Below are 71,659 nucleotides of genomic sequence, written 5' to 3' on the forward strand. Positions count from 1 at the left end.
ACATTATTGATAAATGCTGGCAATTTGAATAAGAGTGCTGACACTGTTGAGAATGATGCGGTTTTGACTGAGTTAGACACCTCGTTGCTGGATAGTGGTGGTGGGTGGAAGAGTGCGGGGGATGAGGATAGTGAGGGGGGAAAATCTGAAAGTATTATTAAGGTGGGGGTTAACTTGGGTGAGACACAAAAGCAGAAAGAGAGCAACTTGACAGAGGAAGCGGGTGTGATAAAAAATCAGAAGGGATCAGGGGACTTTATCTTTGGTGCTGGAGTTAAAACGCATAATAAAAATAATACTAAAGGGAGGAATAAGGGGTATAGGAAGATAGGGAGGGAGAGAGATCAGTTTGACACTCATATGGAGGGAGAGGAAGATGGAATTTTGGGGAAGAGAGATAGGGGGGTAACTCTGTTTTGTGATGACAATGAAGGTGCTAAGAAGAAGTTGCTGCTACAAGATGAAATTTCTGGATTGCGGGTGGCGGAGGCTACTGTTGAGCAGCCCCGCCAAGCTCAATGAGTGTTTTAAGTTTAAACTGCAGAGGTCTGGGCAACACCTCTGCAGTAAATAGCCTTCGAAATTTAAATCGGAGGGAGGCCCCGTCTCTTATTTTCTTAATGGAGACGAAGCTTAGTAGTGGTGAAATGGGTAAGGTGCGTTCGAAGTTGTTGGGGTATGATGGTGTTGTGGCTGACAGCAGGGGGAGGTCGGGTGGACTTGCCCTCTTATGGGTGAAAGGGTTAAAAGTGGAGTTGAGATCAATGTCTATACATCATATTGATGTTTCTGTCGAGGGGTTAGGAAATGTGGGGTGGCGTTTCACTGGTATTTATGGATGGTCGGAGGTACATAATAGGCATTTATCATGGAAGTTGCTTGCTGAACTTGCTAGTGGAGAGGAGGGGTTGTGGATTTGCATGGGGGACTTTAATGAGATTCTTGCGGACTCGGAGAAAAAAGGAGGGCGAGACCGAGCATTATGGCAGATGGAGCAGTTTCGTGAGGCTGTAGAATTGTGTGAATTGAGGGAGGTCTCTTTCTCAGGCTATGATTTCACGTTTGACAATGGTCAATTTGGCGAAGACAATGTCCAATGTAGGCTTGATAGATGTCTTGCTCCTCAATCTTGGCTTGATTATTTCCCGAAAGCAAAAGACCTTCATTTAGAGCGTGAGTGGACTGATCATGCCCCAATCAAGCTATTATTAGAAGAAGGGAAGGGTTCTAGAAGGAAAGAAGAGAAACCGTTCCAATTTGAGCAAATATGGACTGAAAGTGATAAGTGTGCGGAAGTGGTGGAACAGGCTTGGGTCGGTGGTCAGCATACGGTGGAGGGAAAATTAGCTTTATGTGCAGAACTCCTGAAATCATGGAGTGACAAGGAGTTTGGAAAGATTTTTCGTGAAATAAGGAAAAAGAGGAAAAGACTGGGCATCTTGAATAAGGGGGGGCAGATCTGAGGCTCGGGTGAAGGAAAGAAGAAAGGTGGTGAAGGAAATTGCAGACTTGATACACTATGAAGAGATGTACTGGCGCCAGCGTTCGAGGGCTCTTTGGCTCAAGGATGGTGACCGAAACTCGAATTTTTTCCATAGAATAGCTTCTGCCAGACGTGCAAAGAATAGTATCACTCAGCTAGTTGATAATAACGGGGTTCGGTATGATGAAGAGGAGGGGATTTGTGGTGTGGCGGTGGACTATTTTCAAAATCTGTTTTGTTCCTCGACCCCTAGTAATGTTGATATAGCGCTGGAGGGTGTTGATAGGAGGGTGACTCCGGAGATGAATGGAAGTCTCAGTGCTCCTTACAAGGTGGAGGAGGTGCTCATAGCTCTAAAACAAATGCATCCTCTGAAAGCACCTGGCCCGGATGGTATGTGTCCTTTGTTGTTTCAAACGTATTGGCATATTGTGGGTTATGCTGTCACTTCCTTGGTGTTAGGTGTTCTTAATGGGGATATGATTCCGAAGAAAATTAATGAAACTTTTATTGTTTTGATCCCTAAAAAGAAGGAGCCTGATAAGATGACTGAGTTTAGACCAATTAGTTTATGTAATGTGGTATATAAGCTGATTACCAAAGTGCTTGCCAATAGGTTGAAAATGTTTCTCTCTGATATTACTTCAATTAATCAGAGTGCTTTTGTTCCTGGAAGACTAATCACAGACAATATTTTGGTAGCCTTTGAGCTTTTTCATCATATGAAAATGTCCGGAAGTGAAGGGGGTGTGATGGCGTTGAAACTAGATATGGCTAAAGCTTATGATAGAGTTGAGTGGGGCTTTTTAAGGGCAATGATGAGTAAGATGGGGTTCTTGGAGGCTTGGATTGACCGTGTTATGCATTGTGTTTCTACTGTTTCTTTCAAGTTTCTTATTAATGGGGCACCTTCGGGGGAGTTTACCCCTACTAGGGGTATTCGGCAAGGTGATCCTCTATCCCCATATCTCTTTATTCTGTGTGCGGAGGCCTTATCGGGTTTGATTTCTAGAGCGGTGGAGAGGGGTTGTCTACATGGGGTGAAAGTGGCATCGTCAGCTCCTATGGTTTCACACTTGTTTTTTGCGGATGATAGTATTATTTTCTCGAAGGCGAAACCGGAGGCGGTGAACACGATTCGAGCAATCTTGAAAGTATATGAGGAGGCCTCGGGTCAAATGGTGAATTTTGACAAAACAACGGTGTCATTTAGCAAGGGTGTGAGTGGTTCGAGAAGGAATGAATTGGCTAGTTTGTTGGGGGTGAAGGAAGTGGATGTGCATGATAAGTATTTGGGATTACCGACGGTGATTGGGAGGTCTAAGAGAGTGCTTACGAAAGGTATTAGAGAGAAGTTGTGGAAGAGACTTCAAGGGTGGAAGGGGGGATTTTTATCTAAAGCGGGTCGGGAGGTGTTGATTAAGGCAGTGGCCAATCTATCCCAACCTACGCGATGAGTGTGTTTAAATTCCCTTCTTCTTTTTGTGACGTAATGCGATCTTTGGTGGCAAATTTTTGGTGGGGGCAAAAGAAGGGCGAGAGAAAAATTCATTGGATTGCTTGGAAAAAATTATGTGAACCGAAGGCTAAAGGGGGATTGGGATTTCGTGACTATAAATTTTTTAATGCTGCCCTTTTAGCTAAACAAGGCTGGCGATTAATGCAGTACCCAGAGAGCTTAATTGCAAAAATTTTGAAGGCTCGATATTTTCCTAATGGGGATTATTTATCTTCGGAGTTAGGAAGTGTTCCAAGCTATACTTGGCGGGGAATTTGGGGAGTGAAGTGGGTGCTGCTACGAGGTCTTTGCTGGCGTGTTGGGGATGGTATGGATATCTCAGTGTGGAGGGATGCTTGGATTCCGGGTACTCAAACTCGGAAAATTATTTCTCCTAGAGGAAGTGCACCAGAGGACTTACGTGTATGTGATCTTATTCACTTAGCAGCTGCTCGTTGGAATGAACCTTTAATTGAGTCTCTTTTCTTACCCTTTGAGAAGGAGAGAATCCTTAGCATTCCTTTGAGCTTCCGTCTCCCTGAGGATACTCGTGTGTGGGACCTTGAGAAGAGCGGGGAATTTTCTGTACGTTCAGCTTATCGGGCCATATATGGTGATTCTAAAGCAGAAGATGAGGCCTCTTCCTCGAGTCCAAACACTATTTGGCAACAGGTTTGGCATGCTAATACTCTTCCAATAATCAAACTGTTCTTTTGGAGAGCTTGCTGTGGCGCTTTACCGACATTACAAGGGCTGAGCAAGAGATTGCCAGGGAAGGAGCCTACCTGTTCTTTATGTGGTGTTGAAAATGAGACGGAACTCCACTGTCTAAGGGACTGCATTATTGCGAGAATGATCTGGGATGTTAGTGCTTTTACGGGTGATATAAGTGGATTTTTTCACAATTTTGGAGACATGGCTCTTACTTGTTTGGATAGATTGCCCAGGAAGGATCGCGGTCTGTTTATGACAATCTGTTGGTCGATATGGAATGCTAGAAACCGCTGGATTTTTGAAGGAGAAGCTTGCAATCCGATTGCCTCGATGGAGTATGTTGGGAAGCTTATGAAAGAGATGTCTTGCAAGGAGGAGAGTGGGCTAGGTAGCAACTTATCAACCCGTGTGCGCTGGAAGCCTCCTGAGGGTGATGTGCTGAAGCTCAATGTGGATGGTGGGACGGTGGAAGGGCTGGGATCATCTGCAGGGGCTGTGGTGAGGAACTCTGAAGGTGCTGCAGTTTGGGCTATGACTTGGAAAACGGGGAGTAGGTGGCAGGCGCATATTGCTGAAGCGATGGCTTTACTTGTTGGATTGAGAGGTGCTGTTGAGTATGGTTTCAGGCATTTGATTGTAGAGAGTGATTGTCTTAATTTGATCAATGCTATTAAGTCACAAAGTAGAGGGGGGAGTAACTTTCACCTGATTTTAGGTGATATTAATCATGTTAGTCGTTCTCTAGCTTAGGTTTCGTGGAGTTTTGTTCGTAGGGAGGGTAATAAAGTGGCTCATGAGCTTGCTCATTGTATGCCATGGATAGGAGGTAGTAGTTATTTTGTTTCGGATTTCCCTGGTTGTATTATCCCTCTCTTGGTTTCTGATTCTTCTATTAATGATAATTAGTCCCCTTTAGGGGCTTTTTTTCAAAAAAAAAAAAAAAAAAAAAAAAAAAAACATGTCTAAGGTTTAGGAAATCTAGATCGAGACTCAAGTCAACTAACCCTGTCAATACCTAACATTATCAGATTATATTCATATTTATTATATATCAGTTTATTATTTATATTAAATTCTCTTTTTTGACTTGAATTAAGACTTTGAAGCATTATTTTTCTTTTCATTAAATATTTTGTATACTTGGTGAGAGGAGAATATCCTGTAGTTGATCACGAGCTACCCACCACGGTGCTGACCAAGCCACGTCATCCTATGCTTTCATGTTATGAGTAAATTACAATCAACTAATTAATTTGTAATAGTCAAGTCAACTCTTTGTAGGATAATTAGTACAAATTTTGGTGTACGGTACACATAAATTGAAATTTTAAAATTGGTTATGCTCATTACAAAAGAAATAATTCTATTACTATGATTTACAAATAATACAATATGAGTACGTTTATTAGAGATTTGGATGATGGTGTTACAAATATGAATTAAGTAACCTAGTAACACTATAACAAGATTAATTTTGGTAAAGTTTTTGTTCCCTTTTATTTGATAAAGTTTTGTATGACTTTATTTATCTTATGATTGCATGATTACATGCTTGAATGATAAAGTCATGATTTACATGATGATAATAGTGAAATATAAAAAAAAAAATCTTACGATGATTAATGTTTTGCAAGGACAAGCTAGCTGTCTTTAAATGGGAAGCTTCACCTAGTTGGTTATGAACAATATCAAAAGATTTTCCAATTAAAGTTTGGCTTAATTAACCAATACGGGTTTTTCCTTTTAGAATATTTCATCTTAGCAATTATGTCTTTTGAAAATACAAACGCAACAAACCTCAACTGTCTTATGATATTTCACACCCAAATACCAAGTACTTCTAATTGCAAATGTATATGGACAAAAACAGGAGAAAATTGACATGCATTATAAATAAAAAACAAGGTTAAAAAATTCCAAGATGTTGGATGATGAGGAAGAAAGATAAAGAGTGAAAAGGAATAAATAAAGAAGATGCCAAATGAAAAGAAGTTCATGAATGTCATTTTTTCTGATTTGTGGCGCCAAAAAAAAGAAGCCATTTTACCTATTAAATCACTCCATATGGCATATATTATCCATTGATTTAACCTATAGGCAATCTTAGCTTAAAACTTTAATTTGGCAAAAAAATTATTTATTTGTACTATCTTATCATCAAAAAAGTATCATAATTAGCTTATTTAGCTTGAATGCACACCTTGATTGGTGTTACGTGTGTGCCAATCATTTTGCAAAGAGAAAAAGAAACATAGAGTAACAATTTTGGAAAATAAAGTGACACTTTTATTAACCATTGCTACCTTAGATGATTTGATCCTTTTTTTTTTTTTTTTTTTTTATAACTAACATTAAACATAAATAATACAGTATCCAGTGAGAAAAATCAACATTCATTTTTACTACTCCGTAAGTCCGTATTATTTACTTAATATAGTATGATGTTTGCCACCGAATCTTAACTAATAATATGTAGTATTAAAAAAACCCTGTGCAACTTTCAATAAAATATATTCGAAAGCATGTCAAATGGTAAATTTAGACTGACAATAACTACTTGAGACTGACTTACGTGAGTAGTGACATGCTTGATGCCTTGATCGATACCCTATCATTACCACTACAGTAGAATTAGCGGATCTATTAGGTTAAAGTAATTCGCTTTTTCAGTTACCATGTATAGGTAAAATAAGTGCATCTGAAGGTAAGATTTTTTTTTTCTTCTTTGGTAATTAACATTCGAATATGAAAAAGGTTAAATCGTACATTCAATACACATTTCGTTTTCATGAGATAGATAGAATGATACATCCCATACTACTCGCTTAATTTTAGTGGTCAAATTATTGGACTTGTCCGTTAAACTCGCATTATATCAACTTATTGATGCTACCTCGATTTCAAATCACATTGATTTGTCAGTTCAATATTGTCCGTAGTTGAAATATCTCATTAAAACCAAATAAATTTCAAATATAATCTTATCGGATTATCATTCATATAGATAACTAGGTCTATATGAATCAATTATGCTACATATATACTTAATTTAGGCATGCATATAACTTAAAAGAATAACAATAACAATAACAATAACAAGAATCAATATAAAAACTACTTGATGACTTAAAAGATTTGATAAGATCCATAGATTAAAACTACATTACACTTCAGCTCATAAACTAAAAAAACACCATTAACTCCAAAAATATTAACAAACCCCACCATTCTTCTCTAAAATACCCCTCTAAAAAACTCCCATTAAAACTAAGGGTGCATTTAAAAAAAAGAGAGATCCCAAAAAAAAAAAAAAAAAAAAAAAAAACTTCATAAAACTGAAATACCTAACTACATCAATTTTTTTTTTTTTCCTCCTTTTCTTTTCATCAATTAATTAATTAATCCATGCTTGGGATTCCAAAGTTGGGAACCCAGAAAACCCATCAAAATCAAACCCAGGCCCACCAGCTTGGCCCACAACAGCAGGCGGCCCAAACTCCATTGTTGGGCCTCCAACCTGTTGCTGATGCTCCAACAAAAACGCTGACGTGTCCAGCGTAGGCAAAAGACAACCGGTTTGTAACCGGTTTACCACTCCAACCGGTCTCTGAGGTTCCGGTTTAAGCACAGCTGAACCGGTAGAAAACCGGACACCTGTCACTTGCTGAACCATTTGCCGAAAATTCTCCGGATCAGCTGTTATAAACGTTGTCGGAGAACGTTTCGATGCGCGTGACTTCCGTTTCGTAATCTTCCCAGTCGGAGCCGCCGCGTTTCGAAACGTGCTCCGTTTCGAAACCGTTTCGGGCTCGGAACCCCCTCCTGAGCTCGAAACGCTTTGTGTTTGTGTTTGTTGATGAGATGACGGCGTTTCGGACTTTAGAAGGTCCGCGAACGAAACGTCGTCAGCACCACCATTGTCACAGTAACTGATGTTGGTGTTAATATTATTACAGATGGATTTGTGGAATGCTTTGGTGAGAACCTCGGCATCCCTCGCAAACGCTTCGGAGATCCAGCTGCTGTCGAAGGACGTTCGAAACGGCCATGACTCGTCCCTTGCGGCCGCGATCATATTATCCGAAGCAGCCATGGATTAGATGAAACCACTTACAGAACTAAATCCGCGGATGATGGATGGATGGATATGGATGAACTATTACGTGGTAAAAATGAGTCAAATAGTAAAGTGAGAGAAAGAAGAGAGAGAAAGTGAGTTTGAAAGAAGAAATGAAGAGGGGAGAGAGAAGTTAAGGAAGAGGGGAATAAATAGGACGGTGATTGAGGGTGTGGGGCTCATGTAACCGCGTTCCTCGGGACACGTAGTCTGCTTTCGTGGTCCGTACAACTAATTAGATCGATCATTATAATTTTAATTTAACCTATGGTTATTTTTTTATTTTTAGTTTTTGCTTTGGAAGTGGTAATTAAGTGTAGTAATTAATTGGGGTGGTGTATGTTTATAGCTAATTTAGGGTAACTTGATGTATTTATTGTATGACGAGGGGTGTACGTATGCATGTGTATATTCATGCATCATCCATTTTTTTAAGGGGACGAATTTACAATAACTTACTATATTGTGTGTGATATACTTTAACTATATCGGTGTTTAATGTTTCGTATCATATTTCATTAGTGTTAGGATAATCAAGGTACGGTGAATGATACGGAGTAATGTTGTGTTGCGGTATTGGACTATATAAACGATGAATGGTAATGTATTGGAGTATTTGATTTTGTACGTATGCATGTGTATATTCATGCATCATCAAAAATTTTTTAAGAGGATGGATTTGCAATAATTTATGTTGTGAGGGAGACATTATAACGATGTTTAATGATTTATTATATGTCATTAGTGTTACGATATCGATAATTAAGGTATGGTGAATGATGTGGAGTAATCTTTATAAATGATGAACGGTAGTAATGTGTTGGAGTATTTGTAATGGAATACTCAATTGTACAATACGGTGTTATGATTTATCAAGCTAAGGTTGCATTACATTGGATTGAATTTAAAATCGACAATTTGTTTTCTTTGATGCTAATGAGGAGTTAAATCCGAAAAACAAAATTAAATAAACTTACACAATGCTTTTTTTAAGATATATGTTAGTTGCAAATTATAGTGATAGATCGATTACGATGTATATATATTTGTAAATTTGTAAGTCGTTCGATTTTAAAACAAAGATTTTTCAGATGGGTTGCCAATAATAACTTTCCTCATATATATGTAAATGGTCTAAAATACTCATAACATTATTACAATTATTATTGATGCACTTTTACCTTCTATTAAATATTGGAATGATGTTTGCTCAAGTACCATTTTGATATATACTTGTATATATGAACGCATTGGATAATATTCTATTGTTTTTGAGGCGATCAATTAATTATCATTATTATTACTAGTTCTTCAACGTTGATTATTAGTAGTAATGATAATTCAAAAAGCAAAAAGATACTACTCAAAATAGCTAGCAACCATCACCCAAAATAGAAAGAAAATAAGCAAGGTTTGAGGGCAACAGACTAAAGATACAGCAATTTGACGGTCACGCCGCGTCGTTGTTCGTGTAACGCGTTAACTCTGACTCAACCAGTCACACTTAGTTTAAAATGCTACAGTATTGTTTTATTAATAATATGGTTAGCTTTCGCTAATAGTCTAATACTCGTGTTTATATGACATACTCCCTCCGTCCCTTAATACAATGCCTCTAATAAAAAGAAAGAGGCATTGTATTAAGAACGGAGGGAGTACTATATAGTTTTGTTGTAAAACTTTTACTATTTAAGTAAACACCAAAGTCAGCACCTACCATGCCATTAAACCAGCAACAAAGCTCACCCATTTATTGTTATGCTTTATGCATCTCCTTCTTACATTTGTTCATTTATTCATATTCCTTTTGAGCTGAGATCTTGCAAGTATATTCCCTCTACTTGCAATTATGATTTCATATTCTTGTAAGTTTGAATTAGTCGTTTTACTTGATTGGAATAAACTTTGTAAATGTATCATGTATGAACTATGTAGAGATTATGGGCGTGTTCGGCAAAATATAGCTGTAAAGGTAGCTGTAGCGGTGGAGGCAGCTGTTAGCTGTGTAGGTAGGTGTTAGTTGTCAACAAACTGTTAGCTGTGAGGATAAATAATTTAGATATGAGTGTTCGGTAAAGTAGCGGTTGATTAGCTGTTACATATAAAAATCAATATTTTATTTTTAAACTATAGATTAAATTTTCAACAGGTACTTCAAAAGCTACCTCTAATTTCAAAAGCTAATTTTTCTAACTTTTCACAAAAGCTACCTCCACCACTAAAAGTTACCCTACCCACTACCTTACCAAACACTCACATTTTTTGTTAAGTAGTGGTTTGACCAAGTCAAACCACTAAAAGCTACCTAAAAGCTATTCAAAAGCTAGCGCCGAACACGCCTTATGTGTGTGTCCCTAATTAATTAGGAATGATTAATGATCGAATGAGTGTACACATGATGTAAATATAATATGCTCTACGTAGTACGCTTATTACTAGTTGAACATCATTTATTATTTACCATAAGATCAAAGTCTATGTAACTGCATGCACACTTAATAAAAACCACCATTTTAATAGAATAATCGTGTATACCTGTACGAGCTAAGTAATCAAGATTAACACATTGATGAGAATTGTTTTCAATTATGGCTTTATCGATATATTACTAGTACATATGTGTGGGGTTATATTTTATATTGACAATATATTTTCTAGCTCGTTTGTTATATTGTTAGTATTAGTGTTGTTTTTAATATCGGATCTTATCACCAAGTCTTTTGGGTGGGAGCTAAATTTTATCGATTTGATTTGTTAAGCATTATTCGTAAAAGAGATGTAATGTTATCCAATAATGACTTACTTTATTAATCTATGAATTTTTTCAAATTTAGACATCACACAATGCAAGCAAATATCAATTGGTGATGAAGCTTCATTTGAGAAGTGTACTTGTCAAATTAGTGGAATCCATCCAATAAAAGGTTGAACGAGTGATTTATATGGCTTTATGGGTTGTTTTCAATGAAATATTGTTTTTTTCATCAAATTGTTTCTAAGATGCCTTTGTTAAGTCGACATCAATAAAGAGCTAATTTGTTTATTTTATCCCATTATTTTTCTTCCTTCCCATAGTTGGTTGGTTGGTGCTCTTTTGCTTCCCTTTAGTAGGTCATAATTTTTACTATTGAGATGTTTATATATGGATTATCGTTAATTAGTCAAATAATAATTAAGGATCGATGTTTCAAATTTCAAATTAACTTATCGATGTTGGTTGTTTTTGTTCTTTATTGCGAATTAACATAAATAAATTGTCTTTCCATGATATAAAAAATATGGTGTATAGCCATGCTTTATTTGTTTGCACAATGTAATCCCAAAATACATTTTTTAAAAATAAAATGTGAAACTAAATTTAAATATTCATTGATATTATTTCAATAGTATAAAGATACCTTCAAATTATTCCATAGTAGTGAGAGTTCATGAAGATCAATTTCAAAAGCCAATTTATAACCTTCGTATAATTACAATTTCTTAGTATAAATACAAGTAAGTACTCCATATATCAAATACGTTTTAAAATTTTATCAGGTTGAACTTCAATTATTTGAAAGGTCCATTAATATTCCTTACTTTCTAGATTAAATGTGGGGTCACTTGCTAGAAAATACTCCGAAACTTTTTTTTCTCTTTATTTTTTTGTGGGAGCTACAACAAAGAGATAAAAGATTAAAAGGTGATAAGTTAAGGTTACCATTTAAAATGAAAAAAAGGGAAAAATTCCCATGCGAAAGATAAGCCATGACGTATGTATTGTGATGTGATGAGAATTGTGACGGGCAATTATATGTGAAGAGTTTTATCTCTATAAGATATAATAATGAAATGAGAGACGCCTTATACAAAATTACAACATTTTAATTTGAGTGTTAAATAAATCATTCCGCAATGTAAAGGGGATTTAAAATAATTATATATAAATTGTCGTAAGATCGTAAACTAATCATAACGAAACTGTATTAATAAAATGGTGATGAAAAATGATTTGGTGTTGTGTAGGTAATTGAACATGCATAAATGTCCTTGTTGGGTTGTTTGTTAAATTGTTATAATTTTCCACATTAACATTCTTATAAAACATCACAAATTAGATGAAACATAACGAAGTTTTGAGATAATTTTGTGCAATTTTCATTTTATTTGATAGCAATTACCATATATAGTGTGATCAATTTTTGTTATGTTGGTCTTCCACATTGGAGACATCAATGTAGCCATAAACCATTACTATATTGGGCCCATATACAAGTATATATGGTTTTGCTAGCAAGCCTAATCCACTTGATGTGATAAATTTTTATAAATGAAATAGTTCATTCTTTTTGAAGTAATAGCTAATAGTTTGATTTTGTACAATTGGGACTATGTATATTTTTGTTGTACTAATCTTAATGAATATTTTATTTTTTAAGTATCAATATTTAAAAAAATTTATTTGTATCTAAAAAATTATATTAATAAGTAAAATTAAAAGTGTTGCAATTGTTTAAAAATGAAAATGTGTATAAAAGTGGTCATCACAATTCTACATATAGGCATATAGCAATAGTGTGCGCAATACAATAATTGTTATATTTGAGCTATCAATAATTGTTTTTGGTTTGATAAAGAAGAAATATGTATGAAAGTTACATTCGTGGGTATTGGGCCTATGTGACAAAGAGATAATAAACTAAAGTTGATATAAAAAAGCTAGGAAAAGGGCTAAAGAAAACGATGATCGATGAAAAAGAAAGAATTGAAGTGGGAATCTTAAAGACATGTTTGATCTTATACGTTTAATCCAAGTAAAGGATAATTAAAGAAACCAAAAAAATGTATAATAAAGTAACAAATTGATTCTCAATTGATCACTACATCTTGGACCCTCACCTTCTCTAATGATAATTGAAGAAAGTGTATCATTCGATTTATCTACAATTGATCAAAAAGTGTATTTTTTTAGTGCTTAGTAAGATTAACTTGTTTTTGAAGCTATAAAAAGAAACGAGATAATTAATGTTGTTTTTTATATAATAGAAAAAAAAAAATCAATTTATTTGAGCACAAGGTAACATCAATATAAATCATTGCAAGCTAATTGAAAGTGTTAAAAGTAACCCTAATGACGGCTACTTAAGAGCTAAAGAATGAAATGTAAAGTACATAGGTGTATAATAATCACACTGATTTGCAAGTGTTTTTATCATGAATTCTCAAACTTAAATCATTTTATAGGAAATGCATTCAATTTGTATATATAAGCATATATGTAGCCCTAAATATCACCCTCTTGAAAGTTTGTATCTCTTGAAAATCATCAAAAATGGTGGTTATTTCAATTATCACTTAATAGATTTGTTATTCGACACTCAATAATGATATGTGTATGAGTACTCCATGTTGAAGATTGCAGGATAACGTTTGGTTCATACATTTTAACTAAATATGAGGTATGGGGCGTAAATGAGTAACGCCCACACCTAATGTTTGTTTTTAAAAAATCTTATTTCATTTCTGATTTCAAACCCATACCAATTTGTGATCAAAGTGCCCCTTAGGAGTTACTCTTATACCAATTGGTTTAATGATAAAACTTACTTCCATACTTTCCTTTCATTAATGTGTGTGGCATAGGCATTGAACCACCGTTTCTTAGTTGTGGGCTTGTTGCTTTGTAATTTATGGGCTATATTATAACCTGTTGTGGGCCAAAACAATGGATACTTTGAATATCAACCTAATGGTTAATGCCACATTTGGTCCGGAACATTTATTGGACCTTGTCCAATTCTTCCGGTCATGAGGAATAAAGAAGAAGCTTGTAAACAATAAAGTGAAGATAGAATAATTTGGGGACATCATCAAAATTATTATTGGGCCTTTTTCAGAAGACAAACTCTAATATATCAAGTACAATTAAGATTATTTATCATTAGGTGATATGATTTTAGCCCGTCATATTTATTTAAATGCTCACCATTCAAATGTATATCCAATTTCACTATTCAATACTCACCTATAACCTGAGTAGATATTCAATACAACCCACCAGTATCTTTTCTTGTGCGTGTTTTTGTAAGGGCAAGGTCTAATAAAGCAATAAAAGACCCTCTTCCAAAATAGCTCTTAACGCATTAGATACAGTATTATAAGGTGATTGAGAATTTAATGATGTACAACATCAACATTCGAGGAAAACTAAACTTCGTTCATTTCCAACCAAATCAAGTGTTTGATTTCTTATTTGGTAGATTTACATGATCAAAAGAGTTGAGATCAGAACAAATATCTGTAATAATGTGGTCAATATGCCATGAAATATATGCCAAGCTCCTTGAACAACTTCAATATCAAGTAAATTGTTACTTGTAAGTTCTTGTACAATTTTCTTTTTGCCTAATTTTAGTACAATATCAACAGTATTTGTTTGTTGTTGTTGTCTCACCGAGTCACAAGAGTATTGCAAATTATAAATAAGAGAGTGAAGATTTGAACATGTGACCTAGTTTACACAAAAAATTTATGTTGGTATTTTCATGAAATTAATTTGAGTACCAGTAATTGTCAAACTCTTACGCTAATTGCTTAACAAGGTCATTAGTAAATAGTAATTAGATTAATCTTTGATGTCCAAAAAAAATTGGTAATTAGACTAATCACTCCGAAAGAAAAACAAAGTAAAATAGGCCATGAAATGAAACATCAAAAATTCAAAAGGAGTGTCTGATTTCTTACACACAAATCTAATATTCGATGATCATATAATTCACCTGCATCTTCAAACAACTCTCCCAAAAGTTCATCATCTTCAACTTTTCTGCTGCAGATCCATCTTCATTCTTCAATTCCTCCTGATCTCCACCATTTTTTTCTCTTTCTCTCTCCTCAAGGTCAGTTTTTTTTTTTTTTTTTTTTTTTTTTTAAATTTTTTGGATGTGTATTATATGGATCAATTGATAGATTTTATGAAGCAATTTTATGCTATTATTCATAATTCATTTGTTCAATTTGATGATTAGTTGTTTGATGAATTAGTTTTGGGATTTTTTTTGGTAAATTTGTGAGAAATGTAGGTTAATTTTGCCGAAATGGATTGAATTTGAGGGTTAGGGTTTTCAATTTTTGCATTGTTAGTGCGCATTGATAGAATCTTAAGTATTTGCACCTTTTGCAGCTGAATTTTGATGGTAATGTGCAGCATTAGCTAGATCTAACCTCTGATTTGGGAGAGAGAGAAAGAGGGAGCGGGAGAAATGCTGAGGTTACGGGCGTTTCGGCCGACGAATGAGAAGATTGTTAAAATACAAGTTCATCCCACTCATCCATGGCTTGTTACTTCTGATGCCTCAGATCATGTCTCCGTTTGGAATTGGGAACATCGTCAGGTCTATACTCGATTTTAATTTATATGCGTGAATCGAATTAATGAAATGAGGCAATGAGCTATGATTAAAAATTTGGTTGTGTTTGATTACAGGTTATTTATGAGCTAAAAGCTGGTGGAGTTGATGAAAGGCGGCTTGTTGGTGCCAAATTGGAGAAGCTTGCTGAGGGCGAGTCAGGTAATGTCAAACTTTCTCATGTTTGTTAGTTTGCCGTATATAAATGAGTTGGAGTGTTGGACCATTAATTTTATAGTCTTTGTACTGAGTGAGAATGAAATGTTATCACGGTGAATAATCATGAGATGAACTTAGGGAACTTTATTGTGAACTTGAAACGTGATGATTTTCATGTGTATTGAAATTACACCATGACACACACGATGTTTACTTCACTGCTGTATTAAAATGTTGGACTATTACGCAATCGCAAGCATTGAATTACACCCAAACACTGTTGATGTTCCCTCCACTGCAGGATTGCATTGTTAGACTATTATGCAATTGCTAGCATTGAACCTTTGTAATGAAGCTTGTTAGTTTGTATAAGCTCCCCTCTCACTTAATGGGGCTCATACTTTTTGTAATTGTAGTTTGAACGTGCAGTAAAGTATAAATTGCCTACTTGCCATCAACCATATAATATGCAAACCTTTTCCTTATCTTATCCTCAATGCAATGTTGATTTTAACATGCCAAAGCTGCCTCAACTTGCAAGGATTATAATTGTTTGATGTTGGGTATTCATTTTTATATCAAAATTGAATAGTATCTTTCTAGGATTCATCCTTTCAACAAAATGTGAAGATGGTAATGACAACTTCTCCACCCATGCTATTAGATTGTACTCACCTCCATGTTCAATGGATAGTTTTTTCAGTGAAACTAATTATTATAATTTTTTTTTTTTTTGGGTAGTACGAAGAGAATAGGGTGCCCTAGTTTGGTATATTTCAATCCTCTTACACCGAATTTCCAAAAGAATTTTTCACATATTCCCTTCATTTACCAATTCTATCAGTTTATCGAGGTCTTTATATTGCAATTTTTAACAAATAGTACTAAGAAGATTTGGATTTGCACACGACATTTCCTCCCAAAATATTGCTCCAAGTCTTTTACTACCCATGGCGAGTATAACTTCTGATATTTATACCTTCTCTCTACCCTTCGAAATTATACTATACCAGCTCTAATTGCGGATGCGGTGCGGTGCATAATCCGCAAATATGAATCCACTTGCCTAGCTACACATACTAGATCAATATATTTGGGAAATCAAATCATATCTAAGGATTCTAAGAGCTTCCTTTTGAATACTTGATAACCACTAAGAAATGATAAGCTTTTGTCAGAGCATCAGAACTCCAAAGGGCAATGGGAAGGAAGTTGTATGACTTGTATGAACTGGTTCTTTCATAATCAAATAGTTTAAAAAGAGCCTTTTGTCATGCATTGTCAGTTGTTCACTTGTTCCAGTGTTAGAGGTATCAAATTCCATACCAGGCAACTCCCTCCGTACTAATATACATATATTGTTGCAGGTAATTTTATCGTGTGTTGTATTCCTTGTGTTTAGCTTTGTTTTGGGGATTTAGGCACTGTATGGGGCTGTGGGAGATTTGGCCTCATCTGGAGATACTTTACTCTTATGCAACCGTAACGTGAGAATTGAGTAATTCAGCTAGCAAGAATTGAGTAATTCAGCTAGAATAATAATGGATAGCTTTTCTTGAGAATTTGCATGACTTAAAAATCATGTTAGATTACGATCAAGCTTGGGATTAGACACAAAAATACATGCTCTGACTTAGGTTGATCCACTCTATTTATGGAGTGTTAGAATGAAATTGTTTGGAAGATAGTATCATAAGAAATGTTGTAAATATTTGAAAATGCAATAGATGCTCAGTAATTATTTTATGTTTTTAATTACTGAAGGAAGTATAAAATTTAAGTCGCTCATCAATCCTAGCTTTGTATATGTGTGTGTGTGTGTTAGCCAGGTCATATTGAAATTTGACTTTGTCAACGCTTAATGCTGGCCAAGGTGACTCAATTTAGTTAGAGCTTATATTTGATCTCCTACAGTCACATCTGTAGGAGGTATGGCCGTGTATGTCTGGTGTAGTTTGTGGCGGTAATGGTAGTTCAACTTATGTCGTAATATACCGTGTGTCATTTACTTGTCTTTTTCCCCCTCACAAAGATTACAGAATCGTTATTTAGTTGCTTATAAATTATCAACAAGTTAGAAATTGAACTTTACTGTTGAATGTACAGCATATTTTAGTTATTAGCAATCTTGATTGTTCTTGCCATTATCGTGCTCTGAACTTTTGAGTGGTATTGCTGACTTTTCTTTACTGTTGTTGACAACTTCATGTTATTAGAGTCTAGAGGAAAGCCTACCGAAGCTATACGTGGAGGAAGGTGAGGAGCACTTGCTTTCCTTGTGATTGTTGAATTATAATTTTTGCCTTTCTGCTGCTAAATTTGTTTTTTGTTTTTGTGTGTGTGTGTGTGTGTTACTGTGTTATTTCAGTGTTAAGCAAGTCAACTTTTATGATGATGATGTACGTTTTTGGCAACTTTGGCGCAATCGAGCAGCAGCTGCTGAGGCTCCATCGGCAGTTAGTAATGTCACCTCTACTTTAAGTCCTCTCCCTCCAGCAACTAAAGGAAGACATTTTCTGGTCATCTGCTGTGAGAATAAAGCTATATTTTTGGACTTGGTAACAATGCGTGGTCGTGATGTTCCCAAGCAAGAACTTGATAACAGATCCCTAATGTGGTAATGCTACTAAAAACTCTTAATTGTATACAAGTTTTTGTATATACCAGTATTTTGAAGCCTTGAAGGCATGAGGGGAAACTAGTAGTAAATCCAGGAGGTGTGCCTTTTGGTGAAATAAGGGTTATAACTGCATAAATAAAAGTATTTATATAAAAGAGTTTTTGATGCTGGATTTGATATTATGGGCTCGTTTGGTTGAATGTAGGAATTGCAAATTCCTTGGAAAATTGATTTCCCATGATTTTGAACTTCCTAGGAAATTCTAAAAAGTGTTTGGTTAACTAAGGGAAGTGGAAATTCCCATGGGAAGTTCCACTTACCTAGCTCCCCCTAGGTAATTAACTTCTCCCATTTTGTGGGAAGTGGAAATTCATGGGAATTTCTACTTCCATGAATTTGTCAACCAAACAACTTCAAAGAATTTCAATTCCTAGGATTTCTAATTTCCCATGTTTTTATTTGTCAACCAAACAACCTCTATATATACAGAAGTCACTGTATTAATTAGTATTGATATCAATGCACCATGATGGTACCTGCGGTATGAAAAACAGTAGGATTTATGTCTCTTGTATCATAAATATTTAGAGACAGTGATTTAACTAATTACTCTGGTGCATCTCTTTTGCCTCAAGCACTGTAATGCATTAGGAAGCCTGGACTGTATCTTTGAGATGTCTTGTCCTTGAGCCCTAAATAAGTTGGGAAATTGGACTCTGCTCTTTGCATCTTGCTTAATTGCATTTGCGTAATTGTGCTTAATGTGTTGCTTGACAAGTTATATATGATTTGTATCGGTCATTGCTTTCCTTTCTTTACCTGCCAGGAGAAAACAATAAAAAGTGTTTAAGGGTTTTGTCATTAATACTCCAATATGAGATTGCATACTGGTGTGGCTGTTGCATATGCAATTGGTTAATTGTGTTAATTTGGGATTGCAGTATGGAGTTCCTATATAGATCCACTGCAGGTGAAGGTCCACTAGTTGCATTTGGTGGATCAGATGGTGTAATAAGAGTTCTTTCAATGATAACATGGAAGGTCAGACTGTCAGAAACTTTTCTGGTTCCTGTTGACTTGTGATATATTGTTTCTCAGAGTTGTTTCTGATGCTTCGTTACAGCTTGCTCGAAGGTACACTGGAGGCCACAAAGGAGCTATAAATTGTCTGATGACATTCATGGCATCTTCAGGCGAGGTAAGCCTTTCATAATTTGTGTTAACACTGATGTCTGGTGAATTTGTCAAGCTTCTTTTTTTTTAATTGTTATCTGGTAATCTTTTCTGCTGTTTGGTTGAATTAATAAGCATGAATCTGGTGGGTTTATATCATGGGAGGATCCAATAATTCTTAATCAATTTCTTTTTAGCATTTGTTATTTTCCCCCTGGCTGGAGTTTCTGCTTATATTGCTATATTGGTGGACTTTTGTACACTTTATTTTTGCCGTGGTCTGGAGCATCATATTCTATAAATAATTTTTTTTTTGGATACTTTACACATCTTCCCTGTGAAACATCTGCATACTCTAGCTATGGTTTCTCATTCAATCATGAGCTACAAAGTAGTTTGGAAAATCTTTTGTCCCTTTTCTCCATAACAATTCTACCCTCTAGTTTAGCACAGTAATTTGGAATTGTGGATGGAGAGAAATAGTGAGAGAAGATTTAGTTGAAAGACATGTGGAAACTTTTATGCTGACTATTTTAAATTGCCTGGCTGTTGGGGGGATAGGTAGGGACAAGTTGGCTATGACTCAGATGTTTTTGAACACAGTAGTTTTACTACTCCGTAGTTTAGGGCACTATGTTTGGAAAATGGGGAAATTTTTTGGATTCCTGTGACATGATATGGACAGTCTCTTCATATAGGTGGACCTTGTGTGGCTGGGGGTTTCCTTGCCAGTATAGTTGATTGATTGATTTCATCAATATTCTCTGTAATTGTAGGCATTGTTGGTCTCTGGTGGAAGTGACGGATTACTAATACTTTGGAGTGCTGATCACGGGCATGATTCACGAGAGCTTGTACCCAAACTTAGCCTAAAGGTAGTGATCCTGTTATTTTTCTTCTGAGTTTATTCAATATGGTAATTTTACGATGATGTATGCATCTTATTGGCTACTTTCTTGTGAGATTATTTTTAAAACCTTGCGAATGCCTATTTTTTTTAATCTTTTTGTGAACGTTCTAATTTTTTATGGTTTCATATTACATCAAAGGCACATGATGGTGGGGTTGTGGCTGTAGAATTATCAAGAGTGTCTGGTGGCGCACCACAGCTTATTACGATTGGTGCTGATAAAACACTGGCTATATGGGATACAATCTCATTTAAGGTAAGTTGTGAATGCTGCAGGCTTGTCTTCTTGGTAGCTTTATGCATTCTGCTGTATAGTTTCTGGTTTTGGGTGGTCTGTGAGCAGCAAAGCTCAGTTGCTTTTACCCAGTTTTCTTATTCAGTATAGGATTGGCAATTGTTGATTAGTGATCTCATGATAGTTGATCTGGTGTTATAGTTTACAATTTTAATGGAAACATCCGCTTGCACAGACGGGAGAAAGCCTTTTATTAATGATTGACGTCCTAGATTTTCATTTTTACATGATCATTTTTCTTTTTCAGGAGATGCGGCGGATAAAGCCAGTTCCTAGGATGTCTTGTCACAGTGTGGCATCTTGGTGCCATCCTCGTGCTCCCAACCTTGATATATTGACCTGTGTGAAGGATTCACATATTTGGTATTACATTTGCACCACTATCAAGATTTTCACTGACATCCAGCTCTATGTTATGTTTGAAAATGCTCTAGTTACTAGTTAGTGGCTTGCAATTTTTTTTTCCCTCATGATTAGAAGACTAGGACTCTATACTTACACGGGATTTTTTTGGCCTTTTGACAGGGCTATTGAGCATCCAACTTATTCAGTGCTGACAAGGCCATTATGTGAACTTTCCTCCCTTGTACCTCCACAAGCTCTTGCACCAAGCAAAAAGCTCCGGGTATGTATCTCGCAAATGTTTATGGTTTAGTAAAGTAAGTCTGATGTCAAAATTGTGGAAGGCTTTGATGATTCTGCTGAACCAGACCTTTTTATTGTATTTTGTTTGTTTGTGTGTGTGTGTGTGTGTGTGTGGTTTTCGGTAGGAAAAGGTGGTTTTGGGTGTGGGCGGAGGTTCTTGCGGCGGCTAGGTGGAGGTTCTGTCATGGCTGGGCAGTGTTTCAGTAGCTAGGAAGTGGTTTCAGTGGCTGGGCGGTGGTTTTGAGTGGCCGGTTGGTGTTTTTGAGGGTGGTCAAGGTAACTATGAAAGTGGTCAAGGTAGTTGGATGAAGTGGAGTTTGAGGGACAGAGTGATTCCCTGCTGGGGGTGTTTGGGTGGGGAATGAGAGTAGAGGTAAGTGGGGGTAATGGAAGGGGTATAGGGAATGATTGAATTTGTCTCACAATCATCGTTAAAGGCATTGATGGTAGTTTGATTGCCTTTCCCTTTGTTGAATACCCCAACCAAATGCCCCTAAGATTGTTAATTGTATTAGTTGGAGGAGATATTTTGGGGTGTCTTTAGTGAGTTATGCCAAAGAAGTGGTAAGCTGAAGCCCTTAAAAATTATAGAGCCGGCTACTAATGGAAGCCAACTATAGACTGGCATAAGAGACTGGTTGTGTTGCTAATCTAGTGTAAGTTATTCAGGTGCTAGTAAACGGTTATTGGTTTTGATTAGTTAAGAGTTGAAAAGCAAAACCAAATTTAGGAAATCTAAGTTCCAAGGGGAGTGGGGGAATCTTTGAAAGCCTGAAAGAGCATTTTGGGATGCACTCAATTCATCGAAGCAGGGAAAAAGATCAAATTAAAGCTAACCATATGCTAATTGGAGATAAAGAGAATTATTTTTTGCTCTTCTAAAACTCCGTACCAAATGGCTCATTGGCGGGTTTTGTTTTCAGCCTGAAATGCTCAGGTTGTGGATTTTTTTTGACAAGGTTCAAGGATGAAGATCGTATGATTACATTGCTGTAGTGTGTTTTCTTTAGTAGCAGGTGGTGACTGTCTGTGTCTTAGTGCAGTCCCTAAACGATTCCTAATTAAGTCTTGGTATGCAGGGTATGGTATTGTTAGAAGTGATAACAACCCTCTTACATGATTTTCTATATGTTGCAGTTATGTATTTACTTCAGAGACACTTTTAATCATACTGCTTCTGAGACAGATGAAGCTTTGTTATGTTGTATCTTTGCTGAACTTTAAGTGGCATCTGTTGTACTGGTCTATTGTTCATATGATTTGTTTGAAATATATATATATTGTGTAAGGTGACTGAAAGATCCAAGATTAAAATTTTTAATAATTACTTGCTACTGCAGGTTTATTGTATGGTTGCACATCCATTACAGCCTCATCTGGTTGCTACTGGAACTAATATTGGTGTAATTATTAGCGAGTTTGATTTTCGAGCTCTTCCGCCTGTGGTTGCTCTACCATCACCACCTGGAAGCCGAGAGCATTCTGCTGTATATATAGTTGAAAGGGAACTTAAACTATTGACCTTTCAGTTGTCTAACACAGCAAACACATCTTTGGGTAGCAATGGCTCATTGACCGAAGCAGCTAGGTCTAAGGTGGACCCAGAAGCATCGCAGGTCAAACAGATCAAAAAGCACATTAGTACTCCTGTTCCACATGATTCGTATTCTGTTCTTTCTCTTAGCAGTTCAGGAAAGTAAGTGTCCATGCACGTGTCTCGTTTGCAGCTAGTTTAACTCCATGCATGTAGTATATATCGCTTATATTCAACTCCAAAAACATACTTTGGTCGGGCTTTTGAACGATCTTGTCAGACTTTCAAAGTCAAAAGAAGCTGTCCATCGTTTTATTTGACGTTTGTAAAGATGTTTGAAGTAAAAATGTTTGGTTATCTATATATGTATTTCAAAATTGGAATTTGATGTTGGTTTACATGATAAAGTTTTGGAGGGTATTGATTTGGTAATAAGTTAGCTAGTCTATTAGGTCTTGATTTTTTGTATCATATTACTGACCCAAGTCATTTTTGTTAAAATATATTGGTATTTATTTGGTTTACATGTACAGATTCTGTTTATTATATGTGCTAGCACGCGACTAAATATTCCTTTGAGTTTTTGGTGACTCCTAAGCCATCAAATTGCTACAGAGGGATCTCTTTATCATCTTAAATGTTCCATCTTTATTTGTTGTCAACAAGATATTAATATTCTGTACCTTATCAAACTTATGGCTTTATGCAGGTATCTAGCTGTGGTGTGGCCCGATATCCCTTACTTTTCAATATACAAGGTCAGCGACTGGTCCATTGTTGATTCAGGGAGTGCTAGACTCTTGGCGTGGGATAATTGTCGTGATAGATTTGCGATATTAGAATCTGCCGTGGTTCCAAGAGTTCCTGTAGTTCCAAAGGGGGGTTCATCTAGAAAAGCCAAGGAAGCTGCTGCAGCGGCAGCAGCTGCAGCAGCTGCTGCTAGTGCAGCTTCTGCCTCTGTCCAAGTTCGTATTGTCCTGGATGATGGAACATCTAACATATTGATGAGATCAATTGGTGGAAGAAGTGAACCGGTATGTTTTGCACAAGCAATCTTTTAATCAAAGCTCTTATGCTGTACCACTTAAATGCTAAAGTGTATTTTCCTAAGGAAGCTGCGGTATGATTGCCTATTAGAATTTTACCCCCTACCCTTGCCGTATTTATTCACCAAGGTTAAATGGCAACTGTTACATATATATGGTAGGGGCAGAGCTTGTAATAGCACAAACCTAATGGGATTTAAATCTTGGTCTTGCTGTGGGATACGTGTATGTGTTAGTGAATCAGATAAGAGTTTTCATTTGTAACTGTTGGATCACACACCCTGGTTTCAGCAGTGACATCAATGGTCCTTTTGGAAGTGGAAATATGGTACTAGTTTTGCAAAAAATATGTAGCAAAAGGCACCGTGCTGAGCTTGGTGTTTATGGAGTTCTGTCACCTCTTTCATCATCTTCTCCTTTTTCTTTACAAAAAGCTTCTGATATTGAATATTTACCATGTTCAGACTTCAGAACTTTTTTTGTGATTCTAAGGTAACCTGCTCTCATCAATGCAGTTATTTGTTGTATTATAATATTGAATTGAAGTGGAAAAGTTGCCCACCTGCTTGGGATGTGAATATATTTCATGCACAGAAGCAGTTTATGAATGGGACAATCGGTGTGTATGTTTTGAGTGGGGATCTTATTCTGCGTGGGTGTAATTGCTGGTGGGAGACTTATTCGATTGAGGTTTGTTCCTCCATTGGAGAACAGTAATATACTGATGTATAAATAGGGCATCATGTTATGTGGACTCTTCTTTGAGCCTTGGGAGAGTGATGTACATGTGAATCTTGTTGGCAACTTGTTGAATCTTTGCTGGCTAATGTTCAAAGTTTAGGTTATAAAGCATAGATCAGGGGATTTTGGGAGCAGTGGTGGGGTACTGAGTTTTGGAGGTGTGAATGTCAGGGAAGCTGTTGGATGCTCCAGGATTTATGCATCATACTTTTTTTTTTTTTTGTAATTTGATTTCATGGAACCTGTTGGATGCTCCTTGATTTATGGAGGAATAGAGGATTCATAAAACAAGCTTTTTCACACTTGCTTATTATGACATGGTTATAACTAATATCTTCTATCTGATTGTGGTTGTGATTTACATTTTTTTTTCTTCCCGTTTATGGGCTTTGGTGATGAATTCTTCAACTCACTAGTTTTTATGTTTTGTAACTGATATTAGATTTATGTAGCCTATTCCACTTAGCATGATGTAATTTCAGTTTCTTTTTCTACTAGGTAATAGGTTTGCATGGAGGTTCACTCCTTGGTATTGCATATCGAACTTCCCGCCGTGTTAGTGCTGTTGCAGCTACTGCAATTTCAACAATACAGTCAATGCCTTTGTCGGGCTTTGGTTCTGGTGCTTCCTCATTTAACACATTTGATGAGGGTGTCGGTTCTGGTCCTTCATCTACTCAAAATTTTCAACTTTATAGGTGAGCCCCATTCTGGTTCTGTTTGGCTCAGTGAATCCAGTCTTATTTAAATTCATGAACTATGTGCTAAATTTTGGAATATGGATATTTATATCCTGTTTTATATTAAATGTTAATTGCTATACATAAAATTCTATTGATTTTATCTTATTGCATAGCGAGAGTTGGGACTACAACGTATAATGTTTCTTGTTACAATCTCTAAAACCTAGTGTGTTTCTTGTTTAGCATTAGTCCTTGTAAACCAAAATAAATTGAAAAAGTGGCCTGTAGCTTCTTTTCTATTTCTCCCTATGCTAGACCTTGCATGCTTCTCTTGTTTATCATTGGATTTTGCTCTTCTGTCCATAAAAGTTCATTTCGGAGGCATCTTCTTTGTTTGGGATCTGATCCTTGACAGACGTCAAGGGAAACTCTGGATTGAATACTCAGCCCTTTTTTTTTTGGGGTGTGTGTGTGTGTGTGTGTGTGTGTTAGGCCTGGCTATTGGCAGGGTAAGCCAATGGGTATAGGGTTTGGGTCAAGATAAGAGGACCCTTGTTCAGGGTCAATATAGAGCCAAAATGCTTGCCCAATTTAATTAAAAAAGAAAACAGATAGCTTAAAAAAAATTATGTCGTATTCAAATATACTTAATTTTTGGCTTACTCCTCTACTCTTTTCCCTTGATTGTTAATTGGCCCATCTATTATCAACTCGTTTTTGACCTGCGACCTGCATTGAACCAATAAAACGTCTCTTTTGATCCGACCCGTTATCAACCTACACTGACCCTTGACGCGACCAATAACTAGGTCTTGTGTGGGTGGGTGACTATCGTTATATACCTTTTGACATCTCCCCATTACTTTGTATGTGTATTCACCACCCAAACGAGCATTTTTCATAGCTGGAGGAACTAAAGAGATTTTTTTAAGGCAGACCACGTCCACCACGACATAGTAAGCTTATTACTAGGTTATTGACTAGATCTGGGACATACTGACTTATCTTTTCTTTGGAATTGTATGATTATAGTGTGCTTGATATGAACACTGATGTTTAATTAAGGTTGATGTTGCAACTTGCAAGGCTTTAATTAGGAGATGTGGGGCTGACATGATGCTGAACGGTGCCTAGTTTTGTTTTGTTTTGTTTTGTTTTGCTTTGTTTTGTTATGTTTTGTTTTTGTTTTTGTTTTTGTTTTTCGCCCGCCTGTGTGTTTTACGTCTTCAAATGTAATTTCATTTTTGTACGGTTACATTCCAGTATTCTACGTTTCTTTTTTCCACAATGAGATTTCACATAAATTTGAAGTTTTTTCTTCCCTTAAAATTTGGTTTATCAGTAGTGAAGTGACCTGGAGCTTTCAACTTGGTCATAAGACTCATAAGTTTTTACCCTTACCCGCACGTTCATTGTCCTTTCCTCTTTATTTTTTTTTCCTTTTTGTTTCTTATTTCTAACAATGTTAGCTTGCATTATCTTTTCATTATTTATCTAATCAAGTTCTGCTGCAGTTGGGAAACTTTTCAACCTGTAGGTAGTCTTCTCCCTCAGCCAGAGTGGACAGCTTGGGACCAAACTGTTGAATATTGTGCTTTTGCCTATCAGAAATATATTGTCATATCCTCCTTGCGTCCTCAGTATCGATATTTGGGAGATGTTGCAATTCCTTATGCAACTAGTGCTGTTTGGCATCGCAGACAGCTATTTGTTGCTACTCCAACTACCATCGAGTAAGTTACTTAAGCTCTAGCTCTGCTGTTCTGTACCTTTCATTATGTTCAATGTCTTATAATCATTTTTTCGCTATTATCTCTAGATTGCATTTGAGAATATTTTTTTTATGAAATCATCTATAGTGACTTATATTGAAATACTTAGATGAGTGCCTTTTTAAGGTTAACTATTTTAACATGGCCACATTATATCGCTACATATTTTCGGATACTAAGGTTGCTGAATAATCAATTCCCCCTTTTTTTCATTTTGGTGCTGTTTTGATAGAATAGCTAACCATGTCGTTGCATATTATGAACTATTTTACATTTTAAGCTTGCCATTGACTTGGCCATTCACATTAAGACCTAATTTGGGTGATTTTATCAAAGCTTGGTGCTTCTAACTGTGATGCTATTTTTATCCCACCCCATATTAAGGCCTAGAATTTTTTTTTTTTTCTTTTCCTCTAAAAAAACAGATGTATTTGATTGCATGTTGAAAAAACTTATTATAAGGACAGTCGTTGGAATCTGAATGTTCTGCACAATTGGGAGACAAGTTACTAGCTGTGCTATAATGCTTTGAAGTGGTTTGTATTTAATTAATTACAAGAAAAAGTCGCCAATGAATCACCTGTCCACTCCATTGAATCATTTAGAGCCCCTAATTGAAAACCATATAGTCTAGTATAAGTGAACTCCTCTAACTCGTTATCATGCAGTGGCCCTTGTATCATCGCCATAAAACCAGCAACGAGGGGGTTGTGGAAAGTAGGCAGTTGGTCTAAGTGAGGATCTCAGCCTCTCAGGAAAGGTTGCTCTCTTCTCTAAACATCTTCCCAAAGATGAACGTGACGGCCACCCCGGACCTTGAACCTCATTCGATGGGAGAATGCCTAAAGAACTGGGAATCAAGAGGAAAATATAACAACCGTTTTCCCACAAGGGCAATATTTTTTTACCGCACTTTCCCAAAGCCTAGACCTATTGCCTACGAGATGAGCTTTCCTCATATCAGCTGACCCTCACCACAAAATATTTATCATCATTCTTTCTGTTCTACTTGCTACAGAATCCGGAACTATGAATAGGGAGGGATAGAGTAATACTCGACAAAAATTTAGTTATCTTTCTTTCAAGAGATAAGTAGCCTTTTAAGTTAGGAAGATAAAATGATCTTTTGTTTTTATTTGTTATTTTTTATTTTCATTTTTTATATTTGGATTTTGGTGCAGATTTTAGGCTTGAATTCTTATGAATTTTGTTATATCTTTATAAATTATGTACATGGTGCAGGTTTTATGAATTTTGAATCTCTCTTACATTCGGTTTTGTCTTTGAAAACTTTTCTAGGGTGGTTTTTGTGGATGCTGGAATAGCTGCAATCGATCTAGAGACAAAGAGGATGAATGAAGAACTGAGACTGAAAGAGGTACAAGCTAGAGCTGTTGCTGAGCATGGTGAATTAGCTCTGATTTCAGTTGATGGTCCTAAAGCTGATACAAACGAAAGAATATCTTTGAGACCGCCAATGCTACAGGTATTGTTGACTTGTTTTTTTGTTTTGTTTTGTTTTGTTTTTTTTTTTTTTTTTACTATCAAACTATTTATGCTCTTTCCCTAATGGTAGAGGGAGTATAATCTTTTAGATTGAACTATAGTACTTTTGATTTGTTTTTTTGTTTTGTTTTATTTTTGTTTTTGTTTTTATTTTTTTTATTTTATTTTATTTTATTTATTTTTTATTGTTTTGTTTTGTTTTTTGTTTTTTTTTTTTTTTACTAAAACTGCCCTATCTTGTTTCTGGGTTGCAACATAAATAAATAAAATATTTTGTTTGGTATTACAAAGATTCACTTATTTATTATTGCTACAGTATCTCGAATTCCTTAGTTCCTTTTGTTATATATATATCTCATAAAATTTTTTTTTAAAATATATTTTTGTCCTTTTTCTTGCTTACCTGTCATTAGATTAGATTAATAAGTCTTGTATGTTTTGACCAGGACAACTATCTGGTTATTCAATTATCTGTGCTATGTGAAGTAGAGCTTTTAAAATTGCATCCCTAAAGAGCTGTAATTTCATCACTAGCTTGTCACAAATCCAGTACGGGCTAGTCAAACAGCTTATTTCTATTTAGACTATCTAGTAGACCTCCAATTGCTCTGAAATGTTGTGTCAGAACTGATTAAGAGCTGGATGTGATGAAAATGGACCAGGTAATAAAATAAGCATATGTCATATAGTGTCATTGATTGAGCTATGCAATTTTTTCTACTGTTTTCAGTTCAACTGTTCTTCTAGTCAGATTATCTTGTAGGTTTGTTGTACAGATTACAGAGTATTGGCAGCTATATTGTGGGTTTATGTTGCCCTTTTTGAAAGAGTATATGTTGCAAGATCGTTTATCATTGATTGATTTCTTTTACAAAGATCTGAGCATGTTGTAGTGACTCTGCTGTCACTTGTATGATTATCAAATGAATGATGAATGGAGTTATTATTGCAGGTTGTGAGATTAGCTTCATTTCAGCAAGCTCCTTCTGTGCCACCTTACTTAACATTGCCAAAACAGTCCAAAGTTGACGGGGATGATTCTGGTATGCCCGAAGATAGAAGAGCAAATGATATTGCTGTTGGTGGTGGTGGTGTTGCTGTTGCAGTAACCCGCTTCCCTGCGGAGCAAAAACGACCAATTGGCCCACTTGTGGTCGTGGGAGTTAGAGATGGAGTACTCTGGTTGATTGACAGGTAACCCATCTCTAGTTCTTAAATGTAGTAGAGCTGTGAAACTATGCTTGGTTTCAAGAAGCTAAACCAGTTACCAGTGGGTCCTTTTTACTTCTGTCCTATGGAAGTTTAAGGTTATACGAAGTTGATGCTTTGTCAGAGAAGGAAAACCCGAAATCAATCCTCAATTTTTTGAAACCGTTTCCATCTTTAGATGCATTTGTACTTCTGTTTTGTGTTTGTCCTGTATATTTGAGTATATAATATTCTTGCACTGCTGAATTCACCTCCAGGTACATGCGGGCCCATGCTTTATCTCTTACCCACCCTGGTATTCGTTGCCGCTGTCTTGCTGCCTACGGGGATGCTGTCAGTGCAGTAAAATGGTAATTATCCTTCAAATTTCCCATGTTTGCTGGATGCATGTGCTTATTAAGGTGGTACATTAATTACCTCTGCATCTACAGGGCTACTAGACTTGGCAGAGAGCATCATGATGACTTAGCTGAATTTATGCTCGGAATGGGTTATGCTGCTGAAGCTCTTCATTTGCCTGGAATATCGAAGAGGTAAACTCATGTACATGCTATGTACAAGTTGGTCATTCAACTCTATCATAGTGCTGCTTGTGCTTCTGATTGCTCTTTATAACTTGTGCTTTTGTAATACCTGACAATGACTATATGATGTTTTAATGATGCCTTTTTCAATGCATAAAAAATATGCGCAACAACTTGATTAGCAGTCGATGCTCCAACTTGATTGTGCAATGATCTTTATGATTTTAAGGTGTGATTTCATCTTTTCTTTCGCAGGTTGGAGTTTGATCTGGCCATGCAGGGAAATGATTTGAAAAGAGCTCTTCAGTGCCTTTTGACAATGAGCAATAGCAGGGATATAGGACAAGAAACTTCAGGGTTGGATTTGACAAACCTGTTAAATGTAGCTGCTAAGAAAGAAAATATTGTAGATGCAGTGCAAGGGATAGCAAAATTTGCAAAGCAGTTTTTGGATCTTATTGATGCAGCAGATGCAACAGCACAATCTGAAATTGCCCGTGAAGCTCTTAAGCGATTAGCTGCAGCTGGTTCTGTGAAGGGATCTTTGCAGAGTCATGAATTAAGGGGTCTGGCCTTGCGACTTGCAAACCATGGGGAGTTAACTCGCTTAAGTGTATGTTCTTTTTGTTCTCTTCCACTATGGTGTACTAAGATACTGTTGTTCAAGATTGATATGTTTATTTTTTATTTTCACTCATAAAATTTATTTAGACATCTGCATGATCAAACTTAATATGCTTCTTTTAATTTTCACCTTCTCTTTATGATTGTCTGGATGTAGTGGGATATCTTTTAGAAGTTTTCATTTATAAATATGATAATCACTTATCATTCCAATGTGACTAATCTTGTTAAATGTGCACGTGTTGCTGTCAAATCAATTAAAGCTGTAGATATATATGACTTACATAATCTGTTGCATCAAGCAGCTTCTTGAGTATATTTACTCTTCATGACTAAACATTAACATAGATACGGTGTGTCCCTGAAAAACCCATTTTAAACTTGGTAATATTTTGCCATTCCGCTGTTAAGACCGGGACTTTGGACTCTGGCTGTATACATCATTTGTAGATTTTCACTGCAATCCCTTTCAGCATCAAATACTTCTTTTTGCTCTTCCTTGTAATTACATGGCTGCATTACCATCTCTTCTTTGTGCTACTCAAAATGTATTTGATGATTGAATGCAGACTCTGGTGAATAATTTAGTGTCACTTGGATTGGGACGTGAAGCCGCATTTGCGGCTGCAGTTTTGGGTGACAATGCTCTCATGGAGAAGGCGTGGCATGAAACAGGGATGCTTGCAGAGGCTGTACTTCATTCTCATGTATGCTATTTCAAGTTACATGAAGCCTCTTCTTTTTTTTATTTATTTATATATGTTGGTATTACTGCCTTGTCTGACTAGTTCATATTTATCAGGCCCATGGACGACCAACTCTTAAGAACTTGGTTGAGTCTTGGAATAAAATGTTGCAGAAGGAGATTGAGCATACTCGAACAACCAAGACTGATGCAACTTCTGCATTCCTGGCTTCTCTGGAGGACCCCAAGCTTCCCAGTTTAGGGGACACTAATAAAAAACCTCCTATTGAAATTCTTCCTCCAGGGATGAGCTCTCTCTCGCTTTCAATTTCCGCTCCAAAGAAATCATTGCCCGCCACAAAGGGTTCTCAACAGGAGCCTGGTAAACAGTTGTTATTAGGAGCACCTCCTACCGCAGCTCCGATTAATGGTGTTATCCCACCACCAAAAGAGTCTGGAGATTCGAGTGTGACACCTCCAGCAGAGTCCAGTCAACCTGGAGCTCCGTCCACAGCAGAATCCAGCGAACCTGGAGCTACTCCTGCAGCAGAATCCAGCGAACCTGGAGCTACTCCTGCAGCAGAATCCAGCGAATCTGGAGCTACTCCTCCAGCAGAGTCCAGCCAACCTGGAGCTGCTCCACTAGACTCTACCCAAGCTGGAGAGGAATCCGGCAAAGTTGGAGCTTCTTCGGCAGAAGTTTCTCATCAACCAAAACCTGAAGGAGCACCTTCTTCGGAAAAGTTGAGTGAACTAGGATCTTCTAATCAAGCGGATTCTAGCCAGTTGGCAGTTTCAAATTCAGTGGAATTTAGTCAGTCAGGAGCTGTACCTCCTCCTGACTCGAATCAACCTGAAGCTTCACCACCTACAGTTGACTCAACTCAATCCGCCTTGGACCTCAAGGCTTCAGAGCAACAACTACTTGACAGCATAGGTCCAGAGGTCACCAAACCAAGCAACTCAAGGTCTGCATTTGCAGATCTAGAACAACTGCTTATGTAACCTGTAAGTGAAAAGAGATGTATAATTTTTCTGTCCTTTTTTTCGGGTACTTTTTCTACCTTTTTGGAATTTTATATTTTGGTATATTTTGTATGATATCAGCTTGTCTCTAATATTTTTCTTGCCCTCTCTTATTCGGATCCTAAGTTACGTTACATATTTTTTTCACAATTCCGCAATTGATTTTTACTGTGTATCAGCATATTCAATAGATCTAGGTTTAATTAGGGGTTCTTGAAAGCTGTATACATCATTTGTAGATTTTCCTATGAGATTTGTCTCGTATGAAATGTAATGGTATGTTGATTGGCATTGCTGCAGTCAGTTTTATTCTGTTTTCGTGTATATAGCATTTCTTACCTTTCATAATATGATCCTTTGGGGAGTTTGGACTATCCTTCTCTATTGATCCGTAGTAGAGTTTTTACCGATATTGAATGCTTGATCTATTCATAATTGTCATATTATTGTGTGCATAACCGAGACTCTGATATGAAATTGGTGGAAAACTACGAAATTGCATGTTTGTTATATACTTTAAAGCGAATAAAACATTAGGACAATCTGATTTGCCTCCATTTAAAGACTGGATTTTCCTGTGTGCTCACAGCTGGTCATCTTATGAGGCAACTAAGCTGCTTATTTCTTGACTTTGTCTGAAGAGCAAAACAATACAGTTAAGGAAAAATAAGCTGCTCATCTCAAAGCTTCTTTTTGCTGGAAAACCATGCTTTGCTCTACAGTAGGTGGAGACGACTTCAAAGGATTGACAGCAGAGATATAGACAATATTCGACTGTTTAAGTTTATTCCAGACCCACCATAAACTTCAAGGAAAATTCTGCAATTTTCGTCTGGCAAAGAACAGAAGCTAAAAATATACTCTCTTGAGTTCGTGCTTATACGTTAAAGCTTTCATAGCTTCTTGATGCCTTTTGTTGACTGCCCGCTGCTGCTGTGATACACAGTGACCTGTATGTCACATGTATAAACATGCGTCTTTTCAAGAGATAAGTGACATTATCAATTTTGATGCAAGAAGCCGATTGACAGGTCAGGTAAATGATCTACTCCGTATAACTGAAGCTTTGAAATGAAAAATTAAAACATTGATGCAATTTGTTGCGGAATATTTCATGTTGTGGTTGGTATAATGGTGTAGCATATAGAATTATGTGGTGAATTAATTGTCTGTGAAATATCATCTGCTCGTTATTCATCACAACTGTTGGAGTTTCATGCATTACAACGGAGTTGGATCCATTACACACCAAAGATTAGCCAATGTGCCAACTGCACTAACTGTGATTTTATGACCTTATGATCAAACCTTGGTATCCTTATCTTATTTATTTATTTATTTTTTCTTATTTACGATTTTATGAAGTATTTGTTTGATTCATAAGAATTATGACATTGTCAGCCATTTCTAATTTAAAAAACAAAAATAATTTTATAGACTTTTCCATCCATTTCTTCTTCATTTTTAAAGTCACTACATATACATATGGCAATTTTTCCTTTTCAAGTTTCAAATTAAATCGTAATATGCTAGTTTTATTTTATTTTATATTATTTTATTTATTTTATTTTATTTTTTAATTTAATTTAATTTTATATATATATATATTTTTAATAGCATAATATGCTAGTATGGAATGCTAGATCCAGTCTAACTATAATTTCTAATAATCGGCAGGTTGACGACCCACAGGTCCTTAAACTTGTTTGGGTAGACAAATGATATAAAAATTGGAATGCCAGAAAGACAAAGTCCTTATTTATAGAGCGGTGCCCAGTTAATTGGAGTATAATCGTCTTTTCAAGTACCAGTGAAGGGATACATGCGTCTTTTCATATACTAATTTAGGGATACATGTATAATTTATTCCCCAAACAGTAAATGCAAGTTGCAAACAATAATTGTTGGACAACTCACAAAACATACAAAATAAATGACCACTTTTTCAATATATTTACAGAAATGTCAATAGATTAACAAAATTTCGTTTATCTGGCCGATAAACTTGTATTTGCCGTTATTTATAGATTTGTTAGCTACAGATTGAGAATTTTTTTGACGTTTTTTTAAAAAAAAAAAAAAAAAATCAATCAATTGTTATTTGAGATTGAATATTACACAAAGACACGGAGTAATAATTTATGGAAATAATAAGTTGTAGTCATGGAAAGAGATATACAAAGTATAAACAATCCAAATCAATCAATTGTTAATTGAGATAGAAAATTACAGGGAGTAATAACGTACGGAAATTATAAGTTGTAGTCATGGAAAGTGATACACAAAGTATAAACAAACCAAATCAATCAATTCACAATACACTAACTCAACCATTGAAAGGGTGAGTTAAAAAAAAGGTACAAGTACGGGAAAAACATTAGGCGTTTGTCGAGTGATTTTTGATAAATATTTGACCAGTTCGAGACTTTTGTTGATATGGTCCGTTTCTCGGTTCCACCTATTTGAGGAGATAATTGTGGTGGTCGTAAATTCAATTTCCTTCATATATCTACATCGTTTTCAATTCTCATTATTTTTCATTAAGCCCGTTAGCTTGTTTGTTCATTCATTCTTTTTTCGAGTTTTACATCAATCTGAGTTGATCTTATTAGAATTTGTTTTCCATACAACTATTAATAGATCTTAATTTCCGAGTCATTTTTAGTTGCCAGCTTCATAACTTAAGTTCGTTGGCATCTAAAATGTCGATAGAAATTGCAGTACTAAGTTTCTTTGCCTCCTCAGTTTTCTCAATCCTGGTAAATAAGTTGGCCAATTCCACTTTTAATATAATCGGCGACATCATAAGTAAGGATGTTCAAGATGACCTCGAAGAATTGGGTACTAAAGCTTGTTCAGTTCAAGAGAAGCTCAACAAAATTAATGAGCTGGGTGATAAGGATTTGCAGGAGATCACCGACTTATGCTACCTAGCTGATGACATCATCGATGGTATCAATATCAAAATCATGAAGCATCATCAACAAAACGGATCAGTGGGATCATCTGTTAACGACAACAATGTCATGTGTGGTAGCGGCATCATCTCCGAGTTGCTGGGCAGGCTCTTTTCTTGGGGGAGCTGGGGACAAGCTACTGCATCAGTTGATATACTGCGCCAGCAGATCTCACTGGTGGAACAAGCATTCGACAATAGAAGACATACGACTAACACTAGTCGATCTAGAATTAGAAGGGGTTACTTGGATCCATCCGGCATACATCTCCCAGCTGGGAGGATGCGTGAGAAGCAAAGTATCATAGATCAGCTCTTGGAGTTGAAGGAAAGTGAAGGTGGTCGCGGTATTAGCATAGTGGGTCAGGCTGGACTCGGAAAGACCGTTCTTGCTTCTACTATCCTAAATGACAACATTATTAGACGACAATTCAAAGTCATCAGTTGGGCGTCTTTGAAAAATGACCACTGGAATTCGGATCAAGATATTCTCATTGAGACAATACCTAGCGTCAATGAGGACACCTCTCAACAGGCATCGTCGTCATCAGGCTGTGATTGCAGATCCATTAATTTGCTAGTGCTGGATGATATACCGATCAAGAAGCACGAGGATTGGAAGTATCTTAAAGCCAAGTACATGCAACCTGAACCCACGCTTGTTATTATAACAAGTCGTGATCCTGAAGTTGCAAAATTTACTGGAACAACGCTTCATTACCTGCAGCCTTTATCGATTGAGGACTGTGAGGAAGTGATTGATAATAATGTGTCTCGTGTTCTCTTTGATCACAATCTTCTTGTGTTCAAATCTAAAGTCAAGCGCATAGCCAAGAAGTGTGATGGATTGCCATTGGTTGCTGATGCTATCGGCGTTTCCTTGGAAGCTGAATGCAAATCAAACCCTGAGCTGTTCCAGACTGTCATTTCACTTTATGAAGACAAAGAACTTTGGGAACAAGATATTTTTTTGAAGGAAATTCTTCCTAATTTAGGATTCGACGAAACCAGTCTGCCTAAGGAGCTGTGTAAGTTCTTAGCTTATTTTTCTTTGTTTCCTCCTGAACATTACTTCGATAAGGGTGAGCTTTCGCAGTTGTGGATGGCTGAAGGGTTTATTAATGTCGCGCCACAATGGACATTAAAACCGGCTACTGATCATTTCAATGGTCTGGTATCAACCTCTGTACTCCAACGTGCAAAATCTTGTCCCAAAGGAAGGGCAGTGTCATCATCAACCTACCAAATGCACAGCTATGCTCACAAATTCGCTCAAATTCTTGCTCGCACCACTTACTTTCGGCTGGATGAAGGGGCACACTCTGATATTAAAGACAAAGACAAGGGTATACTCTCTTCCCTACCCAAGTCTAATATATGCCATTTTTCTTCGTACTGTCAAGTAGTTGATTCAGTAGTCCTAAACCACATAAAAGACAACTTTAGTCGACTTAGGACATTCCTAGTACTTAGCAAGAATAAGACTTATGGAACAGCTATCAAACCAATTCCACACTCCATGTTTAGGAAACTCAAATATCTACGAGTACTAAGTCTTAGTAATTCTAGCATCACAGAGATCCCTTCCACTATAAGCAAATTGAAACACCTCAGGTACCTTGATGTGTCTAATACTAGTATCCAAAGACTACCTAAAGGGGTTTGCAATCTCATATGTTTGCAAGTGCTTAAGCTAAAATCTTGCCCTCTTTCAATACTTCCCGATAATTTTGCGAGTTTAATCAACCTAACTCATCTAGAACTGGATATGCTAAAATTGAACCCGACGCCAGCAAATCTAGGAAAATTAACCAGCCTTCAGACCCTCCCTGTGTTCATTGTTAAAACGGAAGAAGGGCGTAGCATCACTGAGCTCGGAAATCTGAATAAACTAAAAGAGTCTATAAAAATTACCGGGTTGGAGAATGTTGCCAGCATCAAGGACGCTGTAGAGGCTAACTTGCACCTCAAGAGAGAGATTAAGACGTTGTTCCTAGAATGGACGGAGAAACCCAAACAAGATTCATATGTCGCGGAAGAAATCTTGACAGGCCTTAAACCCAGTGACAAGGTGATAGAACTGATAGTATCGAACTACACCGGTATCAAATTTCCTAGATGGGTGAACATGTTACATAATGTAAGCAGAATTTATTTGTACAATTTCCCAAATTGCAACAAATTTCCACCCCTTGGATCGCTTCGACTACTGAAGAGCCTAACAATTCAACTCATGCCCAAGATTACAGAAATTAATCATCATCGCAGCGAAGAAATCCAATACCCGGCATTAGAATCTCTGATAATCCTTTACATGGATAACCTTGTTAAATGGGGTTCATACTCGTCTGAACACATGCCCCGCCTTGGTGAACTTCGTGCAAATTCGTGTCCCGAGTTGGTTTCATTGCCTATGATATGTAAGCTACGTTCGTCGACAAAGCTACAAATACTTAATTGCCCAAAGCTACCAGCTAGGGATGATTGAGGATGTTTTGTTTTGAAATTGACGATTTTATGTTGTTTTTGATGAATTTTGGAAGTTTGTTTAATTGAGTTGAGTGATCTTTGTTATCAACATTGATAGATATTATTGTTAGATAATATTTGTCGAATATATTTGTATATTTTGTATCTTTATCATTGTAGATCTCCTATCGTGATGAGCACTAGTCTTGTAACTCTATATATATTGATCAATAGTATACACTCCAATTCGAGGAGTTTTCTCGAAATCTAACATGGTATCAGAGCTTTAGGTTACGATCCTAGTCTTTTAATAAGTGTCTTATATTTTTAGTTTGTTTTAATTTCGATAGAAATCGGATTCTATTGTAAGTTAATGTATCTCAAATAGAATTCAAGGACAACTTCTATAAATTTGCATAATATGTTATCTTAATTGTCTATAGCCTTTAATTGCACGCAATATGTGCGCAAACATCCGAACATTTAGAATTGATATAAACAACATAAAAAATACTACGTTATTTTGTTGGATTAAGTAATTATTGTTTTATTGATAAAAAATTTAATTAATTAATAAAGGAATACTTTTACTTTACTAGAGAAATCATGATTTGATTTTATGGGTGTACTAAGGACTTAGGACCTGTTCACTTCACCTGAAGAAAAATAACATTAAGTAAAAATAATTTTAATTCAGTAAAAATAAGTCCAGTTCAGCAAAAATAATTCAGCTCAGTAAAAATCAGTAAACTTAAAGAAGAAATATAATAGAAAATCTGTAAAATTAATATCAATTCAGCAAAAAATAATTAAGATGGTGGTGCTACTGGTGTGCTCTTTGCACCCAATTTATGGTGTGCTACTGGTGAAGTACATAGGCCAACTTTTTTGCCATTAGACAAAGAGAGAGAATGAACAAAAACTACATTACAGCTTACACATGTATATATAATCAGTCATCGCGTACTAATGTTCACGGACGGCTCTTACCCGGTATAGCCTGTGCGGCTGCACAAGGTCCAATTCTAATTAGGGCAGAAAATCAGTATTAATTAGTTTATACTGCAGTACATTTGTGTCCATGCCAATTGCCAAACATGGCTTAGTGGTTAGGTTTGAAGTGGTCTTAGCAACGGTCAGGGGTTCTATTCTCCATCTGTCATCACTTCCCTTATTTCTCCAATTTATTTCCCTTTTCACAATAATTTATTTTTGGTTTAATTTTCTGTCATAGTAAATCTTTAATGCCTATATTTATTTATCTTATGTCATTATAATTACTTGCACAACATTAATATACTTGTTCTTTAATTTTTAAGGGTGGGGTAAAAGGGTAAAACAATGAATTTACATGTTATGTGTTATTAAAATAAAAATAAGTCAGGAGTGTAACAAATTCATTTGCCAAATTACATATATCTTATCTGCACATGGCCTTCAAAAAAGTTGGGACGACCTTGCTAGAGTGTTTATTTATAATAGGTTAAGTTTAGAAAAACTAAGGTTAATAAAAGTGAATAAGGTTAGTAATAGTGACTCGAGTTTAATTAAAACTAATACAAGTTCTAATCAGTAAGATTAGGCTTATAGAGGCAGTAGGGCACACCTATAGTTTTATGTTTATGCATACAAGAACTTAAATTTCAATAAGCGTACACCAATTTTAATAATCAAAATATGATATATAAGAATTTGATATACAAAATTCAAAATATGGTTTTATTATAATCTGGAGTCCGGTCTCACGCAAAACATTTTGTAAATCAAATTGTTTCATTCATTTGATGTATAAAAATACCTACCTTCTTTTACTTACAATCTCGTGTATTACAGGATTGATTAGGGCCTGTTCACATTTACTAAACTAAACTGAACTGATTAAAGCTGAACTGAACTGAGCTGAACTGATTGGAGCTGAACTGAACTGAGCTGAAATGAATATTTTATGAGAGAGGGAAATTAGGAGCTGAACTGAACTGAACTGAACTAATTGGAGCTGAATTGAACTGAAATTAAGTAAATGTGAACAGGTCCTTAGTTAAAACCACTGATTACAAATTTAAAAATTTACGGAGTATTTTATTTAGAAAGTTATTTGATTTGTAATAGAAAATGATTGGGTAATTATTATTTTTTCTTTTTTTTTTGGAAGCAAATTAATTATTATTTTTTCTCTATTATTCAATATTACAGTATAAGTCAAGTAGGATATTAAGGTGTTTTTAGGTAGACACCATAAGTCCATAACCTCCTCTAGTCCTCTTGCTTATATAATAGAGATCTATTTAATTAATTGTGAAGGAGCCAAGGCAACAAATGGAACAGTGGAAGCACGAAAAAACTTCTGTGGACCTGGTTCACATGAGGTTCCACATATGCGAGTGACATTATGTTGAATATAATTTATAATCCTAATTTTAATATATTGATCCTTATATTAATGGTCCATAAAAAATTAATACTCCGTATAAATCAGATTTTTTTTTTTTTTTTTTGGTGAAAATAAATCAGATTTATTTAAGAGTTTATGGGAATGCATTAGCTTGGCCTTTGTCATTAGCAACTCTTTCGGTGATTTTTATCCATTAGGTGGAATTTTTTTAAGCAAAAGCCCTTGTCACAAGAGGAAGATGTCAAAGGGGAGATCTTTCTTAGCATAAAAATTAATTGAAATATTCAAATATCATTCTAGAAAGCGTTAATTTTTGGGTCATCAATCTCATAGTTTTTGGGTGGTGACTGAGGAAATCTTTCGGTGATGTTGACTTGGATCTTTTCAAATTTTGAAATTTTCTCCTTCAATAATTGTTTTTTGGGGGTGAATTAAGCTAAGGGAGGCGGACTTTATAATTAATCTTTGATTAAGCCTATCATACAATGTTGTGTTAGTGTTCATCTCAAAGTGATGTGATCCCACTTATCATCTAAAAGAACAAGTAAGATTATTTAGTGATGTGATCCCACTTATCATCTGAAAGAATAAGTAAGATTATATGTTTAATTAGAATCAGCCAATTCTCATTCCATTTATTAAAAAAATAATACTCTTATACATTCTTAAGACTTAACGGTTCTACGTACTACTCCGTAATATTTATTAGGTTTTGTGTGCCCCTTGTCCCCTTCCAAAATAATATTACCAAATACCAACACCGAAGACTTTCCATGGTCACCCTCACCACCCGTACGTATACTACTTCCTCTGTTTCTTATTGAGAGTTTCTTATGAACAATTATATTGGAAACATAAATAAGTAGTAGTAAAAGTATATTAGAAAGATGAATTTAAATTGGGTAAGCCAAAAAGTAGAGAGATCGTAATAAAAGTACATGGAAAAACAAAATTTACTTGGAAAAGTTAACTTTGCACAAATAATGTTGCAAATTAAAGGGAAATTTGATAAAAAATAAATATTAATGGTTATTGAAAAAATGCAAATGGGGTGAACATTTTGGGACTAAAATTTAGACAAAAGGGGCTATCAATAAGAGACGTACGGACCTGTTTTCATTGACTGAACTCAGTTGAACTGAACTGAACTGAAATGAATATTTTATAAGAGAAGGAAATTAGGAGCTGAGCTGAACTGAACTGAATTGAGCTGAATTGAACTGAACTGAACTGAATTTCAACGTAAGAGAACAGGGCCGTAGAGAGTATTTCTTTTTTTTAAAAAAAAATTTGGGTGAGTTTCTCTTATTAGTTATGCTTGATATAAACTATATTTTATTATATATAAATTATTTTTTCCCAATTAAAAATTATTTTTACTGATTCTCTATTATATTTTTTCTTACGAATTAAAACTTATTAGAGGGTCATAGCTTATTCAACTAATTGAATTGAAATTACTTTGGCAAGAATGAACTTATTACTGGACTGACATTTCGTAGTATCTTTTACTGAATTTTATTGTTTTAAGGTGAAGATTACAGGCTAATCCCAATGATAGTTTCAAAAACTTCCTCCATATTTATATGTACAATATTTTATTAATTTTTTTTTTTTAAAATTAAATTTATTTTTTTTTATTTTTTTATTTTTTTTATTTTTAAAAAAGAAGACTATATGTACAATATCCACACACTATTTATTTTATGATGATTTTCCGTAAAGAAAAACATAGTAAGGTCCTATTTAATTTGTTATTCATCTTAATTTATACTTTGTTTTCATTTATCAAGTTTTTATTCATTTTCACTAATTAACAATTATTAAAATATTAATGATTGAACTTATGCATTATATTAACAGTAGGCCTGTTCACGGATGGGGGTAATCGAACCGATTTGTGATATCGATTCGGATATCTGAATACTTCCAAAGATTTTGGATATGATATCTGATATCCGATTATTCCAATCGCATACTTCGGATATCCATTATCCAATTAATTAATATAATTATAATTGATATGATTATTTTCTATATATATTTCACTATTCAACCTTTACATTTCTAATATCAAACATTCGAAATTTGAAAATCAATATTCGAATTTGCGTTTGATTTTTAATTTGCTTTTTTGAATCAGATTTACGATCCAAAATACAAATTCGGATCGGATATCCAAAAAAATCTGGATAAGTTGCAGATCTAATTTTCAAAAGTGTTTTTTACAAGCCTAAGTAATAGGAATAAACAAGAAATATTTTATCTAAAAACACGTAGGGGATAACAAATTATTGTTATGTACCGTTAGTCCGTTAGTATATTTTGAAAGAGAAGGTATTGGGTGCGGATGTCCGCACGCAAATTTAGTGCAGGAGGCTTGGCTGATATGGTTTTGGTGTTGGCTATTACATTCCTTTTATTGGTTGATATGTTTTTTTTTTTTCCTTTTGTTGGCTGATATTAGATCATTTGGCTTTTATGTTTCTAATTGGTTGATTTATTTATTTTGTTAGCTGATATGTATATTCTAATTGTTGGCTTATATGTTTCATTTTGTTGACCGATGTGTTTATTTTGTTGCCTTATCTGTTGCTTTTGTTTGCCGATATCATGATTTTGTTGGCTGATACGCTTCTTTTGTTGGTTGATAAGTACCTTTTGTTGGCTGATATGTTCCATTTTTGGCTGATATGTTTCATTTGTTGGCTGATATGAACCTTGTGTTGACTGATACGTTTTTATTAATGTCTTATGTGTCCCTAATATATGTTGCCTGATATCAGACATCAATTGGCTGATATGTTCGTTGTAATGGCTGGTATGAATTATTTGTTGGCTAATACGTAGTATGATACTAATATTTTATTTCTTTCTTTCTCGTCTTTCTCCCTCGCTCTTCCTCTCTCCTTTATCTCCCTCTTCTTCTCTTTGTTTCTCACGCCACCACCTAAGACCCAACAACCTCACGCCACCATCCAGCCACCACCCACCCACCAGTCCCCACCGCATCACCAGCCATCGAACCCACTAACCCACCACTCACTACACCCACCACCGAACCCACTCACCCTTTCAACCAATTTCTTCACAAAGGAAGAAAACCAAGACGCCACTTCTTCGGAGTCACTGAACCCACCCACCACCGCACCCACTCACCTCTGACAACGCTGAAAAACTACCACCGACAACACCATTGCTCAGCTTCGACAACGTTGAAATTCTACCACCAAGAAATCCGATGCCTGATAGTCTTTTTTTCCCCTATTTTCTCTTAATTTATTGGGTAATTAGAGATATTTTGTGTCTTTTATGGGATTTTGTTGAATTTATGGGCTTTGTGATCTTAAATTGAACGTTGTTATGTGAACTGTGAACCCTAAAATCCCAATTTTATTTGAGTATTGAGGTTGTACTGTGTTTGAAGGAGAAAGGGCTGTTGCACAAACTGTTGGGTGCGGACGTCCACACCCAGTAGTTTGTGATTTTGAAATACGCCTTGAATCAATATTAGAGATAGTGAGATATAAATCATCCGACGGTGTTCAGGATTTTAACTTGTTAGTATTTTTTTTTAATTTGATATTCCTCTCAGAGGCATGTGTGCCTCATTGGAGAATTCGTGCATGCTCTAAAGTTTTTGCCTACTCGTTTTCAAAGAGGCACAACCGTTTTATTTATAAATGAAAAGTAAGTATGGCTATGTTAAAGTCAAAATGGTGCAACTATTTATAAATAATAATTTTTTTTTTTAGCAAAGTTAAAAAGTAGGTGATGAGGCAATAATTTGCTCGTTCAAAACGGCAATTTAAGTGGCACTTTAAATTGACCCTAAGTATTAATAATTTTATTACTATAGGTGGCGTGATGTGTGTAGCATTATCTTCAACTCAACTTATCTGCTTCATGTATAAATTATTAGAACTGGTCTCACACTCTCACGCCTGTGATTAACTTGGTCAATAATTGCCTTTCTCCCAGACCACCAACCCTTAATTTGCTTCAATTCTTGTTCTTAATTCTCCGGGCCGGAATTGCTTGGTTGCCTCCTTTAATTTGTTTATATTTTTCTACACGTAATTCAATTCTACGGTATGGATTACTTCCTAAAAGAAAGTATTGCAGATTTTCGGTCTAAATTTAAGTCACGAAGGTTTGTAAGAAGCTTGAGACGACGGAGGAAAAAGGATACAAGTCATCATCAGGTAACAAATAAATTGTTATGGTTTTACACACATTAGCTAGCAAGTATTATCATTATTTTGGTCAGGTCACGAATAAGCTAATTTAAGCTAGTATTGTAGAAAGTGTTACGCGTAATATTCAATTGCTCACGAGTTATACAGTAGTCCACATGCAATTATTGGTTCCTGTACGGTGCATCGTACAACCATTTCGTAGGAAAGAACATGATATAGAAATGTAATGAACATATAGATTTAGTGAAAAGAACATACTATTATATGTAATGAGCATATATCTAGAGTGAAAATAACATACTATCAGACTATAATGAACATATACTTAGAGTGAAAAGAATATATCAGTATAAAAAAAAAAAAAAAAAAGAAAAGAACATATATCTATATTATGTGATTGTCAGTGCAATCTACTTTTATTTGTGACATAACGTTCATGGCTTATTGTGAAATGTTCATTGAATTTTGTCTTCAAATTATGGTGGTTATATATAGATAATGTTTATTACATAATATTGTCATGTTCCTTCTTAATATTACAGATGTTCTTTAGATCTAAAAAATATATATATAACTATATGTTCTTTACAAAACAAAGGCATGTTCTTACAAAATAACTACATGTTCTTTTTGCGTTTTTGGTTGTATCAAGCAAAGTACAACCACCTGCACCTTAAAATTTTCAGTCCACATGAGTATGGTAGAATCATCATAAGATTCATAACCTCTATCAAATTAAACATTATCTTCTATCCACTTAGGCCGTGTTCTTTTCACCTTTTTAAAATTTTTTTTTTTTAATTTTTTTTTTTATTTTTAGGTCTAGTAATATGAGATAAGTTCCAACATATTCTAATAAATTAATTGAAATCAATATGGCTAATAATAAGATCAATAAGATTTAATAATTAATGTCTAATATGTTCAATCATGTCTAATAAGTTTAATCTTAATATATTAATTTTTTTTATTTAATAAAATATTAATGCTATATATTATATTAATTGTACCATTATAATTATTTAGTAAAATACTTACAAAAATATTTAAGTAGAAAATACATACTTCGTCCATCTTTTTTTTTTTATTATTTATTTATTTATTTTTTTTTATTACAACTATAAACCGTAAAAATTCAAACATGCAATAAAATAAAGAAGCAAGAAAATATATGGAGTTAATTTTGTCATTGATAATTTTTTGGATTTCAACTCTTTTAGATCTATTGATTCCTCTCTCCAAAGGGTTAGGATATTGATATGTGTTTATAGTACAGGGCTAAGCTTATTCCATACTAATATACTCCTTTCGTGTTTTAATAAATGTTACACTTTGACTGACATGTGGTTTTAGTCAATTTAATTTCTGTAAGTAGGGTAGTTGAAATGTTAAATTTTTTTAAAATAAAGATAGTGAGGTAATAGTTTATTGAAAAGTAATGAATGTGAGAGGAAATAAATAATAATAATAAAAAAAATAGTAGTGGGTTTGGGACTTTGGATGGGGAACATGAAAGAAGAAAAATATAATACCGTATTAAAATGTACGAGTAGCTTTTTGCCAAAAAAAAAGGAAGTGTATCACTTATTAAAACGCAAGTGCAATAGGTAAGTGTAACACTTATTAAAACACGTAGTGCGTACTATATGCTTACACCAGGTTAGTTCCCGTGCCTTGCACGGGAATTTTGAATAATCATTTTTAAACTATCATTATAAAAGTTTTTTTTATAAATAAAATAAAATCTAAAAATATAGTTGACAAATTTTGATCAAAATAAAGGATTACAAAAGATACAAAAGATATGATAGGTATAAAATGATGTAAAAAATTATCAAACTTATGTTAATAATGTTTTTTTAATACCTATATAAATATTTCTGTTAAAGATATGTCAAATATATATTTTTTGTATGTAATTATATTGTATAAGTTTAGAAAATTATTTTTGTATTAGATTTGTTTCTTTAAAAGAACTACGTAAGGACACAGGAGATTGCACATGTCATTGCTGGTGTGTCATTGGTGGTGTATCTTTTAGTATATAGTTATTGATTGTTTGGTCATTAGAAGGAGACGAGGATTTTGTGACTTATCTTATCTTTACGTCCTTAAACCTTAGAAAAAAACTCTCTTTATATAGAGTGTCGTATAGTAGTAAGCAAGATAATAGTCATATATTCTACGAGACACGGAAGATTAATATACTTTAATTTTTTTTTATACTTCTTCCGTTTCTATTTAGTTGACGCGTTTGATTTAGGCACACATATTAAGGAGAGGAGAGAGAGAGTGAGAGAGAATGAAAAGGCAAGTGGGGTAGCTTGTAAATGTAAGGTAAAAAAGTTACCCCAAAAAGAAACGTGTCAACTTAAAAAAAAACTTCCTAAAAAGGAATACGTGTCAACTAAAAAGAAACGGAGGTAGTATTATATTATCTCCTTATTTATATATATTTAGCACCTAAAAATTAACAAAACACCATATGGAATTTTTCACTAATCACACAATCTTCTTCGACCTACTTTTGTGATTTATCCATACGGAGAAACATAGTCATATGGAATCTAATTGAATTCATCTCAACAACCCTTCTCCATCATCAATTAAAGCTTTGATTGGTCAAATTTAACTAACCTAAAACCTTCAAATTTGAGCTTCAGTAGCAATGATGAAACAACAAGAAAAGGATGAGAGAGAAAACGAAGGCAGGGATAATGCAAGCAAGGGGACAACGACATTGACTTCCGGCAAAGGTGGCATTTGCCATAGAAGGTTGCGGTCTAATTGAGGGGAGATGAACAAAGAGAGAGAAATTTCTAGGTAGATGACGATGGAGTGGAGATCAGTGGTAGTGGTGGTTGACAATGAAGGTGTGATGAATTTAGATGGAAGGGGAATGATTTTGGTGGAAATGGTTAAGTTAATGGGTTTAAGTGTTTTTTTTTATTTTATTTTATTTTATTTTATTTTTTGAAACCTAGGGTTTAAGTTAATAGGATAAAATCATTAGTTTAATTAGAGTGTTTTAAAAAAGTAAGAGTAATTTTGTATAATCACACAAAAAACTTACTGAAAAAGGAAAGTAATCACTTTGTTGTGAGTAATGTGAAACAGTCATGTTTCATAAATGCTGCGAGTAATAAGAAACAAAAGTAGTATAGTAAACACTGACTTTTTACTCTATACACATGAATATGAAGCATCAATTTTATAATAACATTCATAATCGAAAATATTGACTGATAGAGTATTAAAAAACTTATTCCTAAGATTCAATCATAAACTTAATTATTTGGGTTAAGTTGCTCATTTTATATGGTATCAGATCTAGTGTGACAAGAAGATAGCGGAATCGAATTTCACCCCACCTTTTAATGAGGAATACTATATATTGCATTTACACTTCAAACCCAATAAACTTTCATATAGCTTTTGATTGAGACTTAGAAATAGGTTTTTAAACTCCCATCATTGACGATTATAGTTACATTCTCAAATGTAAAATGAAAGTTTATTATATAAAACCATTTACATATACTTTATTTTTCTTTTCAGTCAACTGGATTGACGAATAACCCTTCCTCAAAATTTTCCAATCAATATCTCGAAAATCGTCCAGTGGCAATTGCTTCACAGCCAATAGCTACACCTTCACTGATTTATACAGAGCCACCACATCAAATTAAGGATGCCAAGCAACGACTTAAGGGTACTAAATTTTTTACTGAGCATCATGTCTCTTTCTTATCTTAGCTTGATAGTATATAACATATTAATCGACTTCAACCATTAATTTAAGCTTTCGATTTAATTGATCCTCTAACAGATAGCTAAGCTATTCGCTTAATCAATGTGTTAAAGTGATAATTTGGTTACCAGTTATGTACTCGCTTGATCAGTTCATCCATTGGTTAACATTAAAAAAATTACAAAAACATAAAAATTGAAAGCTAATGGAAAAGCATAAAAAACACATATTGGAATTCTTATTTAATACGGAATAATAATTTATTAAGACAGAGAAACAAGAGAAGGGAAAAATAATGAATTTTTCCTTACAAATCTCTCCATAGCTGGAGATATCAAATTATTACAATTTAATTCCTTCATTTCTTTTCCTCATATTGTTATTCAAATGAAAAAATTCAACCCCTTCATTTCCCTTCCCTTCCTTTTCCTCCAATTTCTTTCAATCCAAACACACTCTAAGAAAAAAAAGGTCTTCGTGCTTAAAATCTAATTTATTTATTAATTTATTTTTATATTTTTTTTTGTCGCAACTAGATGGAGACAATGAAATCAGATCAGAAAAGCCAAAATCTAATTCTTCAGCAGAAGTGCGCAAAAAATTCAGGGATTTACTAATAGAACATTATCCGTCTTTGCCAAATGCTGAGCTTAAGTGCCATCTGGAAGCCGCGGAGGATATGATGCTCTTCCTCATGTTATTTCCTCATAATCATACTTTCGACAAAGATACTCTAATCCAGCTATGGCTAGCAAAGGGCTTTATAAAGGGTGAAAACAAGAATCGCGTTGCCAACCTGTTCTTTAAAGCCCTTGTGTTAATAAGTCACATTTTGCTTATAGGAACGTGCTTTGCGACCAAAAAAGATAAGTACAAAATAAATGTTGATAAGTTGAACAATGATCTAGTTAGTCTAATGTGCGACAAGGTGCCTGAAAGTGTAAATAGTCATGAAGCATCTAATGGAGACCAACATGTCGCGTTAGTGGGTGATGACATTGATGAAATTAGTCTCAAGGCTTTGAAGGATTTCAAAAAATTGAAAGCACTTTTACTTCTTTGTGAGAATGCTTCAAATATCAACAAAATTCCGCATGAAGTTTTTTTCGGTCTAAGGTTTTTAGAGGTACTTCATTTGAGTGGAAGTCATATAACAGAGTTACCCTGTTCAATTGAAAATTTGACAGAACTGAAGTATCTAGATCTTTCTTATAGCCTCATCGAGGTACTTCCTGAATCAATACAGAGTCTTTCGAAGTTACAAACCTTGAAACTCAATTATTGTGAGCGATTATTAAGGCTACCTGAAGCAACAAGGAAGCTAATCTCCCTCGCACATCTTGAGCTTGATGTCCTTAATCAGTTAGCCATAATGCCAAAAGGAATGGGGGCACTTACCAAGCTTGAGACCTTGTCCGCGTTTCTTGTTCACAATGATGATGGTCGTGGCATCAAAGAGTTAAAGAATATGAATAATCTTAAGGGAAGATTCTGTGTATCAAGATTGGAAAATGTCTCAAATCCTGAAGAGGTGAAGGAAGCCGCTTTGAGTGAAAAGAAGCACTTAAAGGAGCTAGAATTGAGATGGAGTGATTCGTATGAAGCACATGAGAATGACGATAAGATTCTCGAATTGCTTCACCCAAGCTCCAATTTGAAGTATCTAAAGATTTCATGTTATGGTGGAAAGACTTTTCCTCATTGGATTAGTCTTCCCTCACTCGAAAAGCTCACCACAATCATACTCTTTAAGTGTGATAATACTGAGATACTTCCTTCCCTGGGACTACTACCATCTCTCAAGTTTTTAAGTTTAATGGAAATGAATAGTGTAAAACAAATCGGAAGTGAATTTTGGGGACTTGATGGTATTCCTGTTGCATTTTCAAAGCTAGAGAAACTCGAAATCATTGGCCTTTCTCAGTTGGAAACGTGGAACGAAACAACAAAAGGAGGTTATCCGCAGCTTTGCAAGCTTGTAATTGAACAATGTCCTAAGCTAATTGCAATTCCGTCATTACTACTGCAACGCAACACTCTCAAGCACTTGGAAATACTACAGTGTACTGATCTTAAATCGTTGCTCGAAAATAATTTGTCGACTTCACTGGTGACTTTGATAGTAGATGAATGTCCTTTGATCACAGAGGAGTTCCAGAAACACGAAAGTAAAGGGTTACAAAAGATTAAACACGTGGAAAACGTTTGGCTCGATGAAGAAGAGATCATCACAGTTTGATTTATGCAAGGTTTGCTTAGACCTTGTGCTCTGGGAAGCAGTTTAGTTTTATTCAGTTTTCTTCTAATTAATATGGCATGTAAATATTGATTTTTCACGCGCTCTCTTTGTTTCTTTTTGTTTTTTTTTTTTATATCTAGAATTTTTTTTTACAAAAAGAAACACAGGGAGTAGTAGCTTTTATTTATATTATTGAGTGCTTTTGTCTTACAATGACAGATTGTTTTATTCGAAAGATCTAAATAAATATTTTATTATGTTAACTATTTCTTAGGTGCAGCTTACTCTTTGCTAGCTCCCATCCATTTACATTAACTAGCATTGATTGATCTGAGCTTTAATTTGACATAATTCTCTCTCGAGTATGCAGTTTATTCCCCCACATCAACCAGCACTAGGTGAAATCAATCACAAGCATGAGTGAATGTGATTTTTGAATCTACTAGTGTTCTTTCTACAACTTTATAGGACTAACCGGCGAAATATTTGTAGAATTGTTATGAGCACTTCTATATGAAAGGTTGAAAGCCAATAACTGGCTACCTAAGCCACAATTCAAGCTTGGTACTACTTCCTTAGCAACTGTATCTTATAACTTCACTAAGTTTTCTTAATTAATTTAGGCAAAATTGTGAAAATGTACCTGATTTTTTATCGAGTTTGTGAGCTAGTACCTTATTTGCCTTAGTATCATAATTTTAAATTTAACCATTGTCAAGTGCTGAATATTAATGCATATGAACACACTGCAGTAATTTACAGGCCCTGAAATTGTATTCCTAAACCAACAGTACACTTATTTTGAAATTAAAGGAACACCCCCGATATGCAAATTTTCTGGTTTCCCAAAAAATAATAAAATGACATATATAATAATAATAAAAAAAAAAAAAAAAAAACACTTCATTTTAAAAATGAAGCAGTGCCTAAGTAAGACAATGTAAGGAGAAATTCCTTGTTCTCATGATGAGAAACGAAATTTGTTTCTCATGGGGGCATTTTCGTGAATAAATCAACAACTTTTTCAATATTGTGGGCACCACAATTGAATAAAGTTGAAAAAGTTGTTGATTTATTCACAAAAATGGGGCATTCTCCAATGTAAGTAGCAAAATTTGCGAAAGACTAATAATTTCTATTATACCATTAGTTAATGTATTGGATTTTCCTGCAGGCTGCAGCACATCTATGTGAATACAGGAGAACAATGTATAAGGCAACTAAGCTCCCTTGATAATAAAAAATTACAATCAAACCACGACAGGTAAAATTCGACTAGTTAAACTACGATACATACTGCATAATAGTTGTACATTGGATCACTTATTGATTAAAACCCCTGTATCTTTCTGATTAGCGAGAGGATATGCCTTCGTAGTCTATCCATATGCTGCCAACATGCTCTATCTTGTGCCAATCTTCACCATCAGGTTTTGAGCAGCTGTACTTGAGCAAAGGACAATCTTCAATCAACAACTCTTCCACTGAAGCAGGCAAGCGTCCCTCTGGCAGGGACCGGAGCAAGGGGCAGTTACTTATCTCCAAATGTTGGAGCGAATGCATGTCTGAAAGGCTGCAAATTGTAACTAATTTCGGACAATCCTTCAATTCCAGCTTATTAAGGGCTGGAAAATCGCTTTTATGTACATCTTTCCATTCTTCCAAAGAAAGCAAGGAGATTAGTGCCAAGTTTTTCAATTTTGGGAATGCAACTTTATCATCAATTCTATCATTGTGTTCAATTACTCTGCAGAATTGATTATCAATGACTCTTATTCCGGTTAATCCATCTATGGTGAGAAATTTTAGCGAGGGTAGGCGCCCTAGAGAAGGTAAAACCCGGCAATTTTCACATTTTAGGAGGGCAATGCTCATGAGGTTGGAAAAAGAAGGATCACTAAACCAACTTGGGAATTTGGAACCTCTATAACAGAGTACCTTGAAGTATTTGAGGTCTGTGTGTGGCCGCAGGCACTCAATTACCTCGTCGTAAACTCTGCTGATTTTCTGTCCACTTGAGCTCCATTGAAGCTCCAGGCTCCTCAGGTGCACCTTGGTGATCAGGTCTGCTTCCCTGGCTTCCATTGAGGTTACAACATTCTGAAGCTTTGTAAGGCGGAGCTCATTTAAGCCATCAAGGTTCTTGAGCTCAGCAATTCCGCAACCTAACTCACAGCCAATAGCAAATGGTGACAATGTGCAAAGGCGAGTAAGTGCACCAAGGTCAGGGGGAATACAGTGCAAGTAGGTATGGACACCAAGATCAAGATGTTGAAGCTTTTCTAATCTAGTTGTTTCTTTAGGCAACGTAATTAGGCCGCGACAATTTTTGAGTTTTAGAGTTTGCAGTTCCTTAAGGTGGCCTATGGTTCCAGGCAAGTTTTTAACGAGGGTCTCAGAGAGATCAAGATAGCGCAAGCCCCTTACATGGCCTATCGAACTTGTCAGCTCTGTAATTTTAGTACAGCTCAAATTGAGAATCTGCAGGTGCTTCAATGAGGTGAAAAAATCATAAGGTACACGGTTTATGCGACACCGGTGACCTTTAAGGAACCAAAATGTCTTCAGGTTTATGAATTTTTCCAAAACTGGAATAACATCGGATGGAAAACGCCACATTGTTACATGCTCAAATGCTGTTTTTTCGCAATATAGCAAATCAAGGGGGACATCAAGGTCGATCTTGAGATGGGTCTTTTCCGAATTTGTGACATGGTTAGATACCAAATCAGTTACCTTGTACCACAGCTTCCCAGTTCTTTCGTCATACCTTGAAGGATAGAGATATCCCTCGCTTTGGTACGCTTTGAATGAGGAAACAATGGAAGCGAGAGATACATCTGCAAAAAGACTTGTTGCCTGACCAAGCTGGATTAATGTATCCCTCTCGATTTCATGATCCTCAGGGAAGAGGCTCAAATAATGCAACAACGACGAATCAAACAACGGAGCTAGAGCTGTTTGATTTGATAATGAAATTTGGTCAAGTACAGAGGGCTCCTTAGGCAAGCAGTCTATAAAGAATAGATCAGTGGCACGTTGGCGATAAAATGTCACTGAATCACCAACAGTTAGATCCTTTTCCCGTGGAAATTGGAGCCAGCCTTTGCCAAATTTGTATTTGTAATCAGATTGATCTTCAGAGATCTCCAAATAAAATCCCCACACTTTTTTACTTTGAATGTCATTGAACAACACATGGCCAGACCTATCTTGTTCGGCGAGGAAGATACTGCCATACTCATTTGCTAAAGAACAATCACCCAAAGTATCCTGTTTCTGAAGCTCCTAACAGAACAAAACTTCAAGTTGTGCAGGTTTCTTGATGCTTTCATGTTGACTGCTACTTGCACTGTCCCTGCTAGATAGAGCCATTCTTTGAGGTCTTCTATGTGCACTGGAGTCCATCTGGTTCGAAGCTGATAGAATCGATGATTGGACGGTTGTCTTGGTGTTTCTTTTGTGTAGAGTTGAATAATGAAAGGCCAACTTGAGATAAGAAAAATTCTCCTGTTAGTCCTATGTATGCTGTCAAATATTATGTTAATTTGTTACACAGTATATATTTTTTTTCAAATAATCCATATACTTAGGAATTATGGCCTTGAACATCATCTCTAAAGACATTGTCAACACTAATTATAAGGTTCTTAATTATACACAAATACAAAAAAAATGTATGCAATCAAGGAAGTATTCAATAATCAATATATAAACATAATTATCAAATATCATTATCATCCCTAGCTAGAAAAATTTCTAATATCACTATCATATTATTCATATCAATAAAATAATATAAGCATAACACATCTTGAAAGGGATCTTACTATTAATTAGAAAGATGCCAGGAAGAACTAGGCAAACTTGACATGGCAGCCATGAAGTCATTGAAAAAGCCAAGTATTATCGCCAATTTGGAAAATTTGTTAGATGGACCATTTATGTTCAATTCCTTTATTAAAAAATTGGCAATAAAAACCTTTTATAGGGGGCTTTATGATTTGTAATTGTTAGAATTTGATTAAGAATCCAGTACAGTAGTGTAAAATATAAATATTGTAGGACTTCAAATAAAAATGGATTATCATTAGTTTACAAAAAAGAGTTACATCATACTCCGTACTAACTATTGACTTAGTTTTCATGATGTAAAATACAAGTTAACATTGGCCTAAAATTTTCATTTTTCCTTTTTATATAATTCGTCTTAATATCCATCAAACTTCTGTGTTCTAAATGATAAATCAAATCTTTCACTACCATACAAATGATTCCTAATTGATATCACAGCTAATTAGATATCAAATTATCAATATGTCCCTAGAATTGGTTGGTGGGCTATTTACAACTGTTGCTGTCCAAGACTTAATTGACACCATCAAGTCTTTTGCTCATGATCAATACCACCACGTCATATCTGACCTGGAGATCAAGCTGAAAAATCTGGAGATGAGCTACACAAAAGTTCAGTTAGCGCGGGATCACGTAGATGGATGTGAACTGGTAAACAGCCATAAACACCAACTTTGGGTTGGTGATGCAATGACAAATTGTTACAAATTTGAAGACTTGATGGTAGATTTCGCGCTTAAGACTAGAGAGAGGGAAGGTGCCTTGTCTTTCTTGCAAAATTGGTGTATGTCTCAAGAGATGGTGAACCTGCAGTATAATTTAGATTCATTGTCAATAGCAGCGGCGAATTTGGCTTGTGTCAAGATCGATAGACCTCCTAAAACTCTCGCTAAGATGCTGGATTTTACACCAGACAATGATGTAGACTTCAAAAGAATGCGCGAGAAGGAAGATATTGTTGACTTGTTGCTGGATGAAACTAAATATAGAAGCAGCAGTAGTAACAGCGATAGGAATCAACGCAACAACATCATTCTGTCGATAGAGGGCATGTTTGGGCTTGGAAAAACATGTCTTGCTCATGTTATCAAGAACGATTTAAGCATTCGACAAGGTTTTGACCTCAGATTTTGGGTTTCTGTATCAGGGGTTTTTGATTTGAAAAAGGTCTTAAGTCTGGTTTTAGTCCAAGCTTCCCCAGAAACAGAAAAGATCATTCAGGAGCAGGGGAAGAGAGTGTTCGAAGACTTGTGTAAGCGAGCAAAGGTGTTAATCATATTGGATGACTTGTGCAATATTCCAGATCCACAAGAATGGGAGGAATTTGAATCTATTCTCTTCAATTCCACCTTAATGTTCGGTGTCATCATCACTACTCGTAATCCTGATGCAACGCGGTTAATTACTTCTCTTAGTACTGTTCCTGTGATTGCCTATCATTTGAAAGGGCTATCAACAGAGGACTGCCAATCTATCATCCTACACAATTCTTCGAAACACAAGCATTGTTCTTGGGACATGATATCACTTAAGGTAGCCGAAAATCTCTGCAAAGGCTTACCCTTGGTGGCCAATACCATCAGACTTCATATCTCCTCTGTGTCCGAAGACAGATGGTTGTCTAGTCAGCCAAGTGATTTATGGGATATCCCCAAACTTAGGGAACAACTCTTCCCATCAATTGAGCCGAATTATACAAATCTGTCTCGAAGTCTAAGGAATTGTTTCTGTTATCTCTCTCTTTTCCCTGTAGATTTCCACTTTCAGAAGGAAGATTTGGCTCGATACTGGATGTCAGAAGGTTTCATTGAGCAAGAATGTCCAGCGAACACTTATGATCATGCACGATTAGAAGAAATTGGAAACGATTGGTTTCATGAGCTGCTATCACGGTCTTCAATCATCTACGACCGTGAGCTAGAGGTTTACAAAATGCATGAATTTGTCCATCGATATGCTCAAGAAGTTAGTTCTTACATATACGTTCAGCTTAACAAAAAAGTTGTTACGTATTGGTCCTCTTTGAGCCATAACAGGCACTCTTCGATGCTGTATGTTTGCTTTCGTAGAGCACGACATGTATCTTTCAATTTGACAAAGATTCCACCCTCAATGTTGAAGGAAATGGATAAATCTTGCAAGGGTCTTCGAACACTAGTCTCGTTATACGAGGGTACAAAACTTGCTAAACTCAATTATGGCCTTTTCTGTAAATTACAAACTCTGAGAGTACTTAATTTGAGTAAAACTGACATCAAAGAGCTACTTGGATCGATTGGGAATTTGAAACTTCTACGCCTCCTGGATGTGTCGTCAACAGAAATTGATAAGCTTCCTGTGTCTATCACCAAGCTCAATAGACTAGAAGTCCTCAAATTGACTGGTTGTTACATACTCGAAATGCCTAAAGATACCACAAAGTTGGCCAACCTACTGCATCTCGAGGCAGATATAAAAACTTTGTGGCGAATGCCTCCTAACATTGGAAGGCTATCTAATCTCCAAATGCTTCCTGCGTTTGTCGTAGGTGATGAAGATGGGTGTCGAATAATAGAATTAAAGGGCATGAGACAACTTCGAGGTTCACTTTGCCTTACAAATCTAGAAAGGGTTGAAGGTGAAGATGAAGCTAAGGAAGCTAAGATGAACGACAAGCAATTCCTTAAAAGGTTAGAACTCGAATGGAATAACTATCGAGATGATATCCAAGACAATGAAGTCCTAGCCGGACTTGAACCACATGAAGATTTGGAAGAATTGCAAATAATTGGATATGGAGGTCCTGTCTTTCCGAATTGGATCAGCTCGATAAGCAAGCTGAAGACCATTCACCTCCAACAGTGTTATGAATGTAACATACTACCTCCACTACACAATCTTCCGTGCCTTAAAACCCTTCATATACAAGAACTGCGCCGCGTAACATACATGAGCTTTCATTCTTTTAACAAGGCAGTACAGGAAGAAGTGTATTTTTCATCATTAGAGTCGCTAACAGTTGAAGACATGGCAAGGCTTGAACAATGGGATCCTGCAATGAAAATGCCTCACCTTTGCGATCTTAAGATTGTGGATTGTCACAAGTTGAGAGCACTACCTCCACTAGATGAGTTTACTTCCTTAACTAATCTGGTGATAAGGAATGACACTGCTTTGCAGTCATTGCCTGATGGTAAAATGCCCTCGTCTCTGAAACATTTGGTCATCGAAGGAAATGTAGAACTAGCAAGTAGATGTTATCGGATTGTTGGTGGAGACTGGAAGAAGATCCAATATGTTCCTAAGGTATTCATTGATGGAAATTTACAAGTCGACTGGCAAATGAGGGAAAATATATAGCAGAGATCTATATTGAAAAAAAAACATTATTATTTGAATTTATGCTTGAAGTCACAACCATGTCCCAATTTTATGTTATGCTAAGTCTAAGTGATAGAGGATGTAATTTTTTTTTTTTTTTTTTTTTTGACAGGATAGAGAATGTAAATTACTCACTGCACAATTCTGTCAGTTAATAGACTTATAATATCTTCAAAGATTTTGTAATCTAGTACAACTAGATTTATAAGCTAAGTACAAAAATTTCGTTCCACTACAATTTTGCAAGAATCTGAAATTAATTTTAAATAATAAAAAAAAAAATTCATGGTATTATACTACGGAGTACGTACCTTATTTGAAAAGATAAAAAAAAAAAAAAGGTACTTCGACCATTAGTATATTTTTTGTCTAACCCCTTTACTCCTTTTACCACCTTTGGTCTTGTGAGTTGTGACTCTTATCCATTGCGATGTCAGTATTTAAAGAATCAGGGCCTGTTCTCTTACGTTGAAATTCAGTTCAGTTCAGTTCAGCTGAGTTCAGTTCAGTTCAGTTCAGCTGAGTTCAGTTCAGTTCAGTTAAGCTTAATTCAGTTCAGTTCAGTTCAGTTCAGTTCAGCTCCTAATTTCCTTCTCTTATAAAATATTCATTTAAGTTTAGTTTAGTTCAGTTCAGCTGAGTTCAGTTCAGCTCAGATGAGTTCAGTTCAATTCAGTTTAGTTCAGTTCAGTTTAGCTGAGTTCAGTCAATGAGAACAGGCCCTCAGATTGTGTGAGAGAAAACTGATACAGTGACAAGAGAAAAACAAATACGGAATGCAAAGTACGAGTAATATCCATAAATTTTTCAAGTTTGATTACTGCACGGACGACTCCAAAGTAACATACGGATGCATGTGAAGTTCCCTCCATAATAACTTGTAGGAAATTTTGATTTTTACCACCTTCCAATAACGACTTTGTCGAATTTACCACCTCCATAAAAAAAGATTTACTTTACCACCACCAAAATTTCCAAAAAATCGATTTTACCACCAACTAACGGATTCCATCCATGAATCCGTTAGTAGGGCCCATATTTTGAACGTTTCTTCTTCATCTTCCCCGATCTTTCATGTCAACCAACCAGCAACGAAATCAACTACCTCGGTTGGTCGGAATTTCGTGTGGGTTTCGCGTCTGGGTGGTGGTGGTTTCGGGTCGCGGTGGTTTCGCGTCTGGGTTTGGATGGTGGTGGGGTTGGTCGTAGCTGTTAGGTGGTGGCTAGGGGAAGGGAGGGGCTGGTCGTAAACGGGCAGGGGAAGGGAGGGGCTGGTCGGAAACGGGGAGGGAGAGGGATGGGGTGGTCCGAATCGGGGAGGGAGAGGGAAGGGCTGGTCGAAAACGGGGAGGGAGATGGAGGGGGTGGTTGGAATCGGGGAGGGAGAGGGATGGGGTGGTCCGAATCGGGGAGGGAGAGGGAAGGGCTGGTCGGAATCAGGGAGGGAGAGGGATGGGGTGGTCGGAATCGGGGAGGGAGAGGGAAGGGGTGGTCGGAATCGGGGAGGGAGAGGGAAGGGGTGGTCGGAATCGGGGAGGGAGAGGGATGGGGTGGTCCGAATCGGGGAGGGAGAGGGAAGGGGTGGTCGGAAACGGGGAGGGAGAGGGAGGGGGTGGTCGGAATCGGAGATGGTGGCCGGAATTGGGTAGGGGAGGTGGGGCTGCCGGAATTGGGTAGGGGAGGTGGGGCTGCCGGATTTAATTTTTTTTTATTTTTAATTTTTTATTTTTAATTTTTTTTTTTGTTTTTTTTTTTAATTTTTTTTTTAAACTTACCCAATAATATAGAGACACGTGTGCAAAGTAGGCCCCACTAACGGATTTATGGACGGAATCCGTTAGTTGGAGGTGATTGGTGATAATACTGATGTTTTATTTTTTTATGAGATGGTAAAGTAAATCTTTTTTTTATGGAGGTGGTAAATTCGACAAAGTCGTTATTGGAAGGTGGTAAAAATCAAAATTTCCATATAAGGGCATGTTCTCTTTAGATTATTTTCAGTTCATTTCAATTCAATTCTTAATTTCTTTCTCTCATAAAATGTTCAGTTCAGTTCAGCTCAGTTCAGTCAATCACAACAGGCCCCAAATTTACACTTTCGGTAAAATTGAAAAAAAAAAAATAGAATTTACACTGTGGTCTTATTGATGCTGGTTACTCTGGAAACAAATTTACTTGGACTAATAGAAGGAAAAGAAGACCCATTCTCCAAAGACTTGATAGGGCTTGGATTAATACTCCCTAGATCCAATCCTTTCCAAATACCTCTCTCCTCCACCTTCCTAGAGAAAGGTCTGACCATAGTCCCATCCTGTTAAATACTGACCCCACCACCTCCATTCCTTTGACCACCAAAGCTTTCAAAATGGAACCTTTTTGGTACAACCAACCAGGCTTTGCCCCTTTTATTGACCTCACCTGGAACTCCCTTGACAACAACCTGTCTTCTAAGCTACATGATCTCTCCCCTCTCATTCTAGCTTGGGTTAAAGACAATGTTCCAAATCCCAGAAAGACTATCAATAGATTCCTTAAGAGACTTGAGGGTACCCAAAAGGCCTTAAAATCTGAACCAAATAACTTCTTTCTTCACAACTTAGAGCAGGACCTATGTAATAGTCTCTCTTCCTTCTATAAACAAGAGGAATCATTCTGGGCTATTAGATCTAGAATCACTTGGCTTTCTGAGGGTGATAGAAATTCTGCTTTCTTCCATAAAGCTGTGCTCATTAGGAGAAGGAGAAATAGAATTCAAAACCTCAAATCCCCTGTGGGGGAGGACATCCCTGAGCATCTCCTAGAATCTCATATCTCTGACTACTTCTCCTCCCTGTTCACTTCTCAAGGCACTTCTATTCCTGAAGAGACTTTCCCCCCTGCTTCCATTTCTGTTTCCCAACCCCCTGCTCTGCATGAAGTGCATTCTGCAATCTTTTCTATGGGAAAATTCAAAGCCCCTGGGCCTGATGGCTTCCATCCTTTCTTCTTTCAAACCCACTGGGCTACTGTCTGGCCAGATTTGCTTAGATTCTGTCAAGAGTGTTTCTCATCTAAAACCATCCCTGTTGAGGCCAATAAGACTATCATCTCTATCATTCCTAAGGTCAAAGACCCTGAGACCATCAAACAGTTTAGACCTATAAGTCTTTGCAATACCTCCTATAAGGTTGTCTCTAAGATCATTGTTCAAAGGATCAGACCTCTTCTTAATGACATCATATCCCCTAATCAAAGCAGCTTTCTCCCTGGCAGAGGCTGTGAGAATAACTATATTGCTGCCACTGAAATTCTTCACTCCATGAGGAAGAAATCTAGGAGGAAAGCTTGGTTTTGTCTCAAAATTGATCTTGAGAAAGCTTATGATAGGTTGGAATGGACCTTTATTGAGTTTTGCCTCTTCAGGACTGGGTTTGATGAGAACTCAGTCACTCTAATCATGAGTTGCATTTCTAACCCCTCTTTCCAAGTGCTAGTCAATGGCTCCCCCTCTAACTCCTTCTCTGCTTCTAGGGGGATCAGACAGGGTGATCCTTTATCCCCTTACATCTTCATCATTTGTATGAACTATCTCTCCTATTTGATTGAGTCTTCCTGCTCCCAGGGTCTTTGGAATCCCTTTAGGTTCAGAAATAATTCTACCCCAATTTCCCACCTGCTTTTTGCTGATGACTTACTTCTGTTTGGAGAAGCTTCCCATGGCACCTTAAATGCCCTGCAAGATACTTTAGACCTATTCTGGGCCATGTCTGGTCAATGTATGAACCCTACCAAGAGCAAACTCTATTTCTCCAAGAATGCTTCCCCTTTCTCTGTGGATCTCTTTAGTGCTAGTTTAGGAGTTCCTGTCAGCTCTGATCTAGGCATCTACCTTGGTTTCCCTCTTACTGATAAAAGGCCTACTAAAAATCAACTAAATCACATCATCACTAAGATCAGGAACAAATTGAGTAGTTGGAAAGCTAAGCACCTGTCTAAAGTTGGTAGAGCAGTCCTCATTAAGGCTACCCTATCTTCTATCCCTGCTAATTCTATGCAAACCATTTGCCTTCCAAAATCTCTGACCAGTCAGATTGACCAAATATGCTCCCACTTCTTCTGGGGAACTACTCCTGAGGCTAAGAAGATTCCCCTCATTGCTTGGGATAAAATCTGCTCCCCTAGAGGTAGGGAAGGCCTCAATTTTAGACTAGCTCACTTGCAAAACAGAGTGTCCATGGCCAAATTATGCTGGAAAATCCTTACCTCAGATAGTTTGTCTACTACTCTTGTTAAGGAGAAATATTGTCACAAACCTGTGGTCACCCCTTTTGCTAGGGGCTCTCATATTTGGCAAGATGCTGGGAAAGGTTGGGATATTCTCACCCACTTTTCCCAATGGGGTCTTGGGAAGGGAGACCAGTGCAATTTTTGGCTTGACAATTGGTCTGGCATGGGTTCTATTAGATCTATGGTTCAGGGCCCTCTTCCTAGTCAGGAGGAAAATAGAACTGTCCAGTCTCTAGTGTCAAATGGGGGGATTGATAGGAACACTCTAGATGACCTTTTCAATCTTCCCCCCCATATCTCCTCCTTGTTATCCTCCATCTCCCTCCCCTGTCATGGAGAGGACTTCCTTTTCTCATCCCTTAGCCAAGGTGGCCATTTTGATAGCCAGACTGCCTACTCTTATCTTTGGGATCTGTCTCATTCTGTGTATAGGTCTGTGCCTTTCAATACTACCATCTGGGAGCTCAGTATCCCCCCTGCTAAATTCTTCTTGTGGCTATGTCTTTGGGATAGGCTTCCTACTGCTGATCATCTCAACTATAGACACATAATACCAATACTACAAAAAAGGCCTTAGAGAACTGTTATAATGGGCTTTATAGATCGCCTTAGAGGCGATCTTCTGCTAAGCGATGTGTAAAGTTTACAGAACGGGTATAAGAGGCGTTCTATATGCAAGGGAAAAGAGAACGGGTATAAGAAACGTTCTATATGCAAGAAATAACCGTTCTCTTTCCTGTTTATTATGCTTATAAAAAATAAACAAAAGAGAACGGTTAACACTGATAACAGTTCTCTTTGTTGATTTATTTTTTTTTTAAAAAAAATTATAAATTTTGGGAGATTTCATATATACTAATCTACATCAGCAATCAATAAATTAAATTCAATTGAAGTTGTAAAAGTCGAAATTAAATGCCAAATTAAAACAAACTTTATTATCATTATTCAATTAATTACATCTCATGCCTATAAAAAAAAAATTACATCTCAATATTTTGATGCAATTCAATTAGCATAACTATCAATGTGATAGTACTGTTCTTCCTCAAAAAAAAAAAAAAAAAAAAATTCCATGGCTTCAACCGCAGGTTCCACTTTCACCAACCTCAACCACTACTGCAACGTTTTCCACCAGCCTCAACCACCGCAACGCCTCCACCAACCTCAACCACCTCAACGCCTCCACCAACCTCAACCACTGAAGCTTCTCCACCAATAGCGCACGCAAATAGCGAAGCCGCACCACCAAACACCCTAAATCATAGATGAAAAATCAGAAATTTACCAAATCATAACATAAAATCAATTGATAAAAGTTATAGATCAAAAATTAACAATTGAAAATTAAACAAGCTACCTCAATAAATGTTAAACACCAAGCAACCCGCAATAACTTGCGACCATAAACAGAGCAGAACAGAGATTTAATGGTTCTATCTTTCAAGCTGGACTTTCGCGACGCATTGTATCGGAGTTGGGGTTGGAAAACAAGGCTCGTTGTAATTCTAGATTTTTCACATCATTAGCGGCGATGCGACGGTATATATGGACCAGACACTTGTAAATAGAGGAAGACGACGACGGAGAGGAGGTTAATCGGAGGTTAGCTTGAGTTTCTAGGACGACATTGAACCATTATTGAAGGATGAAGGTAGAAGAGAAAGGAATTAGAGTTTTAGAGGAGGTAAGAGTGAAAGAAGAGGGGAAGTTATAGAGAACGGTTAACTAAGAGGAGCGATCTATATTGCAAGTGTAAAATATTTGGATATACTAAATAGAACGGCTAACTAAGAAATGCGTTCTATAAAATAAATTTACAATTTATTAAATATATTAAATAAATCAAATAGAATGGTTAACTTAGATAAACGTTCTATATTCTTCTGGAGAACGCCTACCTTTGGTAACCGTTTTATATTTTGCGATCTCTAATCTAGTTTTTGGTGTAGTGTACCCTCAGGCTTCTGTTGTTTCTGCCCTTCCATTACGGAAACTGCTTTGCATGTCTTTAGGGACTGTAATAGAGCTTCTGAGATTTGGAACATTGTCACCCCCCACCTTCTTCCATAACCTTAAAGCTGATAATTGGTGGAGTGAAAATTTAAAGTCAACTATTGTCCATCCTATGCTCAATCTTCCTTGGAATGTGTGCTTTGCCTTTATCACTTGGAGAATGTGGCTAAGAAGAAATGACTGGCTCTTTAATAAGAAATCCAGTAATCCTGATAGATGGGTAGCTTCTGTAAAGAATCTGATCTTAGAGTTTTCATGCCTGGGTGAGTCTGGCCTTACCATTTCAACTGGGGGCCCCCAAGTGAGTCTACATACTTTGCAGGAGTTCAATATCTATGTGGATGCTTCTTTTAAGACTAACACTCTTGGAGCTAGTATTTCTTGTGTATGTAAAGATAGACATGGATTATGGATCAAGGGTATTGCAGTCCATTGTAATGCAGTCTCAGCTGTGATGGCTGAAACTATGGCTATCTTAGCTGGTGCTGCTTGGGCCATATGGGAAGGTTGGGATAGGGTTAACCTATTCTCTGACTGTCTGAGGGCTGTTCAAGGCATCAACAACTCAAGATTGGGGACTGATGAAATGAAGAATTATTATTCTTTGTGCAGGGTCCTGATGGAAACAGCAGGAGGGGCAAAGCTGTTCAAGACTTCCAGGACAGCAGTAGAGGAAGCAGATGCGGGGGCTAGACAAGCCATGTTGGTTCTACAATGCACTACTACTAGTCTATGCAATCAGGATGCTATCTTAGAACATTTTGTAATTATTCAGGATCCTGTACAGGCTAATTTGCAAACTTGTAACCGTTCTACTGTGTATTTTGGTCCAAACTTGTTAAACTCGGGACAACTAACTGTAGGGGAGATGCTCCCACTTCTGTATCAACCGCCCTAGATATGGGGGTTGTTTTTGTAAGTTGGCTGTGGCCATTAACTTTTATTATGCTTATCTAATCTAGTTCGTATTCTACCAAAAAAAAAAACAACAAGAGTTGCAACTCCAATAATAAATAAGAATTAGTAGTAGATACAGCAGTATTCCAACAAGCATCAAAGCATATCAACAGTAGTGTGAAACAATAGGACAAGCACTGCATTATGGGCTTTATGGCATCCAAAGCAACAGTAGAAGGGAAACAACAGGGCAGTAGCAATGGCCAAAACAGCAGTGCATCAAAGCAGAAGTAATAGCAGCACAACAATGTACTGTCTTGAAATCAGTGTGAAGCTGCATATTGATTGCATCAACCCCATGTGTAAGAGGTACTCCTAACATCTCCAACTAATCCAAGTTTGGTTTTACTTCAAAAGTACTAATATTAACTTGGAAAAATTGTTATGAAAATACGATGTTTCACCGATTATTTTATTTTATTTTATTTTTATTTTTTTAAAAACCTTTTGATTATACCAAAATAAAACGACCTTTGACATTCTTTTGTTGAGCACTACATGTGTCACATTTTAATTGGTTATCTTTTTTTTAAAAAAATTTAATAGATATATTTTAGGAAAATTAGCTAAAATTAATCCCAACTATTAATTAAACGGTGTGTGCAAACCTCAACTATTTGCTATCTTCAATACAATTTTATATACTATATGTGCAAAATGGTACAACGGCCACCGAAGAAGACATCTTAAGGAATATTCCGCCCATAATCATTATTATTATCATTTTTTAAATAGAAAATAATACCAGTACCTTTTTTTTTCAAATGCATTTTATGTTAATAATTTCCTTCTTCCCAAATTAATGATGTCCCCACCTTTTTATTAGGCTAGTAAAGTAAGTTATGTTAAGATAAGTTATGTTCTTATACTTGCAACACACCTTTTTGACATGCTACTTGAAGAAAAAATTAGACTTTGTAAGTAGACGAATTATGCTATAAAATTTAAATTGTAGCAACTTAACACTTTCATCTTGTAGGTGGTAATATTTTGTTAATTAATTTGTCTGTTTATTTAGTCTTATATCTCTCTTAAAGTATGTGACGAAGTAGTGTGTTGTAACTTGTAAGGAAATAAAATTAGAGGTTAGATATGTATTTTGAAAAAAATGAAATTATTATTATAAATAAAAATAAATTAATAATGAATATGGGCGAAATATTCATCGAGATACAATCTCCGATGGCTAACATATCATTTTGCACGTTTTGTACAAAAGGTGGTACTACGCTCATAGCACATAATTGAGGTTGCATTGATTATTTATTTTGCAAACACGATATTATTTTAAGCCATTTTTTCTAAATTTTTTATAATTGAATTTATTAATTTAATAATATTTTTGTTTGTAAGATCTCCCTGCTCCACCGTACCAGCCGTCCAGCCCCCTTCAGCGGCAGCACTAAACCCCTCTACGGGCGCATACCACCCCTTTTCCCGCTGGCCATTCACCAAATTAAAACCCCCTCCCTTCCCCTACTCTATCACCGGCATGAACCAACCCCACGCACCCTCTTAGAAACCACCACACCGGCGCACCAGGCCAATTAGTGCATGTTAACTTGTTAAGTCTTATCATTATTAATTGTTTGATATACCTCTAATAATTAGAATCTCTTAGCTTTATCATATTTAGATAATTAGAGTTAGATATGAGGATCATCAGAGGAAAACCCTTAGGAATTGTAGTATGTCATCCTAGTTACCTATTATTCCTAACACTTGATAAGGAAATGGTTAATTGATTTCAATTCCACTTTCCACCAATTCAAAATTAAACTCGCTCTACTAAACAAGCTAAGATATACTTCGTATTAAGTTGTCTCAACGTTAAACTAAACTTGAAGCAAGTTTGAGTTATTAGAAAAGACTTTAATTAAAGTAAACTCTAATACGTAGTACGATTTTCTAATGTTTCAATAATGACATGTTAGTTGTAACGTCGTGAGTTATGCTTCCGTTGTTTGTTTTTGTATTACTCTTAAACAACTTGCATTTAGTCAACTTTGGTAATCTTTTCTTTAACTGAACTTTCAACATTATATTGATTGGAGGCCTAGATGGTGCATATTATTCATTAATTAGAAGGATTGGGAAGTGTTATGTGAATCCTGCATTGAAGAAACTAGAAAATTGTGTCCACTTTATAAATCTAATTAAAAAACAACTTCCTTGACCTCATTGCCATATGATTTTGACATGAAAATAAACACTCGTAACGAATACTGAACAGATACGATCCAAATCGCATATCAAAAGTCCATACTGTACCTCTAATATCAAACATAACACAATTTGATGATAAAAATGTCTAATTAATTTTTTTCCACTACTTAAGAAAATTGTATATAATGGGCTAATGGCCTGGGTTAAGATATATTAAGGTGTCTGTCAGCTCTTACGTGAAAAGCAACTATGAGTTATAAAATACTTTGAATTCAACTTTGATTTTATAATTCTTCAATGATCGCATGTTAGTTGTAACGTCGTGATGATGCTCCCGTTGTATTGTAAAATTTGCATAATGTTTTGTATGTTTTTTGTATTATTCTTAAACAACTTGCATTTAGTATAATATGGGCTTGGCCCACTTTTACATCATAAAAAAAAAACAAAAAAAAAAAAAAAACAACTTGCATTTAGTCAACCTTTTTTTTTTTTTTTTTTTTTTTTTTTTTTGTTTTTTTAGAACATTTCATTGATTGCCTGATTGGAGGGCGTGTACTATTCAATAGTTACCTCATTATCATAAGAAATTTTAATACTACCTCCGATCCAATTAGTTGCAACTTTGGGGTATTATTTGTGAGATATAAAATATTTCAAAGTTGCAACTAACTTGGATCGGAGGTAGTATTTTTTTTTTTGAAAGACAATAAATTTTAATTTTCATCCGACGAGGGTATACAATGAAATAGTTGTCATAATCCTTTGCATACATTACAAGAGAGAGTAGGTCGGATCGATAAGCAAACATAATGAATATATTTTTTTGAAGGGAAGATCAATTCATTAATAAGAATCCATATTCAATTGCTCGACAACTAGATTCATACTTGACTCGCTTCCGAATATTATTATTATTATTATTATTATTATTATTATTATTATTATTATTATTATTATTATTATTATTATTATTATTATTATTATTATTATTATTATTATTATTATTATTATTATTATTATTATATCAGAAAAAACCTACAAAATCAATCAATTTACAAGAAATTAGTGGGGAGCCGAGATACAATCTGGGCCCCCACCCCTCTAGCTAATATTAATATTAATATTATTATTATTATGATAAAAAAAAATAGACAAAGTCATACAAATTATAAAAAATAAAAAATCATTGGAAAATTGATCAAACGAAAAAAGCATTGGTATGTTATTTCCTAGCAAAAGAGTTGTTGACAAAGGCTTAAGGGGACGAAGCAGCGTTGACATGGCCCGTTCAAACGTGATGAGTCTCAACTCCCATACAAAATTCGTTTTGAGTTATAAACATCTAATCAGATCATGATTTTGCTTTTGACTTCAACTTTCTAATCCCATCGTCATTATACATCATTATCCCTCATTTAGCTTCCTAAAATCCAAAATATTACCGTTGTGTTATTGCAGTTGAATTGGGAGTTACTCTAGTTGATTAAATCACAAAAATGCCTGTCGATCTCGCTATCCTAACTGCCATTGTCTCCCCAGTGATCCGTACTTTGGTCAAAAAATTAGTTGATTCCGCTCTTAAGGAGGTAAAAAACATTAACGAAGTGGAATCCAATCTCAAGGAATTGGCCAGCAAAGCAAGTAATGCCCAGCGCAAGCTTGATCTGCTTGGTATTGAGGATTTGGCTGATTCTTCTTTCAAGCTGTGGTTGAAGGAGCTGAACGAGTTGTGCTACATTGTCGATGACATAATCGACGATATCACCCTCGAAATCATGAGGGTTGAATGTCAGCACAGATCAGCTGCAATGGAGAGCAAGGTCGTCGAGTTTGACAGCTGCATATTTTGGAAGAATAGGAGTTATCATTCTGCGGATAATGGTCAGTCAGAAGATATTCAAGGTAATAAAGTGCGGAATATTATCTTGGCGTCAATGACAAAATGGAATCTCCCTCATAAAATAAAAAATCTGCAAGGTCGAATTGAAATTATAAACACACAGGTGGAGGACATGATCAGATTGGCTGCGCCTAGCAGGGGTCAAACTCCGCGGGGAGGCAGTCAATCAGGATTATGCTGCCAAATTCACCATCTTCCAGAAGGTAGGATAAGCGAGAAGCAGAATATCATAGAGAAACTCTTGGATATGTCTGATGGCGGTATTTGCATAGTAGGTATGGCTGGACTTGGCAAGACTGTACTTGCACGATCCATACAAAATGACAGCTTGATTAGACGACAATGTAACGTCATCAACTGGGCTTATGCGCGCGAAAACAAATGGGAATCTGTTAGAGACATTGTCATTGAGCAGATTGCTTGCCAAAATGACAGCGCCTCTCAACAATCATCATCAAGCAAGGGTTGCAGATCCTAACTCCTGCTTGATGATTTACGGAATGTAGGACACAGAGGATGGCAGAATCTTAGAGCCACCTTGGTGGCCTTGGTCGGGCATGAACCTACACTGCTTATCATCACCAGTCGTGATCCTGAGGTCTCCGAAATTACTGAGACTGTCCTCCATTCCCTTCCAACTTTGTCCGTTAAGGACTGTGAGGAAATTATCAACAACAGGATGCCTTCTGATCTCTCTGTTTCCCGTCGACAGTGGATCAATGCTAAGGTCAATAGCATTGCTCAGAAGTGTGGTGGCTTACCTTTGGCAGCTGATGCTGTCAGCCTTTTCATAAGATCTCAGTGCAAAAATAAAAAAAGATTCATCTCTGCCGTTTCTGATTTAGAAAAAAAGGAGATTTGGACACAAAATGTCTTTTTGCGTGATGTCCTCCCTGATCTAGGATTTGACGAAACCAGTCTACCGCGAAATCTGAATAAGTTCCTAGCTTATTTTGCTTTGTTCCCTCCTGAATATAACTTCAGTAAGCATAAGCTATTGCAACTGTGGACGGCTGAAGGGTATACTGATACTGCACCAAGGTCAACGACGAGCCCATCTATTGATCATTTTGATAGTTTGGTGTCGAGGTCTTTACTCCAATTGCCAAAAAGTTCTCCTGAAGGAAGAGTAAAATCATCAAGCTATCAAATGCACAACTTTGTGCACAGATTTGCTGAAACTTGTGCTTGTGACACACACTTTCGGCTTAATGAAGGTACAGCCTCTTCTATCACAGATAATATTCAAAACTCATCATCACCTTCATATAATATCCACCATATTTCATCATGTTGTCGAATAGTGCAAAAAAAAACCCTACAGGCCATCGAGAATAGATTTGTTAGAATGAGGACTTTCTTAGTGTTTGGAAAATATGTAACTGCCATCCAACATGATCCATCTTCCTTGTTTTCGAAACTCATATACCTACGAGTTCTGAGCCTTAGTGGATCTGACATCAAAGAACTCCCTCAAACTATAAGCAGCCTGAAACACCTAAGGTACCTCGATTTGTCTCATACTGTTATCGAAAGACTCCCTATAGGAGTATGTAAACTCTTAGGTTTGCAAGTGCTCAAGCTAAATTCTTGTCTCCGTCTTGTTTATCTTCCTGAAAAGTTCGGCGATTTGTTTAACCTTACTTATCTCGACTTAGATAACTCGAAATTGTGCTCAACACCTGCAAATATAGGAAAATTGACCAACCTACAGACCCTGATACCGGCTTTTATTGTTGAGAGGGATAGAGGTCATACTATCTCAGAGCTCAAGAATATGAACTCACTTCAAGGATCCATTAAGATTACAAAGTTGGAGAATGTTATCAATAAAGTAGCGGCTAAAGAAGCTATGCTGCACCAAAAGCCAGATGTTAGAAAGTTGAAATTGGAATGGACAAAGAACTCCAGACAAGATTCAGCCACTGTGAAAGATATCTTGACCGAGCTTAAACCCGGCAAGTACTTGACAAAACTACAGGTGTTAAGCTACAATGGCTCGACCTTTCCGACATGGGTGAACACCTTACAAGATCTTACGAGCTTGTACTTGTATGATTGCCCGAGTTGCACTGAATTTCCACAACTCGGAATGCTTCCGCTTTTGAAGAGCCTGAAAATTGAAAAAATGTGTAAGATGGAAACAATAAAGCGCAGCCTCTCCAAGAATACTGAAGACATAGACTACCCAGCATTACAAAGTTTGGAAATCTGCAACATGAAAGAACTTCGACGATGGGAAATGTTATTGGAAAAGGACATGCCTTACCTTCATAGGCTCCATGTTAGAGGGTGTCCTAAGCTCACTTTTTTGCCTATGATATCCCGCTTGAACACTTGACGAGCTGAGAAATGTGTACATTAATTTGCCATTGCAACTTTTTTTTTTTTTTTTTTTTTTTTCAGTACGTATAAATCTTCTGCTTTGTATGTATTAGAAAAACCATCAAGAATAATCCTAACTATTGTTTTAATTCCAACCACATATTAAATCTTAAAATTTCTAAATATGTGAGGACCTTTAATGTTAGCAAAAAAGACTGAAATAGGTGGTGTTGTATTTGATTTGTGTTGACAAATGCATTAAAAACAAGGAAAATTTGTCAGAAAGATATGTATTTATATGTTCATTTTTTTGAAAAAAAGAAAATCGTATCACTAGTAGAATAATGCAATTAGCCACCGGTTCAAAACCGGCTTATCCCACCAGTTTTGAACCGGTGGCTATTTGAGCGATGGCAATTCCGAGTTTTTTTGCCACCGGTTTCAAAACCGGTG

The 71,659-nt window shown here is 36.0% G+C and overlaps 7 protein-coding genes across 8 annotated transcripts; 6 read left to right on the forward strand and 1 right to left on the reverse strand.

Annotated features, from left to right (window-relative positions):
- The first annotated feature begins 620 nt into the window (after window positions 1–620).
- Window positions 621–1,463, forward strand: LOC145609553 (uncharacterized). Its single transcript, XM_081665008.1, has one exon. It carries the CDS (start codon window positions 621–623, stop codon window positions 1,461–1,463), a length of 843 nt encoding a protein of 280 aa, XP_081521134.1.
- A 5,347-nt stretch (window positions 1,464–6,810) lies between these two features.
- LOC145608837 (calmodulin-binding protein 25-like) lies at window positions 6,811–7,917 on the reverse strand. Its single transcript, XM_081664428.1, has one exon. The coding sequence runs from the start codon at window positions 7,786–7,788 to the stop codon at window positions 7,090–7,092; it is 699 nt and encodes a 232-aa protein (XP_081520554.1). The 5' UTR covers window positions 7,789–7,917; the 3' UTR covers window positions 6,811–7,089.
- Window positions 7,918–14,529: 6,612 nt separating this feature from the next.
- LOC145607887 (uncharacterized) lies at window positions 14,530–32,736 on the forward strand. 2 transcript variants are annotated; one of them, XM_081663482.1, is made up of 22 exons: window positions 14,530–14,690; window positions 14,975–15,185; window positions 15,278–15,362; window positions 17,576–17,615; window positions 17,728–17,976; window positions 18,921–19,020; window positions 19,103–19,177; window positions 19,929–20,027; window positions 20,202–20,318; window positions 20,605–20,720; window positions 20,883–20,982; window positions 22,343–22,698; window positions 23,246–23,570; window positions 24,822–25,021; window positions 26,521–26,739; window positions 28,078–28,264; window positions 29,237–29,478; window positions 29,751–29,843; window positions 29,925–30,026; window positions 30,273–30,630; window positions 31,211–31,348; window positions 31,444–32,736. In XM_081663482.1, the coding sequence occupies exons 2-22, from the start codon at window positions 15,054–15,056 to the stop codon at window positions 32,329–32,331; spliced, it is 4,221 nt and encodes a 1,406-aa protein (XP_081519608.1). In that variant the 5' UTR covers window positions 14,530–14,690; window positions 14,975–15,053; the 3' UTR covers window positions 32,332–32,736. The 2 variants fall into 2 exon arrangements, with proteins under 2 accessions (XP_081519608.1, XP_081519607.1); XM_081663481.1 differs by having other exon boundaries at window positions 14,999–15,185.
- A 2,318-nt stretch (window positions 32,737–35,054) lies between these two features.
- On the forward strand, window positions 35,055–37,796 carry LOC145609554 (putative disease resistance protein RGA3). Its single transcript, XM_081665009.1, has one exon. It carries the CDS (start codon window positions 35,055–35,057, stop codon window positions 37,794–37,796), a length of 2,742 nt encoding a protein of 913 aa, XP_081521135.1.
- A 9,405-nt stretch (window positions 37,797–47,201) lies between these two features.
- On the forward strand, window positions 47,202–51,592 carry LOC145609555 (putative disease resistance protein RGA3). Its single transcript, XM_081665010.1, has 4 exons — window positions 47,202–47,285; window positions 47,927–48,080; window positions 48,656–50,352; window positions 51,533–51,592. The coding sequence occupies exons 1-4, from the start codon at window positions 47,202–47,204 to the stop codon at window positions 51,590–51,592; spliced, it is 1,995 nt and encodes a 664-aa protein (XP_081521136.1).
- A 3,083-nt stretch (window positions 51,593–54,675) lies between these two features.
- LOC145609556 (putative disease resistance protein RGA3) lies at window positions 54,676–57,552 on the forward strand. The gene has a single exon (XM_081665011.1). The coding sequence runs from the start codon at window positions 54,676–54,678 to the stop codon at window positions 57,550–57,552; it is 2,877 nt and encodes a 958-aa protein (XP_081521137.1).
- Window positions 57,553–68,477: 10,925 nt separating this feature from the next.
- On the forward strand, window positions 68,478–71,222 carry LOC145609557 (putative disease resistance protein RGA3). Its single transcript, XM_081665012.1, has 2 exons — window positions 68,478–69,345; window positions 69,388–71,222. The coding sequence occupies exons 1-2, from the start codon at window positions 68,478–68,480 to the stop codon at window positions 71,220–71,222; spliced, it is 2,703 nt and encodes a 900-aa protein (XP_081521138.1).
- The last annotated feature ends 437 nt before the right edge of the window (window positions 71,223–71,659 follow it).

This window comes from Chenopodium album, chromosome 23 (assembly GCF_948465745.1).
Source record: "Chenopodium album chromosome 23, dcCheAlbu1.1, whole genome shotgun sequence".
Taxonomy (NCBI): Eukaryota; Viridiplantae; Streptophyta; class Magnoliopsida; order Caryophyllales; family Amaranthaceae; genus Chenopodium; species Chenopodium album.

Excerpts from the sequence above, each read along its gene's own strand:
- LOC145609555 (XM_081665010.1), top strand. The coding sequence starts at position 47,202 with ATGGAGTGGAGATCAGTGGTAGTGGTGGTTGACAATGAAGGTGTGATG. Across the intron at positions 47,286-47,926 it reads GAATGATTTTGGTGGAAATG|TCAACTGGATTGACGAATAA; the intron begins GTTAAGTTAATG and ends TTTTCTTTTCAG. Across the intron at positions 48,081-48,655 it reads TGCCAAGCAACGACTTAAGG|ATGGAGACAATGAAATCAGA; the intron begins GTACTAAATTTT and ends TGTCGCAACTAG.
- LOC145609553 (XM_081665008.1), top strand. The coding sequence starts at position 621 with ATGGAGACGAAGCTTAGTAGTGGTGAAATGGGTAAGGTGCGTTCGAAG.
- LOC145609554 (XM_081665009.1), top strand. The coding sequence starts at position 35,055 with ATGTCGATAGAAATTGCAGTACTAAGTTTCTTTGCCTCCTCAGTTTTC.
- LOC145608837 (XM_081664428.1), bottom strand. The coding sequence starts at position 7,788 with ATGGCTGCTTCGGATAATATGATCGCGGCCGCAAGGGACGAGTCATGG.
- LOC145607887 (XM_081663482.1), top strand. The coding sequence starts at position 15,054 with ATGCTGAGGTTACGGGCGTTTCGGCCGACGAATGAGAAGATTGTTAAA. Across the intron at positions 23,571-24,821 it reads TTGGTGGAAGAAGTGAACCG|GTAATAGGTTTGCATGGAGG; the intron begins GTATGTTTTGCA and ends TTTTTCTACTAG. Across the intron at positions 31,349-31,443 it reads AGGCTGTACTTCATTCTCAT|GCCCATGGACGACCAACTCT; the intron begins GTATGCTATTTC and ends CATATTTATCAG.
- LOC145609557 (XM_081665012.1), top strand. The coding sequence starts at position 68,478 with ATGCCTGTCGATCTCGCTATCCTAACTGCCATTGTCTCCCCAGTGATC. Across the intron at positions 69,346-69,387 it reads ACAATCATCATCAAGCAAGG|GACACAGAGGATGGCAGAAT; the intron begins GTTGCAGATCCT and ends TACGGAATGTAG.
- LOC145609556 (XM_081665011.1), top strand. The coding sequence starts at position 54,676 with ATGTCCCTAGAATTGGTTGGTGGGCTATTTACAACTGTTGCTGTCCAA.